Source organism: Pyrus communis, chromosome 12 (genome assembly GCF_963583255.1).
Source record: "Pyrus communis chromosome 12, drPyrComm1.1, whole genome shotgun sequence".
In the NCBI taxonomy this organism is placed as follows: Eukaryota; Viridiplantae; Streptophyta; class Magnoliopsida; order Rosales; family Rosaceae; genus Pyrus; species Pyrus communis.
The window spans coordinates 1767445-1838823 of NC_084814.1; the positions used below are offsets into that span (position 1 = coordinate 1767445).

The following is a 71379-nucleotide window of genomic DNA, read 5'->3' on the forward strand; positions in this document are numbered from 1 at the left end:
CTACAAGATTTTAAAAACTTAAATATCTACTCTCCGCACTCACCAAATCTTCCAAAATTACCCTTTCCAAATCCTTCTTCATCTTACACGATATATCTTCTCATCCAACAACCTCCCCTTCAATATGAGGCTGCAGAACCCACATTCCTCCATCAATATTCGGTTCTTCATCAAGCTATGCACACTCTTTTGAGAATTCAACTTAATTATAAGGAACATGAAACCAGCAGCTCTTTGCAACTAATAGTGAATTATGTCTTTATTTGCATTCATTTAAGTTGGTGGTTAGCCATCCAATTGTTCTTCTCCATCAATTTTAAGAAGAAATCAAACCAAAGTAGACTCGAGTGTTCATATATTCATTGGAGTTGAATATAACAATACGTAAAATTCCATCACTAAGAAGCCAAATTGTATCAAGACTTTGTAACAGCAGCATGAAGGTCAGGAGTCGACTTGGAGGAGAAGATTGCGAGCGGGTTCAACTAGCACTGGTTAACCGAACCCTCGATTCCATGTTCATAGCTATTGGCTAATCCTCAACTCTTATGTTCGGTGCTTAATTTCCGAACATGGAACTTTTTGTCAAATTTTGTGTTCGGCATGTTCAAATTCATGATTCAACATAGTTGTATTTTATTTAAGAAAAGAGAAACAAACCCAAGAGGATTTCAGAGAAAAGTGACGGCTTAGGGTAGAACATTGCGGCTCAAACGTCACTTACATACTTCAATGATGATAAGACCTAGACTTCAAGTCTTACTCGATGTATTGATACATTGTAATACTACAATGTTCTTTTCATTCAACAACCTTTCATCCTTCTTACAATCTCCTTATATAGTGACTAGGCCAACTTAGCTACTAAGAAACTGACTAACAACCTTATCTCTTACTATAACCAACTAACCAACTAACCAACTAACCAATTAACCAATTTGATAATGCTGACACATCATCCTAGTCAGCATCCTATCAATACCGCCCCTTGAAATGAGGCTTGTACAACAAGACTTAAATCCACACAAAAGGCAGACCACAAAGTCTGCAATACAAGTAATCACATTTGAGCAACTAAGGCGAATCGATTCTTCAAGTTTGCATAAACCTCCCATGTAGCTTCTTCAGACGTGTGATTTTGCCATTGGACCAAAACCTCAGTGCTTGCTATATTCCCCTTCTTAACCAGCCTTCTATCCAATATTGCAATTGGTACATCCTGTAAAATCCCATCATCTGTAATTACTGGTAAGGGTACCGTGGGTTGAATATTTGGTCTTCAAACAAGAAACATGAAACATAAGGTGCAACTTGGACGTGTCAGGAAGGCGTAACTTGTAAGCAACAGGACCAACTTTTTCCAGAATTTCAAATGGACCATAAAATCTAGGCTACATCATATGGAAGGGATGAGAAGCGAAGGATAGGTGTTGATAAGGAACCAACCGCAAGTATACCAAATCCCCCACTTGGAAAACCCTTTCAGTCCTATGTTTGTTTGCCTGTACTATCATTTTGTCCTGAAGAGCTGCCAAAATTGATTTTAACAAGGATATCATCTTATTCCGGTCCAATAAACTCCTGTCAACCATTTCAAGCTTAGGTGTTCCAGTTTCATACACCAGAATGTGTGGAAGACGTTGTCCGTACACTACCTCATATGGAGACATTTTTTGTAGCAGAATGAAAGGCTATATTATAGCTCCATTTAGTCCACAGTAACTAGAGAGACCACTTCTTAGGTTGGAGACTACAAAAACATTTTAGGTAAGTCTCTAGACACTGATTAACAACCTCTGTCTATCCATCCGTTTGAGGGTGGTATCCTGAGCTGTGACACAATGATGATCCTTGTAGTGTAAAAAATGCTTTCCAAAATGCACTCATGAGTAATGGATCCCTATCACAGATTATAGAAGTAGGCATTCCATGTAACTTGAAAATATGTTCCACAAAGAGATTAGCTACTGATGCTGCCGTGAATGGATGGGATAAGGCTAGAAAATGGGCATATTTGGATAGTCTATCAACGATCACCCATATAACTGTTTTACCTCGACAGGGAGGTAATCCTTATGAAGTCCATTGATATGTCAGTCCAAATTCGTGAAGGAATTGGTAGTGGCTGATTTAAACCCGCAGGGGCTAAAGTTTCATACTTTTGCTACTGACACACTTGACAATTTGTGACCGTTTCCTTTATATCATTTTTCATCCCATTCCAATAGAAGGACCTCGAAAGTATGTCTTAAAAAATCCAGGGTGACCTGCAGAAGGGCTACTATGATGTTCCTCAAACACAAGTTGTCTCCAAGAACTGTTGGGACTTAATACAATTCTATCCTTGTATTTGAGAAAACCATTGTCGACTTTGTATTTTAATAGAGTCAATGGAGATGAATCTGAGACCTTCTTCACTTCTTGAATTTTTGCCAAGATCCAAGCGTCTTGTTTAATGTACCTTCTCAAGTCATCCATCCAGCTAAGATAAGGGTAGGAAATAGCCAAGAGTTGTAATTGATCAATTGCAGGACTTGATTGAACAATAGATGCATCTAGAGGAATTCTGGACAAGGCATGAGCTACTTGATTATCACATCCTTGTTTATATTGGATTTCATAATCAAAACCCAATAGTTTAGACACCCACTTTTGTTAAAAAGGAGTGTTAGCCCTATTTTGCAGAAAAAACTTCAAACTATGGTGATCTGTTTAATGATGAAGTGTCTGCCCACAAGGTAAGATTGCCATTTCTTGATTGCATGTAATATAGCCATCATCTCCTTTTCATAAGTAGATAATGATTGATTCCTCACACTCAATGTTTTACTGGTAAATGCAATAGGTTTGCCATTTTATTGCAAAACAGCTTCAATGCCATAACCAGATGCATCACTTTCAATTATAAAAGGTAGTACCTGAGGTTAAAGCATCACCTGTTTGAGTGTGTTGAATGCCACTGTGGCTGCTTCACTCCATTTGAAATTATCCTTTTTAGTAAGGACTGTCAATGGACTGATAATCTTTCCAAAATCAGGAATGAATTTCTTGTAATATCCTTTCAAACCAGGAAATCCTCTTAAAGTTTTCACAGTAGTGGGAAGAGGCCACTTAGCTATAGTATCCAATTTGGAGGGGTCAACTGCAACTCCTTCCTTTGATACTATATGTCCCAAGTATTCCACTCGAGTTTGCCCAAATGCACATTTCGACTGCTTGACAAAGAGAGGATGAGACTACTTGAAAAGTGCTTTCTGGCTGGTGGTGAGGTGCCCTCTATTGCCCATCACTTTAATCACAGGCATATAGCCTGTACCTTTGCTGAAATAGCTTCCAATTTTTCTCGGGTCTATTGGCTTGTCTGACTCCAATCTTCGCCTTGCTTTTGCAGCTTTGGGCCTTTATTATCACAAAGCCCAGAGTCAAATATAAACCCAAACAATGCCCTCTTTAATTATTGTTAAGTCTATTAACCAAGACATTGATAATGATTAAAATTAATTGCATGTTTTAACTGGGGACTTACGCCATTTACTCAATTGTTTTCAAATAAACCTTTGCACTAACCCCTGATCACCAATGTTAACTACCTTAAATAACTTCCATTTAAATTTCCTCGGCCATTACCTTCAGCAAACCTATCTCTCTGAATTTCTAAAATCCTTGAATCTCTTACATTCTTAGCCCTTTCTTGCCCTAGTTTCAATCACTTTTCACTTCACTCTCTCGAAATCAACCATGGCCCCCAAGCTGCACCCTGCATGTGAATCTAGAAAGGGAATCGCCAACTTCCACCGCTGGCTCAACGGCCCTCATCACCCTCGGGCTGGCTTAAACCTGTCTATCTTTTTTTATGAAGAAGAGGCAGACTCTCTAGGGCTTGCTTGGACTGCTCGAGTCCCAATTGTAGTGGAGAATAACATGCACGTTGCCAATTGGTTTACTTTCAACCCTTACTCCGCTGAGGTTGGGATTTCTACTTTCAGATGGTTCGAATTTTAGCAGATGCAAACTACATATCGCAAACTCACATATATAAGAACTGGCAGTACCAAATCAGAAATAAAAATGCGTACCAATCTTCAGAAAATGTGCGCGGAAGCAGAAAGGAACTCAGGATTGAGAAGACGAACCCTCGATCAGTGAAGATACCAGGATGCAGAAAATGAACTTTCTACAATGGAGTTTTCTCATAAAGTAAAGCAAGATAGAGAGAGAGAGAGAAAGAGAGAAGGAGAAATAGAGAGAGGTTTATCATTGAATAATTCTTCATACAAGTATATATCGTCATAGTTTTTCTTTACACACTAAGTAAACATTCCTAACTGTTTTTAACCACCTAACAACTTATTGCTTAATCCTTTGACACTTGTCACTATCTAGAACCTTCATATCCTTACAACGAAGACAAGTTTTCGGTAAAAAACCTTCACATAAATCAAAGGAAAAAGGCCAACATTGTATCTGCCTCACGTTACAGCTGTCACAGTTCTAAAACATCAGACGTTTGCTATGAAAACGTTGTTGTTTCTGTTAGAATTTGTAAAAGCTTAATAGTATTGCAGCGATTAAGAAGAAGAAAACTAGAACTCAGAGAGAAAGGAAAATGGCGATGCAAAGATTTTGATCAAAATCTCACAAAGAGCCAATATGCTCATCTTTGTGTTGTATCCATTCATCCATCAAAACAGTACAAAAGAGTCGTTAGGCACTGAGAGAATCTAGAAAAGCCTATGAGCTCATCCAAGCATTGATTACAAAATCCTATGAGATCTTCCACTTGTTCACATCTAAGCCTAACACAAAATGAGCTAATCTCAACCATTGATTCCAAACAACTTATTATCACATGGACTAATAACTTACAAAAATAAAGAAAATGGCGGTTTAGACCTTAATCAACCAACACTCCCTTTTAAGGTCTTAACTGACATCACTCCTAATTTGCCCCTCAAGTTATAGTATTTGTCTTTAGCCAATGTTTGGTGAAGATATCAGCCAGCTGCTTCTCACTCTTGCAGAATTGTTGATCAATAATTCCCTCTTGAATTGCATCTCTGATAAAGTGAAACTTCCTTTTAATGTGCTTAGACCTCTGGTGGAAAGCAGGGTTCTTTGACATGGCAATAGCAGAGGTATTGTCACACATCAAAGTAGTAGGTTTAATTTGTTCTTCACCAAAGTCATGCAGTACAAATCTCAGCCATATGGCTTGAGTTGTAGCTTCAGAGGCACTGATATATTCTGCTTATGCAATTGAGAAAGAAACTTTGATTAGTGAATATGTTCTGGATTGTTTAATTATTTTGTATAAACTTAGCTTCCATAAAGCATTCTAAGTTAAACAGGATAATGAGTGAATAATAAGCATGTGCAATGCAAACACATAGCTACTAAATTAAAGTCAATTATATCTTTTTAGTCGACAATTATATATCATCAATAAGTTTAGCCTCTCACCTAACACAAATGTAAAACATTAAAATAAAATGAGCTTTAATGAAAAGGGCTTCTCAAAACTTTTAATTAACAAAAAACTATCTACTAACTTTATTTAATAAAAATGGCTTAAACTTTAATAAAAATGATTCAAATTTTAATAAAAATGACAAAAGTTTTACATAATAACAAAAAAATAAAAAAGTTTTACATAATAACAAAAAGTTTTAATGGATTTGGTTGGCATTCGCCTCTCTACCCTCACAATCTCTCTCTCTCTCTCTCTCTCTCTCTCTCTCTCTCTCTCTCTCTCTCTCTCTCTCTCTCTCTCTCTCTCTCTCTCTCTCTCTCTCTCTCTCTCTCTCTCTCTCTCGTGCGCTGCATTTCCACGGTTGGTTTTCTGTTGAATTGGTAGATGCTTGCTTTCGCACTGCTTTCGTGCGCACGCACTTTGGGTTGAATAAGTTTTTGTGTTTTTTTTTTCTTTTTTATCTTTTGTCCTTATCATTAAATAAAGTTATTAGGTGACATTTGGTTAAAACTCAAAGTTTTGAAACTTTTTTTCATTAGTTTTCCTTAAAATAAAACCCTATACACCGCACTACGCGCGACTGAAAACGATCTTTTGCACGAGCAAGAGAGCATGCATTGAAAACAATCTTTTATACGAGTGATTTTTTATTGTGTTTGGAACATGATTAAGCACATGAATAATAATACAATTAATTAAAAGTTAAAAAAATTCAAACAAATTATGTTATTATACTTCATTTACATGATCGTTTTTTCCACGCACTAAAATTTTTGACTAAATATCCAAAATGGTCCTTGAGATTTGCATAATCAATAGAAATGATCCCTGAGATTGTCCATCATCTATGATTTTGATCCTTCTGTTAAAAACTCTTTGGGCAATTTTCAAAGCCTCGTAACTCAATTGATTCTTAACCAAATTCGACCAATAATATATCAAAATGAAGATAGGAAAGTGTAGAACAAGATTATATCATTTGGAAGCCCAATGGTTGCCGGAGATGGCCGGAAAATAGCCTAAAAGGTGACTGGTTCGTGGAAAACTGGAAAACTCGCTAGAAACTGGGTGAATTTTAAATGTTCATAACTTCTTCAATACTCAACGAAATCGAGTGATTCAAAAATGAAAATCATACTTCTCGATGAGACGAAGATAATGGTACCTTTCTCGAAGGCTAAATCGCATTGGTTTGCCCGGAAAAAGCCTCGAAAGTAGCTAACTCGAAAACCAAGGTGAGTTAGCTATCAACAAAGGTACCATTATCTTCGTTTCATCGAGCAGTATGATTTTCGTTTTTGAATCACTCGATTTCATTGAGTATTGAAGAAGTTATGAACGTTTAAAGTTTACTTAGTTTCTGTTGAGTTTTCCAGTTTTCCCACGAACCAATCACCTTTTAAGCTACCGGACTTCCAAATAAGTATAATCTTGTTCTACACTTTACTATCTTCATTTTGATATTTTATGAGTCGAATTTGGTTAAGAATCGATTGAGTTACAAAGTTTTGAAAATTGTCCAAATAGTTTTTAACAGAATGAGCAAAATCATCGATGGTGAACAATGTTAATAATCAGTTCTATTGATTTTGAATCTCAATGATCATTTTTATTAATTATGCAAATATCAGAACCATTTTTTATATTTAGCCAAAAAAAATTTCTCTCTCCAGCAAGAACGCGTGCAAAAAATATTAATCCACGACGAAACCCTATAATTGCGGTTTCGGGAGCAGGGAAGAGAACACCGCGGTAGGGCGGGGGAAGATGTATGGTGGAGGCGGAGATGAGGAAGCGAGCGTGGGACTTAGAGGCGGCGGCGGAGGAGGTGGAGGAGGAGGAGGGGGGATGATGAAGATGATGATTAGCAGTCCGACCGGGGCAGGGCAGTGGGCCCCGGACGAGACAAGGGAGCTGATAGCGATCCGTGGGGAGCTGGAGATTAGGGACTCCGTTGTATCGAAGCGCAGCAAGCCGCAGTGGGAGGCAGTGAGCTCTAAGATGACTGAGAGAGGCTTCAATCGAACCCCCGAGCAGTGCAAGTGCAAGTGGAAGAACCTCCTCATTCGCTACAAGGTATGAATTTTCAAAACTCACAACGCACCCAAAAACCCCCAATTGGATTTTTCTAGGGTTTTGGTTGAAATCACTTAGGGGCCGTTTGATCACCATTTCGTTTTCAATTTTCAGTTTTCGTTAACAGAAAATAAAGACTAAAATCGAAATGGTTATGAAGTGGCTCTTAGCAAACACTATCTAGTAATAATGACTTATATATCTTCAGGGGAAGGAGACGTCTGATCCAGAGAGTGGGCGGGAATGTCCATTCTTTGAGGAGTTGCACGCAGTGTTTACTGAAAGAGCCAAGAATATGCAGAGATTGCTTCTTGAATCCGAGGCGGGTTCTGCCCGACCAAAGAAACTGGTTAAGAGGAAATCGAGGTCAGGGCAGTGGTCTGATGAGTTGTCAGAAGACGCAGAGGAGGAGGATAGCAATGGGAAAGGTAAGAAAAGGAAGGGGGAAGGAGTAGTATTGGCAAGAGCAACCAATGCTGCAAGTGGAAGTAGTACTAGCAGTGTGCAGGAATTACTTAAGGAGTTTTTTCAGCATCAGCAGAGGATGGAGATGGAGTGGAGGCAAATGATGGAGACGCGGGCGCTGGAGCGGCGGCTGTTTGAGGAGGAATGGCGGCAAAAGATGGAGAAGACGGAGAGGGAGAGGTTAATGGGTGAGCAGGCTTGGAGAGAGAGGGAAGAAGAGAGAAGGATTAGAGAAGAGAGCAGAGCTGAGAGGAGGGATGCCCTGTTGACCACTCTCTTGAACAGGCTGATCAATCAAAATAACTTCTGACTCACACTCTGAGGTGAATGGTTTTCTTTTTCTTTTTGGACGAAAAGTGAATGGTTTTCAGGTTCATAAACTTTTGCCAGCTTGAGTAGCTAAATATAGATCATTGAGGTTTGCGAAGATGTGCTAGACTGAAGTTACTGTGATTTGCAAAGTTGGGCTTCTTGGTTGATAAAATGTTACCTTGGTATACAAGTTTCGTTCGGTAGACATTTATCAGATACTGTGACTTCGATGGAGGACCAAACCACACTTTTCCATCGATATTAAGAGGTAAAATTGCTTGCCCTTTTATTTGCTGCTCCTGGCAGAGTGCAAGGGTTTGTGGTGCATGCTTCTTGTTTTTTTGAATTGGCGAAAGTGTTATTTACGGAAGGTATGGAAATCTTGAGATGGATGGATGAAAAATCTTTTGTAACACTAGCATAGATTGAAGTATATGACTGAACGAGATTGCAAATGTTTTACGAATCTTATGTTACAATAATTTGATTATTTACCTTATGAAGCTGAAGTTTACTTCTCCACTGTTTCATACATATCATACGCTACTTGTGGTGTAGAGGTGAATAATTATGCTATAAACAGGCTTAAGAGTGGGGATGCACCTGTATGGTTTCTCTCTCGGTCTCCCTCAATTTGTCTGCCCCGACGCCTGAAGGATGGGGCTGCACGCGACGAAGGGTACAAACTTACATTGCTAACGGTTATTGGAATATTTAAAGTTTTGAGGTTAGTTATCGTCTAACATGATGGATCGATCGATGGATGCAGATCGTGTACCTATATAGAACAACATTAGACTTATTCCGTTATTCCTGCCAAATTTTTGTACATCAGTCACATTTAAAGCTTGCCCACAAATTTAAAACCTGTTAAGTGGATTATTAGACAACACTGCATTTAAACCTGCTAATGGTGCATATTATAAAAAATAATTAGAACAAATAAAAAAAGAAGAAACAAATAAACAAACGGAAAAAATATCATTTCACTTCCCGTGTAACCTTATAGAGAAAATTGTAACAATGGTTCTTCAACTTTAACTTAATTGGAGCAATTGTCTCTCAACTAAAAATTTATGATCAATGGTCTCTGAACTCCTTAAACGTAAAGCTATGGTCTTTTTTGTTAACTTTGTCAAAACTTCTGTTAAAATGAGTTGTGTTAGAAGAATCATTGCTACAATTGGGTTAAAGGTGAGGGAATTTTTCTCCAATTGGATTAAAGTTGAATTACTATTTCTTTAATTGGGTTAAAGTTTTTAAGGGACCATTTCTACTATGTTTTCATTTAGTTTCCCATGTTGGGCCCTTGATTCTGACTTCACGTGCATGGCAAGTGACTCATTTTAACAGAAGTTTTAACGGAGTTGATGAAAATGACCAAAGTGGCACATTTTAATGAGTTAAATAACCAATGGTAATGGATTTTTAGTTGATAGATCTAATTCAGTTAAAGTTGAAGGGCCAATGCTACAATTTTCTCAACCTTATATGTTGAAATTGATTTCTTCTTAAAAAAAAAAAAAAAAAAAAACAAAAACAAAAACAAAAACAAAAGAAAAAAAGAAAAAAATTCTATTATCAATCCTCCTCCCAGATTACCATACAACTTTCACAAGCCAGGACAGGGGCTATTTCTATAGTCGCATAAAGTTTCGTTTGAAAATATTTTAAAAATAGTTTAAGGCACATAATTAGTGCTTCTTGCAGTAAGTACTTCAAGTGTTTTTTGAAACAAAAAACATTTTCCTCAAAAGCGTTTTCAATCGTTTTAAAAGCGCTTCCAAACGAGCCCTAAATCTCATGATTGCCTCAATGGTTACATTAGATATGTTGCTATTTCTACAAGGATTGCTATTTGCTAATGCCTGATGAGTGAGGGACTTGGGCTAAATCACACAATAGTTAATAATGGAGGAATTTAGTATTGAACTTTTCATCAAAATTGAAATTTAAGACCTCCTATTTACAATTGAAGAATAGAACTACTTAGGTCTCATTTAGTGGACGAACCCACCACTAAATTGCCCCCGACTCTCGCAATCCACAACAATGGTGACCTGGTAATTTTATGCACACCATGTTAACCCAACACAAAATAACACAGAAAAAAAAAAAAAAAAAGGTTCAGGTTAAGGCTTAAACGGGTCAGGTATTAAGCACTCATTAACATGTTGATTCAGATCTACATGCGGATAATCCGTTTCAACCTGTTTTATCCCGTTAACTAATGGCGTGTTTACCAAACGGGAATAGAGAGGGAAGAAAGGGAATCACTCTTCTTTCAAGGTATTCAGGCATTTACTTAGCATTTAGAGAATGAAAAAAACAGCGAGGTCCACCTAAAATCCGTAACCGGACTCCTAAATTCCGGAATTGAATTACCTATATGAGGCGGTATTTACATTCCGGAGAAACGGCTACATCCTTCAGATAGAAAGTTTAAGGGCAGAGTGAAGTCCACACAAAAGATCTCTAACACAGGAGACATGTAAGTATTCGTTCGATATTGAGATACAACGAAAATTTTCGGGTTTCCGTTCAGTTCATTCTTTATTACACATAGAAACTTAGAGCAGAAACAAAGCTTAAATTCACAGCCAATGTAACTCCAGATCTGACTGAACATTATCAATCATTCATCCTAGTCATACAACGGTTTACAAACCAGGGTCAGAAGCTGGAGGGATTTCATACAAGTCTATACAGTCCAAACCCTGAAACAACACAGCAAGGACTTTTTACTTCTGCTCTTTAATGCTTTCTTTCACATGAGAAACTGATCATTCTGATTCGATCGGAGGAGGATTTTCTCTGGGATGTTTGGAACCATAGTGATCACTAAGTTGCTTCGGGTTTGCAAGTTGTACCTGAAAACACACATTTCGTTACAGAGTAAACCAAAGCATGCATAAACAAAGAATCAACATATATTTGTAGTTAAACATGCATTTTTTCTCGATAACTACACATTCCAAATATAGAGCATAAAAAACCCTTTCGGTAAGCAATATACTAAAGTATGTGACCCAAGGACATCCGGATTTTAAAATCTCAAGCCATCCAACTGAAGACATTAGTTAAACCTTCCAAGTTTTCAATTTCTGGGAAGCTTGCATTCCAGTACTGCTACCAAACTCTATATAAAAATGAAAAGTCGCTGTCTTTATTCTTCCTTGCCACAGAGAATAATCATTGATTCATTGGAAATAGAAAGTTAATCAATCTGATCTTCCTCCTGGGTGAAGAGATCACAATCCATCTCTAAATCTGATAATAAATGCATGCTATCGTGTACTTTATTGTCGATGTAAACTAAAATATACTCGAGAGACATGTAGGAAGCTCGCTATGAAACATTTATTTGGAAATAGAAAGGACAGCTTGAATGGAGGTCATTCGGCAAGTCAATCACAGGATGGAACACGAGTTCGCAACACCAGTATGATACATTGCTCATCACCAACTTCCACAAAAAATTCATCATATCAAATATGATGATGAATTGACATCCCCCCTGCGACAGGTGGCACAGATCCTGACAATGTATGCTTATCAAGGGACACCCACTACTTCTACCTCCTTCGTTCAGTTGGGTACACAACCACTATCTTAAGTGCATCATGTATCTCTTCCAATGATTTATGGGTCACTGACTCTGGGAAAACATATGGTATGACCAGTAGGAAATATGTTTTCCACTACTCGAGCATGTTTGAGTGGACAAAAGTAACATATAGCTTATGGATCCTTTTCCTATGCGGTCATCAATTATATCCTGTTAGTTAAACTCCTTTTTAAAATTTTTATTTTCGATAACAAACACAATTTTGTTAATAGTCAAACTGATACAGCCACTGTGGACAAGCAGTCCCCCATAACCATACCATAGAAACTGATGCACTACAAGAACTACAGATAAATCACACAAGTTGTGGAAATAGTTTTCCGACTTAAATTTGACCCCTTTATGTGTCAATAAAATATAGCTTCCACTCATGCTGGTATTTTAAGACTGAACAAAGCAAGAACATTTTTCTGGTTTAGGAGTGATTGCTAACAAAGTGAACCACTTATTAATAAAGGAAACAAAGTATACCAACCACAAAAGCACACAAGCAAAACCAAAAGGTGGCAAAGTGGTATACTGAAAGGGCTATAGTAACTCATAGGTGCAAGTTGATCCAAAAGAATATAAACTCCAAATGGATAGATTCATCATCCATGTAAAAAGTTACAACAGACAATCCACAAATTGACACAAGGTAAAAGTTACAAGAACAATAAATAACCCACAAAAGTTGTGGAAACGGTCTTACTATTTATGTTTGACCCCATTATGATATCAATGAAATATACCTTCCACTCGTGCTGGTATTTGGAGATTAAAAAGCACAAGAATTTTTGTTTATTAGTGATTAGTAATCCAGTGAACCACTTATTAGTCACTGAAACAAGGTATACCATACACAGTAGAAACAGAAACAAGACCACAGACTGGACAAGTGATGTACCACAAGAAATATAGTAGTTCGTAGATATAAGTTGATCCAAAGAAATGTAATCTCCAAAGGACGGATTCATCATCCCATACAAACAATAAATACAAGAATATTTATACGAACAGTCTTGTTTCATAATCATTCTACTCTCACAACAAGCCAAAAGCCCTCAAACGGTCAAACCATAATTTATCTGCTTCCCTGGCTCTCTAATTATTCCTTTCAAAATCTAGCATCTTAGTAGAAAGCACCTTATGTCTAAAACTTTTACAGATTTTCCCCTTGGTATAATCTGGATTTTTCCGTTTTTTAGTTTTCAGGTTGGACTGGTTGGTCTCTGCACTTTGTGGGGATTTCTAGGTTGTAGCTATATCTGCTGTTTTTTACCTTTGTTTGTCTCACTTCGCAGTTGTTTTGGCGGACCTCTTGTCAATCCTGTCCCCTCCAGTAATGCTTATCATTTTCTTTGATAAATTATATTTCCTATAAAACATGGAAAAATAAAAACTGGCATAAAAAAGCGCCTTAAAAATCTGGAAGTCACTGGAAAACTTTGAAGGGTCAGTAAAACTAGAATCACCACACGGTTAAGAAGATAAATTTGTATTTCCTTCGTCCCTCTTAGACACGACAAACAAGTTTACTTGAAAGGAAAATCTCTCTTGACAACTAGACATACTTTCGTGAGTAGAAAATCTATCTCAGATCCTTCATAGTTCAGTGTACACACGGACTCTCTTTGGAAATCCAACTACTACATCTCACACTTAACTATCACAAATCATGGTTCTTTTAGGTCGCAGCAATAATCAATGATCAAACAATAATGTCAAATCATATTCTATACATCATTACTACCAATATCAAACACGCTGCTTATGTAATTTACGCGAAACCCATTGTTCATTGGAAAAACGGTATGCAGACCATTATAATGTCTTATATATTGGCCTTTACTCATAGTCCATACACAATTCGAGTAATCGCAAACAAATGTACCTACTTATCGCTAGCGGAAGAGCCTCCTATGACAATTTACCCAAGGTTTAAGAGTCGGATCCGATGAACTCTAATCCAAAAGTTTCTCCATTTACTCTACCAACTAGTCCCAATTGAATCATCAAATCAAAGTACAATCTTCAATTCAAAGCTTTCATTTTATCGGCCCATAACAATCAATTAGATGTGAGTTTGTTCAGTGAATCATAAAATTTAAGAATAATAATAATGATTGGATTGAATAATTGTATAAATTCATGGATCATCGTAAAAGATCGGATCAAGGTGGAGAGTGAAGGGTGAAGAGGAAGAAGAACCTTGCAAATTGGACAGGTGATTTTGAGAGCAACGGCTCTGGCCTCAAACTGAGACCCTTTTGCCTTCTGATTCTTCTCCGCATTTCGTCTCTGCGCTTCGATCTTCTGCTTTCCCCGAGTCATCTTTCACCGCTCCTCTCTCTCTCGGACTCTGGGAGACCAAATATGGCTGAAATTCTTATTTGATAGGTAGTGTTTGGGGCCCACCCAGTCTCATCAGCCAACCCAACTTAGAAGCATATCAAATAGAATTCCAACAAAGGAAGACCAGTCCTCGTATGAACTACTTTTAAAATTGTTGAAAGAGTTTTTGGTAAAAGCACAAGTGATATTCATTATTTACAAATATTTCTCTAAGAATAAATTGATACCTTTTGTTTTTAGGAATTTTAATAAAAAATTCATGGTACTGTTTATTTAACGAAAAATTACATTTTTACACTAAAAAGTCAATCATGGTATATTTTATCATTTATTTTGTACTTATCGTTAAAACTTAAAACTCAAAGTTTTCAAGCCATTTTCATTAGTTTTTCTTTTGTTTTTCGTAGTTGGATAATGTACCTTGAGTATGTGTGTCGATTTAGTCCCAATAGTTGTACAAAATATCAAACTTGATGAATATAAAGGTTGGAGTAAAATCCGATTCCGAGATCGTAGGAAGATAGCGATTGATGGGAAAGGTAATAGATACGTGTTCTTTGGTGCATTTGCTTTCCAACTTATTAATGATGTTAAAGCTATTAGCATGGAATGTGAGAGTGAGTCCCTTGCCAATGACTTAAAAAGAATTCATCCCTTTGATGTTTTGGTTCTTTCTGGATCTAGAATTAGTGTAAACAAAGCTTTGGACGTTGTCAAAGACTATGGACTTTTTTTATAGCTTCATAGTTGATGTAGTATGTTTTTTTCTGGGAGTTTTTTTTATTCTCTGGAACCCAGCTGCGATTGATTTATGCATTGTTGATTGCACCAATCAATTCTCATAAGATTGTGGTCTCATAATCATTGTATATAACTCGATGACTAAGTTAGGATTACATTATCAAACTACCCTAATTATTTATTACTGTTAGATCATCGTTTTTTTTAATCACATTAAAGTAACAAATTATTTATTACCGTTAGATCATCGTTTTTTGTAGCCACATTAAAGTAACAAATTTGAACTTGGGACCGGACAAATAGACCAGGTGCCCAAAACTAGTATCCATCGGGTTATAGGGTGGAAAAGGTGTGAATATGTGTAGGTCAAGCTCATTGAATTGGGGTTTTGATTGGAAATAGTCGCCGACATATTTTGGAAGTCCTTTCTATTCCTAGTGGGATTCAGGAGTCCTCCAAAGTTTCCACTTTTCATTGGCACATCAAAGAGAGAGATGATAAAAAATGGCTCTAGTGTGCGGTTTAGACTTGAATCAGAACCAACCCAAACTGCACCTTGTTTCATATTTAGTGTGTCGAAAATATGGTCTGGTACAACTATTTGTATTATCATACTTGGTGTGCTAGACTCTATTTCTGACACACTGAAAAATCTCTCCCAGCTTAAACCTATATAGTATAAAATAAGACGTGTTATTCCTTTTGCCACTCAGTGCTACAATATGGTGGTATTCCTCTTTACTTGGAAGTGAGAGGTCTTAGGTTCGAATCTCGTGGATGGCGAATTCGATATCAAATTTGTTTAATGTTATGCATTATACCATCTTCAACCCTTGGCTTAAAACCTAACATTTTTAGCCCAGAAAATTTAGGTTTTAACCCAAAAATAACTTTTCTCCTCTAATCCTTATGGATTAAATTTTTAGCCTGAGAGTATTAAAGAATGAATTTAGGATAATTTTTTTCTTCTTAAAGTAATTTAAAAAAAAATTTATGTAGACTATCCTAATTTAATTTTATGAAAATTTTAACGAAAAATATTCGGATTCCGATAAATATATTGAAAAATCTCTAAACCGACACTATGAAACTTGTGGAACATTATGAAAGAATATGAAACACATAAAATAATTTTTTTTAATTACTTTAGCATTTGGATTTAAATTTGGACCGTTAGATCTTTTTTTTTTACTGTTGGATTTGATCATATTAGATCTTAGTCAGGTTTTAACCCAAAAATAACTTTTCTCCTCTAATCCTTATGGATTAAATTTTTAGCCTGAGAGTATTAAAGAATGAATTTAGGATAATTTTTTTCTTCTTAAAGTAATTTAAAAAAAAATTTATGTAGACTATCCTAATTTAATTTTATGAAAATTTTAACGAAAAATATTCGGATTCCGATAAATATATTGAAAAATCTCTAAACCGACACTATGAAACTTGTGGAACATTATGAAAGAATATGAAACACATAAAATAATTTTTTTTAATTACTTTAGCATTTGGATTTAAATTTGGACCGTTAGATCTTTTTTTTTTACTGTTGGATTTGATCATATTAGATCTTAGTCATTGGATTCAATGAATTTATAAATATAAAACTGAAAAAAAAGTACACATAAATGGTGCGCCAGCTCCACTAATTCAGGGGGAATCTTGGGCTAATTTTGCCCCAAAAATGAGTTTTGGGCTAAAACTCATATTTGCTCTAAGACCATCTCCAATGGTGACCTAAAACCTAAAAATATTTAGCCCAGAAAATTTAGGTTTTAGCCCAGAAACAGCTTTTCTACTCCAATCATTCTGGCTTAAAATTTTAGCCCCAGATTATCAAAGAATGAATTAAGGCTATTTTTTTTAAATTAACTTTTTAAAAAAAAAAAATTTATGTAGACTATCCTAAATTAATTTTATGAACATTTTAACCGAAAAATATTTAAATTCCGATAAATTTTGAAAAATCACTAAATCAATACATGAAAATCAAGATAAACCACATAAACTTAATACCAACGACATTTAATAAACCACATAAATTTAAAAAATAAAAAAGACAATTAATAAACCACATAAACTTAAAAAATAAAAATAAAAACAATTAATAAACTACATAAACTTAATACAATCGAAAACTCATAGACTACATAAACTTAATAATGATATTCACCATCTTGACTTGGTGATGGACTTGGGTGATAGTCTTGAGATGAATCATTATCTTGAAATATACTTCTTGTGGCATTCCTTCATAAAATTTCCTTTTGCTTACCACGTAAGTATCTCTTCCTCTCTGGAGTGTATTTGTCGAGGTCCTCCATTATCAAATTAGTTGCGTACCTTTCTTGCTCCCTATCCCCTTCTTCCTTCATGGCCAAAAGCATTTGGGCCGATTCTTCTTGCCGACGGGACTGGATTTCGTTCATTATTGCCATTTCGCTAGCAAATTGTGCACGTGTCGGACCTTGGGACTTCCCTTTTCTCTTTGCTTCCTTTTGCTTATCTCTACCCGGGGGCCTTGCAAAAGAAGAAGTTGGGGTCATTTGTTCGACACCTTCATTGTTGGCAAAATTCACACCTTCATTGACATCATTTGGGGGTGGGGCTTCATTATGAAATAATCTTCCACATTGTTGGTTCGCATCGGTTCCCCACCTCGGACAATCCTTGAGGATGTTCCAAGCATGATGCAACTTAAAAGCTTGATTTTTTGGTGTAATTCTTGTCTTGTAAATTGACATTGCTTTGTCACCCTATGCAACAAATATATAAAAACAATTAGTTGCAAAATACTATTATGTACATGACAACTAAAATATCAACAAATAAACTCACAATTTCTGAGGCGCCCCTTCCACTAGCCATGTCAACCATGGATCTCTCCAAGCTTCCTTTCCACAAAGTGCACGCTTTATTGATAATCTTCCACCGATCATAAACACCACCAACTTCCCTTCGACCGGCGTTGTAGTTTTCATGGAACTTATCAACGATTTTACCCCATAAAACCTTTCTATTTTGATTGGTGCCGACGGCACCTCTTCGCTAATCGAAATTCATGCCAAACATAAAGCAATATCTTCGTCAAAGGTCCAATTACGACCTCTAACATGCTCTTTTGCTCTTTTGCCATCTTGAAAATTCTGGAAATGAGAATAAATGGTATAAAGAAAAATTGGAAGAATTGTAGGAGAAAATTGAGTTTTGTGTGGATGTTTGAACAAATACATAGGTATTTATAGAGTTTTTGGTTGAATTTTAAGTTAAATAATTTTTTAATTATTCTAGCCGTTGGATTTAAATTTGGACCGTTAGATCTTTTTTTTACCATTATATTTAATTATATTTGATCTAAGCCGTTGGATTCAATAAATACATAAATATAAAACTAAAAAAAAAAAAATTGAACCTGCACCGTTGGATTAACCAACAGCCCATTTAACATCACCATTGGATTACAAAAAGTAACCGTTAGGTTGCTTTTACCTTTGAAACTTGAGGGAACAGCCCCATGTGGGGTTGTTGTTTGGCAGATTGTCATTGCGCGTGCGCGCGTCCGGAAGTGGAAACTGGGCTTCACAGCCCTAGTTTCAATCTCAGTTGGTGGGGCCCATTTTGGTTTGTGGCTTAAATCTGGGCTGGTATTTGACCCTCAAATGAGTTTTAGGTTTTAGGTTACTTTTAGGTCATGGGTTGGAGTAGATTTTGGGGGGGGGGGAGGGAAATTTTAGGTTTTAGATCATTGTTGGAGATGGTCTAAGGGTTAAAGTAAGTTAGAGTAAGTTCAGAATCTAAAATTTGAGTTTTGGGTTGGAGTAAGTCTTATACTTGTAGCCATGTGGCCTAACTAGCATTTTAAAACCCTAAACTTTCATTTCACGTTCTAAACTTGCATTGTAAAATCCTAAAATAAACAACACCAAAACTTAAAAACATAAACAATATATTAACATTCAAAAACCTGATCAATTTCTTATAACACCCAATTTCAATTTAATTTATTAATAAACCGAACGTAAACAATATATAAGATTAAACAATTATGTGTGAAATGAGAAAATTATCTTTTTTTTCTTTTATCTAGCTTAAATCCCCCCATCCTTGAATATAAAGAATATCGTTTTTTAATAGGAAAATATAAATAGAATCGTTATACTTAATACAAGATAAAATTAAATGCGCTATTTACATTACGGTAAAATGAGGAACAATTTATATGACACGAGTTTATTACTATATTCGCTACAATGACATTTTATGCTAATAACACAATGAGATGTGAAAAACAATAGCACATGTTCTTGTATTACTGGCACGTGACTTCACATGCCGGTGTATTTGTATCATGTAAATCCCTCCCGTCAAATTATTTATATATATTTTTTATTTTATTTTTGGTCAGTTATCTACTTTTTAGTAGGGGGTTTTCTAGAGAGGTTCCTCGGGTTTCTCGTCCTATATTTAATTTTAAATAAAAAAATTTACAATAATTTTTTACACGATAAACGAATGTGATTAGAAAATTCTTAAAAGAGGATCTTGGGAGTTTCTAATGTTATGTGTCGGTGGCAACTGGCACGTACGGAAGGTGAGCGTAGACTCGTGCGAAACCACTTTCCTTCTATTGGCTTCACTGATGCCCTTTTTCATAGAGAAGAATTCTCTACCCTCCTATTCTCATTCTCTTTCATCATCTCTTCTCATATATTACTTTTTATCTTATTATCTATATAAAAAAATTAATATAAAATGTTGACGTGATTTAACCCTGACGTTCAAATAGGAAGACATGAAATGATAAAGAGATTAGCTGGGTTGAGAATTCTCTTTCTTTTTTTATTCCAATTATTTATTTATTTTTTAATTCTCAAAAGCATCTAAAATTCCACTCACTCCCATCCTCACACACACTCTCTCTCTCTCTCTCTCTCTCTCTCTCTCTCTCTCTCTCTTCTCACTGTCACAGACTCGCCTCTCTCTCTCTCTCTCTCTCTCTCTCCCTCTCTCCTGTCTTGGGCATCACACAAATCTCAGACACTTGGGAGAGTCGGACAGAGTGGGTGCGGTGTCGTTTTGGCTTCTTGTGCCACATCTCTCCGTTCCAGCTCAATCTGCATTGCATTCGTCTCAGATCGATCGAAAACCAGAGCTGCTGCTTCATCTTTTAGCATTCATCGGTAAATCTCACTTCAATTTCACCTTAAGATTTTATCTTTTTTATTGCCATGTTAGCTAACTGCGTAGACTTGTAATTACTGGTGAATTGGAGGCTAATTGACTTGGTTTCAGCTGTTAGGACCAGCAGTGGACTCGGAATTTCATAAATTTCTAATTTCAGAAATCGAAAAATGGTTGATGGACCTTAAGATTTTGTGTTTGTGGATGTTCCTTCGTTGCTTTCGGATAATTTCGATGTATTATTCGATTTACTAATTGCATTTGTTGATTGACATTGTTTGATTAGCCCTTATTGCTATGAAGCTTGTTATACTAAATTACATATTGGGATAAATCTACATTTTTACCTATCGTGCTAAAATTTGTTCGATTTTGACGGTTTACTACATAGTTGTGCTGGTCAATATGCAAAGACTTCTGTTTTACCTTTAGTCAAATATGGGTTTTGTTTTGTTGGGTCGAAAACAAAGTATCTTATACTGAATATAAATTTTAGGGTTGTGAAAGCCCTGAGTTAGTGAATGGAAGGTAGAATTGAGAGTACAAGGGTAGCTATGAAATGGTTAGTTTCAGAGCTTGGGCCCTCATATCGAAAATATCTCTTTTGGTATTGGTTGTCTCTTTCCTTGATCTTTTTAAATGTAGTTGTATATTGTTTGCACTATCTGGTCCACTAATTTGTGAATGCTGTTTTACCTTATCACTTGCTGTGTGTGTCGTAATTTAATTGTACATGATGCCTCTATACTATAGTTCTTTCTCATTTTGCACCCCATTAATGGGAATTATATTGGTTAGAATGGAAGTTTAGTCGTGTTCAAACTGCTATCAAAATTAATTCATGTTCGTTTTCAGGTTTCCCTTTTCTTTCATTTCCGGCTGCTGGATGTCAATGTCAACTAGAAGGAAGCATTGTAAACCTTGGCTTACCAGATGAATTATTGTTTCTGTATTATGCTTGACCAGTGCCACTATGGGAATCTTTTTGGTGAAATGGAGAGGGCTATGGCTTCTTTACATTCTACTGCTTTATATAACAATGAATGAAATCAGAGCTATTAGTCCTGATGGTAATTTGACATATTTTAGTTTTTCATTTGTCCTTTTGGTTTTTTTTAGTTTTGAGTTATCTTGGGGCATGCCAAATACTATAACTGATGAAAAAATATTGACTTATTAGTTATTATCATTAAAGGAAAACCTTGGGGATACTGCATATCATTTTTGTTTTCTCTAATTTGCTGCTGTACTGATAATAGTCTATGTGAAGTTTGGTAGAAGACTAATTTGGTAAACACATAAAATCTCTTCTGGAGATATCCATTTTCCTGGAGAGATGGATAAGATATTCTGACACGGTGGCATCTTATACCACCAGGAACGGTAAAAAATATTCAGTGATGCCAAGAATGTGTCCATAGTAGAGTTTACTTTTACTTAATTTGAAAAATTGGTTGTGCTATTGTATTTATAAATTAAAAAAAGCTTGGATAGTTTGTAATCATATAATATACTGGCCAAGTATATTGTTTTGTGTAGGACAAGTTATTTCTTATTACATTACGGCTTCTTTTTTTTCTTTTTTTAAATAACAAATTTGCTTATTACACAATAGCTATTGGTCAATCAAAGGAGATGACATTCCCTAATCTGGTATAGACATTGATATATTTTGTAGGTGAGGCACTTCTAAGCTTCAGGACAGCAGTTGTTAGTTCAGATGGTATCCTTCTTCGATGGAGACCAGAAGATCCTGATCCATGTAATTGGAAAGGAGTGAAATGTGATAACAAAACAAAGAGAGTAATCTACTTGTGAGTGTTAATGCCAACAATTCTGTTTATTTTCATCCGTTTCTATGCTTATCGAACGGAAACTTGTTTCATGGGATTTATGTTTATGGTTTTGGTTTTTATTTCTCTCATATGGTAATGGTTGATATCTTGTATCTTATTTTTGCAAGTTCTATTTTCATACTAAATGAACAAAAGATTATGTAGTGAGATGAGCACATCTCTTGACATTGGTTTTCCACAAGACAGACATAGTCTTGGTTATTGGGAATGTTTGATATTTTTGGGCTTGCCCTTGAAATTATCATCTTTTGTTGGAAATTAATGCTCTGTTCCTGGGGAATAACAAGAAATCTTTGAGTTTATGATTTTGGCTCTTACATGGAGTCATGGACTCTATGGTTGAAATGGAATAAGTAATGTTATTTTTTTTTCTCTATTATAATACAAATTGAGGACGTGGAGAACTAAAAGTACCCCCCACAACAGATGTAAAATAAATGAAAAGTAGTACACGTAACTGTCTAATTGGGAAACGGATGTCGTACCTGTACAGTGGCAGTGAGGCATACACATTACTTAGCCCATTCGCGAATAGAAGATTGAGACCTAATTTATTGTTCTGATTTCATTTTGTTAGGGTTAATCATACTTAAACCTTCTGTCCTATTTAATAAAGATAGTGTCCAGTTGTTAATAAACTTTCATCCTTTCGATTTTAAAATTTAAAAAAGGTTACAGTGCATGAGTCTCATGTAAATTTTGTGCCTTACAGTTATAAGTTTGTTTCTCATGGCTTATCTTGCAGGAGTCTTGCCGGTCACAAATTGAGTGGATTTATACCTCCAGACCTTGGGAAGCTAGATCAGCTTACGATTTTGTATGTGATGATAAGAGATATAATAGCAGTTTTGGTAATTGATGTATCTTTGGTATATCAAATTTTCTTCTCTCACTGATCATGTCTATGATGTATTATATTGTAGAGCTCTTCATAGCAACAACTTTTATGGGACTATTCCTTCAGATCTGGGGAATTGCACACAGTTGGAGAGAATGTAAGTCCACCTGCACGAATTGTTATCTTGCAATAAATGTTCTCATGTTCGCTACTGAATGATGTTTGCATCTGTTTCTAAACTAGTTGTGGTCGGTGATCATTATATAAAGTGATTTGGCAAAAATGTTGGTTAATAACAGATACATTGTTCATCACTTTTTTTTTGGGGTGTTTTTTCTCATCACTACTAAAAAGGTTATTCTTTTAGTTCTTTGGATATCATATGATGATGTGACTTTATTAAGTGGTGGGTTGAAATTTCTGTTTGTTAATAATACCAGCAGTCCCCTTCAAGCTGGTGTGTAAATTACAGATGCTCAATTGCCAATAGTTGAATGAAAAACTTTAGAGATGGCCTTTTGTGAGATTCTAGTATCTCCTGCCATGACAAACAGTGTATGAATAATTATTGCATCTAGTCTCTCCGTAATAAAATTCTCAACAAAATCAATAAATTTAGTCTTATCGTGATCAGTAGAATTGAGAGCTATACTGATTGAAGGCTTGTTATCGGTATAAAATCTCACATGAACACCTTGTTTTAAATTCAATACTTTGATCAATATGTGTAACCAAATATTAATTCACAGGTCCCATAACCCATAGCCTGAAGTTTCTGCTTTCGCACATGATATCGCAACAATTGATTGTTTCTCATTTTCTGGATGGCAAGGTTCACAATGTAGGTGTAGTAGCTTAGAATAAAACTTCCATCACTAACAGAAACAACCTCCTTGGTGCCCGTGCATACTTCCACCTCTAAGCTTCCATTCTTAGAGAATATATATCCCTATCCAGGAGCATAGTTAAAATATCACATGTAAAACTAACTCTAGATGGGGAGAATGGGGTGCATGCATAAACTGCCGACTACACTCACAACATTAGCAATATCAGATGATGTGTGCTAAAGGTAGATAAGTTTTACGTCAAGCTTTTGATACCTTTCATCAACATATCTACCTTTCGTACACATATTCTGATATCGCTTATGCTGCAGAATGGACAGTTAAAGGAGAAGCATTTTTTTTATTATTTGGGAATATGCATTTTCCTGATTGGCAGAACTTCTATACAAAGACATTATTTAATTTCTTGCAACCCTTTGATCTCTCCCAGATTCATTAGTTAAGTGAGTTTTCATCACCTCTTAAACATCACTCCCAACGATAATAGGACCCCAAAAAACAATAGGTGCTGCAATTTTACCTTGAAAATGGAAATTTACAGTGTGATTAGTTTACCAATTTTCACACACTTGGCAGTTAATTGAAACATGTCAAACCAAGCACTAGAAATTTGTTTCAATTAATACAATATGATTTCCCTTCATGCAAGAACTTCCTTGCGGATTACAATGGGATGGTTGGAATAATCATTTGCAATAATTGGAAGACAATGAGTGCATGAAAAAATAAGGCTGTTTGGTAGGCCGTAGTTATTTGGGAGATAGACTTGGTTATCTAACCACAAGGTTAATGGCTTTTTGGTAGTTGTTGGAGCTGCTTTCAGGTGGATATCTTGTGCATGTAGTTCTTTCTATAATCTTTTATAATTTTCAATAAATTTTTGTTTCTGATATGTAATAGAAGATGCTTCTCACCTTCACATTTTAGTTTTTCTTTCCCCTTCATAGAATCTATCATATAACTTGTGCTTGAGTACAGCTTGACCAAGTTGTAGCATTCACTACTTGTTGACATTTGCAACAAAAGTCTGAAATAATTTTATGTATGTTATCTGTATTTCTTTTGAATTGAGCAATCCAGTTGCGGATTCAGCTATAAGTTGTAACTTTTCATAATTTGTTTCCATTTGCTTACACTGCATTTCTTTTTTACTTATATAATCCTGTTTGTTTCGTGCTAAAGTTGCTTTTTTTTGGTTGCTGCAGATACTTGCAGGGTAATTACTTGAGTGGATTAATTCCAACTGAATTGGGAAAGCTTTCAGACCTCCAATTCTTGTGAGTTGTTTCGAACATGCTGATAAACACTTTATTTATTTATTTTTGTTTAACAAAAAATGTTTTTCAAATTCTTTTTTACTTCATTTACCTATTTTCTATGTTTGTTAAGTAATTTATTTTCAGTCAGGATATGCATTCATTGTTAAACTTTTAAGTAATTGTCTCATCATCACCAGATGTAAGAATGCCTCAGTAAATAAATACTATACAATTAACATGTATATGCATAAAAAAAATATCTATGCATAAAATTTTGAGTTTCATATTATACCATTGTAGTTAGGGAAGTCGGATTTAAAGATATTGTTTGTTTGATTTTTCTGATGCTTCTTCATTTCTAGTTTCTGCATTATGTAATATTGCTTTCAGTGCCATTATTTTATTTGTTTCATTTGTCGAGGATACCCCTGTTATGATTTATCATGACAATAATGAATAACACCTACAGTCTCAATTTTCAATCTTTTACAGTTTTACACATTCTTGAACAGTAACTGCCATCTCTGACTTGCTTCTAACATTTACAAATAAACTCTTCGCTTATATAGGTTGTGTGGTATTCTGCCATTTACAAATGAAAAATTAAACCAATCTACCTCTATCCCCCTTCCAGCAAGTTGAAGTTCCACTTTCAAATCTATTGCACCCATTGTGCAATGCATCCTGTGATTAGTAACTGTGAAGCTGAAAAAATATGGACAACATAGTTAACGATTAGTATTTCTTTCCTGTCTTTATAGATTAGATATTTGGCTGAGCTTCTGAATTGTTTGCATATGTTGTGTTTATTTTTATTTTAGATGCTGTGGAACAGTCAAAATATTTCTAAAACAATGAAGAAATAGCTTAATAGAATCAATATTATGGCATGAAGTGACTTTAATTTCTTACAAACTTTAATATCAGATGGTTCAAATTGTTATGATGTTAAAAAATTTGTGGAAAGCATGGATATTTCTTGTTAGGAGATGAAGTCCAATTTATCGTATCACATGGTTCATAATTCCAGTACATCTGGTGTTACAATGTGGAAATCTTTACTATTCTATGTTTTATATTTACAGAGATATTTCAAGTAACTCTCTCAGTGGAAATATTCCTGTGTCACTAGGGAAGTTGGATAAGCTTGTTGCGCTGTGAGTTACCTCATTTTTTTCTGTAATGTTAAAACTTGACAATTGGTGTTTTATTTGACATAAAGTCGTGTTTTATTAATTAATGGAATCTTGAATTTCTGTAGCAATGTGTCAAACAATTTTCTGGTTGGACCAATACCATCTGATGGAGTGCTTACCAACTTACCTGAAAGCTCGTAAGTACTAATTATCTGGTAAAGTTTGTGTTTTCAGTAAATAGTGAAGCTATGTGATAGCTTACATTCCTAGCGATACAGGAATACAAGAAAATTTCAAACTATTTATTATCCTATGTGTCCTTTATGTTTTGTCTTCCAGTATGATGAAAACAATTTGTAACGAAAACATGAAATTTGGGAGGGACTATTCTCATGTCACTGCCTCTCCAAACGCTCGTCTGTGAGACATAGCTTAAAATCTCTATCGTGCCCCGGTTAAAGACCTGTTATACCTATATTGAACTATGACAATGCAGTCCCCAAAGATTTTCATGCTCTTTAGAGAGTCATTGACAGATTTCCTTGCAGCTTTGATGGAAATCGTGGTTTGTGTGGGAAACAAATCAATCTGGTATGCAAAGATGTCCCTGGGGAATCACCAAATTCCCAATCTCCAAGCTCAGGTAAACCTCCTTGGATGTGAAATAGATGGGTGCAATGTTTATGATTATCCAGAGATTCTTTAGAACGTGAAAGTCTTTAAATTATTTTGGTTTCACTATGACTTTTCAAGTTGGTGAAATCCTTGAAGAATTTTAAATTTTCCCTCTGGAGAATCCTAAGTGTTGACAACATTATGGTATTCATGCTTGGTATTCAAACTTTTGTAGAGCTAAATCAAGGTGGAAAGAAGAAATACTCTGGTAGGCTACTTATTAGTGCATCAGCAACTGTGGGTGCACTTCTTTTGGTGGCTCTCATGTGTTTCTGGGGTTGCTTTCTTTATAAAAAGTTTGGTAAACATGACAGTAAAGGTCTTGCAATGGATGTTAGGGAAGGTACTGGTTCTTAGCTATTTTCTGAGTTATGTTTGATTTAACTCAAACAAGTCTTGAGTTCCTAGTTTTTGAAATCTTGACTAACAGTCTTTTTTCTTCAGGCGCATCAATTGTAATGTTTCATGGGGATTTGCCATACTCTTCTAAAGACATAATTAAGAAATTAGAGACTTTGAACGAGGAACATATTATTGGTGTTGGTGGCTTTGGAACAGTGTACAAGCTTGCAATGGATGACGACAAGGTATTTGCATTAAAAAGAATTGTAAAGATGAATGAGGGGTTTGATCGTTTTTTCGAGAGGGAGCTAGAAATTCTTGGAAGTATAAAACACCGGTACCTAGTGAATTTGAGGGGCTATTGCAATTCTCCAACATCAAAGTTGTTAATCTATGATTTCCTATCTGGTGGAAGCCTTGATGAAGCTCTTCATGGTTAGATGCTCTTCTCTTGTGTTTATTTTCATTGCCTTAACATGTTACATGTGCATCTGGTTTATATGAATAATAAAGTTATTTATACATGAAGTAAATGAATGTAGGACTGGGAAGAGAAGGTTAAAGAGACTAAATGAAAGAGAGAGAAACTGTAGAAATGAAACTTACTGTCTGCAAGAAATTCAACACTTAAAACCGTCCAACAAAAGGACAGTGGTGCCTTTGAGGTTATACAAATCCAAATAAAAATACTTGACAAAGTTAACCATAAATGTGTTAAACAACCTAAACTCACCATGCGAGGTTGTTGCACATAAGTGTTTAGATGCACATCATGATCTCCATCAGAGAGGTACACAAGGCATTGATCAGGCTCAGTATTTGGTATACATATGTACTTTTCTTGATAGAAGTTTTTAAAATATTTGACGACACATTATACATATTTGGTACATAGAAATAAACCCTTGGAACAATAATATTCCATAATCCCTTGAACAGAAAGATCTGAGCAGCTTGATTGGGATGCACGATTGAATATTATTATGGGAGCAGCAAAAGGCCTGGCCTACTTGCATCATGATTGCTCACCTAGGATCATACATCGAGACATAAAGTCAAGCAACATTTTACTTGATGGAAATCTTGAGGCACGAGTATCTGACTTTGGACTAGCCAAACTGTTGGAGGACGAAGAATCTCACATTACGACAATTGTTGCAGGAACATTTGGTTATCTGGCTCCAGGTAAGAAAAAATTACTATAGTTTCCTGTTTTGTTACTTTGAGCTCTCAGCTTTCTGAATGTGGATATTGTTCTATAAATATGGAAAATGATTTCTGCACACCCCTGTGGTTCTGTCCACTGATTCTCCCTTGATTTGTTCAATCCGAAGGCCAGGAATAAAAGGGGTGTGTATTGGGAGAAAAAAGGTGTGGAAATCGCTTCCCTAAATTACATTGACCAGATCCATGGTAGTTGGAGATAAATGATTGGTCTACAGCAGATTTTTGCAAAATACCATAACACTTTATTTGCACAAATATTAGGGGGGGGGTCTAGACTTGTAAATTTTGGGGGTAGTAAGTGAAACAGCAATGTACTAAACTAAACAAACAAATGGAGCAGCATAGCAGCCTAAAAGAGCCTGACCAGTGGTAGAATAACAAACAACACAATTGAACTCCCAAGTAAAAATTTAATATGATTGAATGCATTTGCATGCATTTACAACTGCTTTGGTTATAGGTGTCTGATAATGTATGGGCTTCCAAATCAGCTTCGCGTAATAGATGACATATGTTTTTGTTACATAAAGTGAGGAAAACTTGGTGTCATTCTGCTGGCAGTTATTTCTGAAATGGTGCCATATAATTTAAGTTTATAACTTTATATACATTTTGAGTTATATGACATCATTGGCAGAGTATATGCAAAGTGGTAGAGCAACTGAAAAGACTGATGTTTATAGTTTCGGGGTCCTGGTGCTTGAAGTATTAAGTGGAAAACGACCCACAGATGCGTCATTCATTGAGAAGGGCTTCAACATTGTTGGCTGGGTATGGTTTTTGTCAAAAATAATTATGCTTTTTGATATGAAGCTAAATCATTAAGTGTAAATCATGTTCTATAAAGTTGACTGCAGTATGGCCATGTTTGTTTTAGCATACATAAAATTTAGTTGGAAATCGATTACGCCTCTTGTTGAGTATAATAGGTGGCAGAAAAAGAAAATTCTCTGGTTTTGATTGATTGTTCCAGTCAAGTAAATATTCTGTGAAATTTCTTGATGATATCATTTTTGGAATGGGTGTCGTTTATTCAAGTTAATTTTTCTAATTTATCTGTAATTCCCTTTGCAGTTAAATTTTCTGGTCACAGAAAATAGGCAAAGAGAAATTGTTGATCCACAGTGTGAGGGGGTGCAAGCTGAAAGCCTTGATGCCCTGCTCACTGTCGCCATTCAATGCGTTTCTTCAACTTCAGAAGATCGACCCTCTATGCACAGGGTGGTCCAGCTGCTTGAATCCGAAGTCATGACACCGTGCCCTAGTGACTTATACGATTCCAGCTCTGACTAAAAAGGCTTTGTGCAGATGGCAAGTCAGAATTTGCGTTTACATCACTGTTGTATCAGATATGCAGTGCAAGCAGCGGAAGGGACGAAGTCTCTGTGAAGGTATATCAGCCATTTCATTCATTCATTCTTTCTGCAGATAAATGGCATTTAGAAGATGGCATGCACGTCTGTAGTCAACATTGCCTCTGTTCAAACATCATTTTGCGCGGTTGCGTTCAAACTTCTGTAATTCCTCCTGGCTTTTGTTCCCCAAAGTTAAGTGTATATGATATTTATACAATAGGTCCCTCTGCAAATGATTCTTGTTTATGCCATTTTTGTAAAATATGATTACGTGGCAATAAGTCGGATGTAGTAGCGCCGGTGCCTGCTGTTTTCGCTTTTGTTTGTAATATTATGTTTCCCCCTTCATCATTTTAATTCTTAATCTTCCTTAATCTTGATTTAAATGTTTTGGCCGAAAGGATTCAATTTCTTGTACTTTGTTTTCCTAGTACGATTTGCAATGCCTATTCTGTTTGCGCTCGATTGCCAATCGACGGGTCAATTTATTGTTGCTGTAAACAAATAAAGTCTAGAGATGGGGTTCTGACGAACATGGAATGATGTCACTGCCTATACCGTAAAAGAGATTCTTTCTTGCAACCAATTATTGTCTAACTAGCGTTGCTGGCTAGTCAATTGTTGTCACGTAATCATAAAATTGACCGGACGTAGTTGCCTCGCGCAATCTATTTTGTCGAGCTTATTTTGAGTTCTAATTCTTCGAATTCACATTTCTTTGAGAGTTTTTTTTGTTAAAATGGTTCTGAGATTGTCATAACTCTTAGTTCTTGGGATTTATAATTGATATAAGTAGTTCCTGAGATGGTCCATTGTCAATCATTTTGATCTGTGAAAAATCTTCGTTAAATTGAAAAAAACTACTAGTTCTAAAGAAGTTGTTTTGACAAAAATACCTTCAATTTAACGAAAATTTCTCACAGAAGAATCAAAATGACTAATGGTGGACAATACGCGGACCATTTTGATCGACTTTAAATCTTAAAGATCAAAGTGAGAAGTTATGCATTTCTTCGAGTGAACGCCAGTTATGGTTTTACCATCAATAATTCTCTGCCGACCCTTTCTCGCCTGGCGGCGCCGCCATGTCACAAAATCATACGTTCTTTCCCCCTCTCCAAACGTTGCAGCTGGTTTTTTATGTATAGTGCAGCGTGTTGATATTTAATCTCCCAATAGTGCAGGAATTTGAAAATAAGATTATGCTTGGATTAGAAATTGGGAAAAATATTATACTTAATATTTATGTATAATATTGAAAACTTTGATAAAGACCTCTTGGTTTTGTACGATTGGAAATTTTGTAGTCAATTTTTTGCCTAATCCACCCAACCGTCTTAAGATCTTAGATTCAGAAGATCTTACATTCAAATTTCGTAAATAACGAGTTCAAAACCAATTTATTCCTCACCTTAGTGTAAACTAGGAATGGTGCCCGCGCGTTGCTGCGGATCTTAAAACTACTGAACATAAAAGAAGAAAACAACCAGTGCAAACTTGTAATGGATAGTTTGTAATTAACAGGTTTTTAGTATGTTCATACTATTTAAACATAGAAAATATAATAAGAAAAAGAAGCAGAGTGTTGGCAGAAAGTGATGTAATTTGCACTATACCTGTAGTTCAAGTCTGTGTAATCAATTTTAGTTGTGAATACCGGTAACATATATAACTTAGAGAACAAAAAACAACAGAAACTGAAGAAGAAAATGATGTGCACATAGAATATACTGCAGTAACTATAAATTAAGGTTAGAAGTGTTTTGATATTGATATAAATTTGTGGTGGAGAATTATGCATAAGAGGATATGCAAAGAGTTATAAATATCAAACACAAAATGGACAAAATATTTTTACAAAGTTGTCTAAGTACATATAATTTACAGAAAAGACATTATCAAATGCCTTATCATCAGCATACAAAAAATGATTTACCTCGCATTCCCCTTTGACAGTTAGTGCTTCATTGGCATGACTACTTGAACAAAAAATATTGTAAAAGAGCACACTGTTTATATACACAAAAAGTATGGGGAATTGATGTGAGGATCTACTATTTACACACACAAAATTGTCAACTGATACTTGTTTGTTTTGGATTACAGATGCCAACATTCTTTAAGACATGAGCAAAAGTTTTTGGCTTTTGGTTGAAGCAGTCACTGCAGAAAAAATAGTTTTCATCATGAGAAAAAAATGGAAGCTAAAAATGAAAGATAATGTTAATAAATGTGTAATAAATTTTTGAGATGAACAGATTCATAGCATGGAGCAATTAATAATAAACTATAGTTACCTAGTTTTTTTTGTATGGAGCAAAGTCTGTCTATGAGCTGGTTGGTGACGATTTTCTTTTGAACAATTTGATTGGAATCTGGTCCTGATCTTGCGCATCTGTTTCACATATTTCTTCTGCTTGACTGTATCATAAATATTTAAGATATGAAAAAGATAAATTTAGACCATATTGAGTTCAATTTGAGATGCAGTTCAAAATATTGATATATAGTGTATAACCTTGTTTTAAACGGTACAAAAAGGGCTCTTCTAATTGATTCTCTTTTTCTTTTATGTGAACCAGCAATTATGTCAACAAGTGAATCAGTAACTATGTCAACAGGTGTGCTTGAAGATGAAACTGTTGTAGAAGAGACTGTAACTTGTTTACTTAGAGATTGTGGAGTTGTTGGTTGAATGGTGAGCTCCTCAGAAATGTTATAGATGAGAAGATCATTCGAGTTCAATGAATTTCTTCTGCTTCCAAATCGAAGGTGATAAATTTTTTTCTGCCCTATAAGTCTAAGAAACTCACTTGGCAACTGTTTTTGATCCACTGATCTCTGATTGAAAACCAAATCTTTACAGGGTACGCCAAAAACTTTTTCACCTGATCTGCCAATGATAAGAGCACTGATCTCGTCTGTCTCATCTTCAAGAACTAAGAACACTTTGTACCTTCATTTAAAAACATAATATATAGAGCCTTATATGTTATTGAAAAGGCCAGAGAAAAGGGATGATTTCATACTAATTATCCTGTATTAGCTATACATATACATATATATATATATATATATATTTTTTAAAGTGAAGCAATAACATTATAAAGAACAGAACCTTCGAATGGTATTTTGTGCTTCTCTGTTGAGAAATTGCAGATTGTATAACATATCTTTTTCTAATATTTGAAACACTATTTGATATTTGAACTGATAGTTAAACTAAATAAATGAAGGCATTAGATGCTGTTGTTTTTTTTAGATGGAAGTTGGGTGCAAAACTTAATAAACTAAGGCATGGTAGTAATGATAAAATTTAGTGAAAATGAGATTGAATTAACTTATGAGATATTGTTAGCTCTTCATTGGACCAGTACTGAGAGGTATACAACTTGAAAAATACATGCAAGTCAAGAGTTTGAACAAATATCATGACCTGAAACAAATTGACTAATATCAAGAACACAGACATGGCTAGGTTGGGTAATATATGAATGATTTGGTGAATGGAATGTAATACTTGTAACTCCTAGTTTTTACACTAAATGTTGGACAAAATAAGAGTAAAAAGATCAATGACATCTTGATTGGAATGAAATACTTTTATATAAACGCTAAAAACCAAAATGTTATCAAACTAATTTGCAGTTGGAGAAGATAGTTGAAAAATTAATTATCAAAATGAGAAGAGTTAAACTAATTTAGGCATTGTTCTCAACATTATTAGCACATATCTGACTTGTAGGAAAAAGAACTAATGCTAATCTGAAGAGAGAGGAGTTAATAGTAAAGAAATGCTACAAATCTTATTAACAACATCTATATCCACAACAGAAGAAAGCAAATCTTGATTCTAATTGCAATTATTAATGAAGTGATTGGGTTTCAGGTTGTAGTTGATGCTATTTAATTGATTATTGGTTTGATAAATGGAATCTAAACTTGCAACAATTCATAAAATAGAAAATTTGAAACAATGTTAGAATTATTACCATGGAGTGGGAATCTGATTTGAATGCTTTTGGCAAATAAGTTGACCACTTGTTGGATCTTGATGCATTTGTTTTGCGCACGTAGGGCAAGCCGTGTACCACCATTCATATTTCGTATTGTATCGCTTAATCGATGCTTTGCACAAAAATGTATCATTCTGTGGAATGTTGAAAAATTTGCATTAACACAGGGACAAATTATTAAATAGATAAGTTTTATGAAATAACTTCATAAAAATTGAAAACGTTTTTATTGAACATAATTAAAAAGAAAACATTTTATATACCTTATATAAGTCAGGATCCAAATATCCTAACTCCTCAAGTGTCATCTTTTTCCCAGTTTGGAAAATGTCTTGCTCATTGGTTTGCTTGGAAGGAGGCAGTGTTTTAATGGGATGAGGCCAGGTTGAAAACCTGTAATCATTTAGATTGAAAATTGGAAAAACAAAGATAAAAATAATTTAATATATATACATATATATATATATATATATATATATATATATATATATATATATATATAACCACGCTATGATTATCATTGTATGAGAGTGAATGGACTCACATTGATTTGTATGTATTCAATTCTGGAATGTCTGGATCTATAAAGAAAAGTGTTGAACCAGTGTTGTTCAAGATGATGCTATCTGTGCATTAAACAAAAGTCAAGATATAAAAAGAGAAAAGTTATGTAATAATTGACATTTAAAATAGTTTTTAATCCAGGCAAACAAAAAATTGCAAATCGTAGGTTATAAAATTTAATATCGTTTTATAGATTTTAAATAGTGTATCACAATAAAATCATATCTAACTCAAAACGGGCAGCATGAAAATTAAGTTTCTTGTATGAAAAACTACCTATACAATATGATGCAGATCTCTCATCAACAATTTGACTGTTTTCTATGTGAGAAGCTTTGTTTGATCATGATTAAATGAAATGTATTTATTGATGTGTAGAAAAATTGCTAATTTACACTTGTAATTATGTAACATTATAAGTTAACATTTTTTTTATGCATATACGTAAAGATATGAGACATTAATGGAGTCAATGTTTGAATACGCTTTATAAAATAAAATCACCAAACATGGTTTTGCAAGGGCAGAGAAACAAAATAAAAGTCAGTTTAATAGCTAAACAAATTAGAAAGAGAAAAAAAAAAAGAAATTTTTTTTTATTAAAGTAAATACCTCCAAACAATTTAACCTTCAAGCTTGTAAAAACAATAATGATTGGTTGGTGTAGTTGTTCTAATGAGAAAGCAGAAAAGGCATGTGCAACATCTGACCATAGTGTGATCTTAGCTTCTTCATTTCTGTAAAACAACGAAAGCCAAAAAGGATAAAAAAAATTTTAAAGTCATGAAAATCTTTGTATTTAAAATTATTGGAACTATTTTTAATAGAAGAATATGACTATTAGCCTATTGAAATGGAATTGACAGGTAAAAAGCTTTTAAATTTTATTATGGACACGAAATGACCTGATGTTTTGTATAACCAAATCACATTTGTCCTCAATTCTCTGATTGATCTGTATTGGTTCTACAGGCTGGACTGAAATGAGGTGGCCAATAACATCTTCAAATTTGAAAAAAAAAAAAAAAAAAAAAAAACAAATTGGTAAGCTCATAGGAAATTGTTGAATAAAATAGGCACGAACATATATTAAAATGTTTATTTATGTATATGATTACCTGTCAAGATATCACATTTGTTTAACCGAGGATATAATTTGTTATAATCCTGCAAGAAAAATCTGTGTCGTGGAATAGGCGGAAAGACACTTGCCAACTTCTTAAAAACCGTCTTCGAAATGAAAATGATTTGGGTCTCATGTGGAACAACTCTATACTGAGCCCTTGCATAGTTAGTACGGAAATTCATGATCTCATAGCAAGTGCCTGCTTCAATCTTTGGAACTATTATTTCATAGTCCATTTCAGTAGAAGATGCTTCGATAGCTTGTTGCTTGATAATAAAAAAGAAAAAAAATTAAGGAAAAAAAAAAGTTATAATGAGAATAGTGTGGGTAAGCATATTGTTCCAAATTTTATAGTTGAAATAACATGCAATTATGTGTAGATCATAAATATTAAATAGCAATATGGATCGTAAATAGCAACAGTGAATTAACAACTATAAGTAACAATTCAAAGGAAATGAACATGTGTACAAAAAGCTTTGCAGTGCACAGGATAAATGGCAAAACAAATGTATGATTTGAGAATATAAAACAGGACAATAAAGAGTTTTCAAATAAATTGTACACGATCTTTAGCACAGCCAGTATAAAAACTATGTCATGCACTTTAAAGATAATAATTCATTCTTAACATAGAAGATCAAACGTTTATAAAGTCATTTGATAAAAAAATTATGACAAACCTTTTCATCAACCAATATACAGTGTAAGCCTGTATATTTGTCGCCCATGCCTGGGTATTTTGGTCTCCATATCCTACAAACACGTACTTTAATTCTGACAATCTTTTTATATGCCGCCAATTGATCAAGCGGAGTTGGACCTTCGTTTTCCATTTAATCTATAGAAACGAAATATTTATAAATTTATAAACCGTGCACCCAAGGAGATTTAAAATACCAGTCACAATATATGCATTTTTATAAATATTATAAACGGATAAAAAAAAAAACTATAATTGAAATTTGATTTTGAGCGAGATCAGTTATTCAATAATAATAGTGAAATCAAAATACATACATTTATTAAATAAGTTGTCAGTCTCTTTTGATTAATACAATAAGATAAAAAAAAATCATTTGTTGATCCTATCAAATTTGATTAAGCATTGAGATGATTTTGAGACAACAAATAGTCAACATTAAATAGGTCTGTACAAAATAGTATAATCTAGTTAACAAAACAAAACATACAAATACAAACGTTGCATCACAAATAAATCCGTATAAGAAAAGGCGGAATTGTTGTTAAATTGCAGCAGGAAAAACAATTAATTTAATAGTGTTCTTATTTGGTTATAACAGAAACATCACCTTCTTCACTTTTAACAACACACAATCCATATTAACAAAAGCATCACCATCACCACTTTAATAACAACATTTGATATAGTATATATAACACATATATAGCGTGATATATTAAAAGATACCATAGTACAGTCTAAACAGAAGTAAAACCAATCAGATAAAAAAAAATTTAAGTGAACACTAAAACGTATGATATAACACCCAGGTCAATTGATAAAAGGAAAAAGTAAAAAAAAATAATACCTGACAAAAGGAAGCAAGAACTCCAGCCAGAAATCCTCAAGACAGCACCTGTTTCCCAAAAAAAAAAAAAAAATACATGAAAATGCACGCTCCAACGAAAGAACATCATAAACAGCAAAACAACATCACAACTGCAAAGGAAAAACAAAAACTCCAAAGCAAAACAAAATGGAAAGCAAAAAGCACAACAAAAATGAGGACCAAACTTACAAACCCAGATTGAGCACCGAAGTTACAAATTTAGATTTGCAAGCAGCAAATACCAAAAGAGGAGAAAAAACATAAGCCCGAAGCTAAAAAAAAGAAGAAAAGAAAAGAAAATATGACAGCAAACGTGCAGCAAAGAGAAGAGAAATAAAAGAGAAGAGCTTACAAACCCAAATTTGCAAGCAGCGACACAGAGAGGGGAGAAAACGCCGAAGGCGAAACGAAAAAGAAAGACAAATGAGAGAGGAAACGTGCAGAAAAGAAAAGAAATATAAAAGCGAAGAGCTAAAAAGCCAAATGCATGGGATCATTAACACGTGGTTTGTCCTAGCCAATATAATATATATATATATATATATATATATTTATCTTTTTGTTTTTCTCCCACCTCGCATCATGACCTTGGACTATCTTTTATGCCCTGCTAAATATATATTTATACATACATACATACATACATACATACATATATATATATATTTCTGCTACTTCGCATTTATTATCTCTTTTTTCGAGGAATGAGCTTTTGGTTAGTGTCACCAGGCAACTGCAAGGCATCCACCTTTTCCTTTGTCTGCCTCTCAAATGGAAGAGGATGATCAACACGTGGCATAATGTAAACCAAAACATGCTGATATATATATAAATATAAATATATATATTTCTATCACCGTGCATTTATTATCTCTTTTTCAAGGACTGGACTTTGGTTACTGCCATCGGGCAACTGCAAGACATCCATCTTTAACTCTGTTTGCCTCTCAAATAGAAGAGGATGATCAACACATGGCGTAATGTAAACCAAAACATGCTGATATATATATATATATATATATATATATATATATATATTTCCATCACCGTGCATTTATTATCTCTTTTTCCAGGATCGAAGAGCACAGTGACCTGAAACAAAACACAGAAGCAAATCATACAACCAAACAATAGATCTAAGGATATATATTTCCATCACCGTGCATTTATTATCTCTTTTTCGAGGAACGAAGAGCACAGTGACCTGAAACAAAACACAGAAGCAAATCATACAACCAAACAATAGATCTAAGGATATATATTTCCATCACCGTGCATTTATTATCTTTTTTTCGAGGAACGAAGAGCACAGTGACCTGAAACAAAACACAGAAGCAAATCATACAACCAAACAATAGATCTAAGGATATATATTTCCATCACCGTGCATTTATTATCTCTTTTTCGAGGAACGAAGAGCACAGTGACCTGAAACAAAACACAGAAGCAAATCATACAACCTATATATTTCCATCAGCGTGCATTTATTATCTCTTTTTCGAGGAACGAAGAGCACAGTGACCTAAAACAAAACACAGAAGCAAATCATACAACCAAACAATAGATCTAAGAATATAAACAAATCCACCTTGATAAAATCCAAAAACCAACAAAATCAGTACTAACCCAGGGATTTTAAACGGAGGATGCAACAACTATTTATTTTTCCAAAGGGTTTTAAACGCAAGAAATTTGCACAGATGATTTGGCAGAGAAAAATGAGAAAGATGAGAAGATCGGAAACCAAAGGTTGAGAAAAGGAAAGCAACTGGAAACTGAAGGAGATTTGGAGAGATACAATTGAAGAGAACTTATCCACGATGATCGACGCGTGGCAAAACAGTGGAGAACGCATGGGAAGGCTGTGCAAAGGAAGAAAAGCAACGGGCAAGCTGGCATCAAACAAAGACAAACATGTTCCAGATTTTTGTTTTTTTAATTATATTTTGGTGGCAAACCATGCATCATTGCTGCGAGATGTGATGGGGTAAGGTTTTTTTAATTATTTTTTGGTGGCAAGCCATGCATCATTGCTGCGAGATGTGATGGGGTAAGGCTTTTTAATTATTTTTTGGTGGCAAGCCATGCATCATTGCTGCAAGATGTGATGGGGTAAGGTTTTTTAATTTTTTTTTTTGGTGGAAAGGCATGTACCACTGCTGTCAGTGTGGATTAGGTAAGAATAAAATGCTGGAATCGAAGAGAGAGCCGGATGGTTACACAAAAAGTAAAATAGAAGAGGGAGTCAGAATGAAAAAAAAAGATACTCAGGATCATCAACACGTGGCCAAAGAGTGAAAGAATCCCGAAGAAAGGAAGGATAACAATAAAGCAAAGGAGAGAAACGGAAGAAAGCAAGGGAGAGAAACGGAAGAAAGCAAAGAAGCCAGGGGCAGATCCGTCATGACACTATTGCTGAACAGTGCCAGGAAGCAACTGGGTTTTAGTAGATATAATATCTTCATTTTGGGTTCAAATCTCGTACATGACAACTAAAATACCAGTGGTGTTTTCACTTGTATAAATCTAATAGAAGCTTCAGGAGAAATTCCTCTAGAAATTAACCATGTTTTGTAACCATATATTTTGTACTTCTTTTCCAAAACCAAAGGATATAATTCGGAAGTGATCATACAAAAACCAAACATATCTAAGGCCAAACTTGATTGACAAAAGTATGATACATCCAGAATTAGAGCAATATTACACAAAAATTACTTGAACTACAAATATAATATTTTTCTTCACACCGTGTGTAGATGAAATGGTCGAGCATCCCGTCCAAACGGACGAACTATTATACAGAACGAAAAATTGGTATATACAGTTTATACCAAGTTTATATAGGTGTGGGGAACATGTGAATGAACTTTGCTTACATTGACTTGTCGGATGGCGCTTTCTCCTGCCTCTCTATATATGCAGATGGAAACCATCCGGCCTTGCCGTTGCTTTCTCCTTCAGACCATCCATTAGAGCCGATCTATAACATTCATATGAAGTAAAATTAAAATCGCCACCAAATGAAAACAGAGAAGGATTACGCTTTAATTTCTTTTGTTTGAATGTGTAAGATGCAAACGAAAAAAGAAATGTTTTATACAAGGGCCTTACTATAAGAGAACAAAATAGTTCATTCATTCCTCCTATTAAACATTCAAACAACGTTAGGAAAATGATCCCGCCTAGTTATCCAAAATTTCCTTCCTTTCCTAACTGTTATTGAAAATATAATAACTCAGAGAGAGCAGCAGTGTACACTTTGGTTGTCTGAAAAAATACAAAGTCTACATTTATGCAGAAGCCATAGCAGAAATCAAATTCGGGGTGGTTCACCTACCTGACGAACTACAACATAATCATCAACGGACAGATTCAACTCTCCATCCGCTTGAGCCTCAAACGGGTGAATAGCCTGGAAAATGATGCAAAAAAGGATTAACACCTAGAAAAGCTCCGAATTTCAGGCTATTTTAGATTGGTTTCAGTGAGATATAAGGCTATTGTAAATTTGTAATTGGAGTCAACATGACAACGGTCAACGGCCTTTTCTATACAGATGAAAACTCATATATCGTCATTTTCGCTGCTTCCCATAAAAACACTAGTTTTAGAATCCATGTTGTTTTCAGAAGTGAAGAATATGGGAACCAACTAGCTAAAAATAAATTCAGAAACTGTGATATAAATGAACGGGCGCAGCAGTTTCTTTTGGTTGTTGGGAATAGAATTTCAAGGATTTCAAAGGCCTTACTCTTGCAATGAAGAAAGTGCCATCTTGGTTAAGTTGTCCATGATCTTCAGATATATTTGAAATCGTATCATGATGCACTTTCACTGATTGCGATGAGAATTCATTTGGTGGGTTCTCCAGAATCATCTGAACATTTAAAATAATACAGTATTCACAAACTTTTATGTATATAAAAAAGATAAGAAACCATCCATAATGATAAAAATATACAGAGCCAGGCACGTAGAGCAAACCTCAGAATGTAGCTTGTCTAAAATAGTAAGCGCATGTTGATGAAATGATCTCTCCGCATCAACCTGCAAAACATACTTTCATTAGAGTCAAATGCAGAAATGTAAACTCAGAAGCAAAATACAATACGCTACCAGTTTCTAGCCAAATTTAGTATGGTAAACTATTACAGTAATGACAAACCCACCAAGTACTACAGACACCATAACTTTACAGTTATATATTTAGATACACAATAGCAAGAGTTTCTGATCCTGGAGCTTTGAAAATTATTATTTACCCTGGAAGTGGTGAGCCCTTTTCTCATTTAATCTACTCACCCTCTCCAGCTAAAGCAAAGCATTTAAACTCCAATTAGAAGCTCTTACACTCCTATGCGCATTTGTTGTAAGCACTTTCAATAGAAGCAGATTGAGATTTCTATTAAGTGCTTCCTAGAAATGCAACATGGAAGTGCTTCTTGAGAAGCACCTCTCATGACAGCAGAAAAACGTGCTTCTATGACTCATAAAGCACCTCTAACAATCTCAGTCAAACAACATCAAAAATTCATTTCAATACGCAAACGTTTTTAACGCTCCTACAAGCATTTCCCAAAGGTCCTCTGTTGACAGATGAGCCACTATTATTTCCGTTGTGCTCAATATCAAGGAATCATATATATACCAGTTCTTCAGAATTCTACATATAAAATGATGCTATGGTAGAGAAACTACATACAACATTTCATAATATTTCATAACATCAGCAGTACAGAATGATCGAAACTTAAAATTTTGTGGGGTTGAAATAGCAAAAGTGGTAAAAACTAGGAAATATTAAATGAAAAGACATTAAGATGCAAACACGACTTTCATTGGTTACTCAAGTGCATCAAACATTTATAAACCAAAATTCCCCAAATGAAAGTTCTTGGTTCGGGAGGAGTCAAGGGGAATAAAATTAGGGTTTAGGGTTTAATGCTTTAGGATTTCATTATTACTACTGTTTGTTTATTCGACAAGGTTATTAGCCTATATAAGTTGACTCTATTTTCATATCTCTTTTGTAGCACTAATTTCATCATGCACAAAAACACGACACTAGATGGAAACAGGAAAAAAACAACTTATGATCCAATCTGCTAAACCTTAATGCATTTATTTTAATAATTGTAAGGGGCTGCAGTAACAGATGCTAAACAAGAATACCATTTGTTTAAAGGAACTTGGGGTTTAAGAACAATATCACCCATAGGTCACCACCAAGAAAAGAGTAAGCATCCCACTCAAATGCATCACCAGTCCTCTTCTTCTTGTGAGGTCCTATGGTACATAAAAAGAAGGAAGTCATATGATTGAAAAAATTAGGTGATCAAAACATGGAATAGGCAATAGAAAGTTTGGATAATGAAGAAAGGCAAGTATTGCGACATAGATGGAAGGAATAACTGGTCTAGTGATCATATGAGAAGTTTATTGAAAAGAATTTGAAGTGAAAGAAGAAAGACTAATCAAATGTGGATTCACTTATTTACCAAAAACCAAAGAACGTGGCTTCACTCATAATATACTATGAGAAAAAATCAATCATGTAGGGTTGCTATGAAACGGAAAAACAGGCAGCATCACCTCCACAAGAAACTGCAGGAAACACTTATAAGTTCTAACCAGTTACTACGTCCTTCGATCATGAGAGAAACTGATAATGAGTCACTCAAAAGGATAACTAAGAAGGGTTGCCCATAACTTACAACATATGCTAAACCTTTCGGGATCGTTAAAGATATATGCCTATCCCAAAATTTGTGAAACATTGACTTCCCTTATGCAGTTTGGATGACCCACCGACAGCTTGTATGAAATTAAATCCGGTGTACATCCAAAATACCAGTATACCCCTCCATCCTACAGACTAACCAATTATAAACAAAGTACACATTTCCAACAGATGATATAGACAAGCGAGAGTCATTGAGACGATCAGAAAAGATAGATGAAATCATCACTGCCTGCCATGAAGGACCTTTGCTATAAGACAGGTATACAACTTCAAATTTTATAAAATAATACAACGAAGTAGATGTGCTAAACCAGTAGTTACACAGCCCTGTCACTGGATAATCATTTAAACAAACTTTCACATTCCCAAAAGCCTTCAGGAAAATCCTGAATTTATCCGCCCTTATTTGTACATTAGTATCCAATGTTAGGAATCTGTATATATTTATATATCCTATGAGTATGGATTAAAACTCTCTACCATTGGCCCAGACTATTTTTAAGGTTTGGACGTCCCACCAAACAACTGGCTAAGAGAGCATAACAACCCAGGCAAAAATTTCCATCATTTTGACAACTCATTGATGACTTCAAGTTATCATGTTGAGAAGTAGACTATATAAATCATACAAACATGTGTTGTGTTGAGATATGTACATATAAACTTAATATACGTGCATATATTCCTTGGTTAATTAAGCGAACAATTGGACGCGTTACACTCTAGATGCCAACATTGTTCAAACACCCATTAAAACCGTTCAAATGCGTGACCAATTTTTACCAAAACACGCTGTTTAGGACTTGGAATTTAGATTTTAAGTCTTGAGTGTCTATGGCTTCAAACCAATTTGTTAAAGAAAACTAAAATGCATAACTAATATCTAGTGGGCAATGATTCTGCTGTAATGCAATGATGTTGAGAGGGAGAGAGAGAGAGATTCTTTTAATTGAACATTGTTGTTTCTAACACCAAACAAACTTTTATTGGCCTGAAAACAGAAGTACATCTTTGTCGCCCTAAGTTGCAATTACATAAAGCTCATAAACGAGACTATAATAACAAAAGCAACACAAGACCAAAGACAAAAGAAGGAACCTATTATCAACAAAACATTGACAGCACCAACGAAATGCAATTAATGAAGATACTGTTCCTCTTTTTGTGTCATTTCCTACTATAGTGGTATAACACTACTCTTGACTGAGTGATGTAATGCTAAACTATACAATATGGAAACACAAGGAAGGTTCTTTACAATAAAGCACTAGGTTTAAGTAATTCTCCTATGCATACCCTAGAAGATCATGGCTTGTACATCCTTATTTATGTACATTTCCACATATAACACTTGTATCTTCAATCTTCCATGCATCCATGACATCCTAAAATATGAGAAGATCATGGCTTGCACATCCTCAATTATGTACTTGTATTTCCTTTAGGTAAATAAGTTGCAGCTGTTTCCTGGGTGTCCCTGTTCTTTGTGTTCTGGATATTGCAATTTTTCATGAGGTTTTCACAAAAATACGAAGCATAGCTAGTTATGCATCGATTCTTATGGTTGTAAAGATGTTTTTTCCCTTCTATTATAGGGAAACTAAAAATTATACATCTATAATGACATGAACTAATTACTTATGGATTAAACAGGGAAAAACAAACTTCCCATAGGGGTTCGCACAAGAAGCACGAATTCAGTCAATGCATATTAGACTAATCAATCTGAAGGAGCATTGATCACATAAAATCTTCAGGGAACAAACAGAACAGTAACTACTTTAATAAGCCTTTCATATAGACAACAATCAACTTTACATCCATCAATGGCAACCAAGATATAATAGAATAGCCATGTGCAGTCCTCACAAACAATTAGTAACAATACCATAGTACGAAGCTTATGAAAAGTCATCTGTTGCTGCTGATCCTCAACCGACAACATTGCGGCAGTTGCTTCTTTCCCAAGTGCCACTGTAGAAGATTTAAGCTCTGTCAATCTTACTTCTGCATTTTGAAGCTTCACAGAACTCTCTGCAGATACCGAAGTGGATTTCAATCGACGCCTCAATACGTCAGCCACCTAATCAGAAGATAAATATTTACTTCCTATGAGAATGCATGTTCCTGAACCATTAGATACACCAATTGACATTAAGATATACCTGGGCTTCCACCTCCTGTCGCAATTTATCATAACGATGAGTCAAGTGACGAGCATCCTCCAAAGGAGCCCCTGCTATTTGTGCCCGTAAAGGTTCAGCAACCTACAAATTTTAATCCTGTGACATGATTATAAACCAAAAAGAACGGAAAAAAAAACTCAAAAATTTATTATAGATTTTGGTAAAGTATAGCATTATAAAAGCTCTTTTATGATTCAATTAACAAAGGCTCTTGTCATTGTGCAAAAGGCCTTGGGATACTACCACCTTCACTAAGGTTAAGTGGGTTAGTGAGATGTGACAGTGCTACATCCTGACCTGTATCCCATATGCTTAATGCCTCCCAAACGGCAAAACAAACTCATTGCTTATATAGCTAACTGAATTCACCCCATTAAAAGAAGTCACAGATCATATTTCTCAACAAAATGGTTTATTGTTTTCAAAAACACACATATACACACACAAGTTACATGTGCATGTTGCTTTTGGTTCAAAATGTTGATTTCAATGGCCATATCTTAAGATTTCTCTTTATAAACATTTAAGAAAAAAAATTACATTGAAGAAATTACCTGCTCACAAAGGACCTTAAGAAAAGCCTCTCTCTCATCTTCAATTGAATTATATGAAGTACCAAAGTATTCAGAACCCCTTGCTAGATGAGTGCTAGCGCTTTGATTTTCAGCTCCATATTTGCAGCAATTTTCAGCTAACTTTCTCACTAAATTATCAAGATAAAATTTTATCTACTAGACTTGTATAAGGAATCAAATGCAGCAAATTAGAGAGAGCAGTCACCTATTTCCATTTGTTTTGAGCTGGTAGAAATAAAAGCCTCAACCCCCCGAACAACACTCCGCTGAAAATGCTGGGTAACATAATTTATTGTTAGAATTAGAATTTGGTAAGAGTAATTCAATAGTGATGTCTAATAGAATGAACCAGTAGTTAAATGATAGCCAACTTGATGACGGCATGATAAATGTACCTTCGTAGCCCTTGTAGAATTATACAAATCCTGAAGTTTTTGGTGGCACATAAGTTCCTCTTCATCAATCATAACAGCTTCATTACCTAAATTTCCCAACCGTTTCAACACAGCCTGCAACGTATTCAAAACAGCAAGTTTAAAACAATGAATTTATTTACAATTCTACATTGTCAATATAATTGAATCAATCACGGCTTCTTTCGTCTTCCACTAAGTCATCAAAGTACCAAGAAACTAGTACATAATTTTTTACTACTGAAATGGTAACTAAAGTCCTCCTGAACTAAGCAGGAACCGTAGGTTCTAGTGATAAGTTCATAAGTCCTATTTTATGTAAACTTGAGATCACTTTCCTGGGGGTTTAAATTGTGATTAATTTTTAACACAAACCAGCAAGATACACACTATGAACGGTTCAATGGACATTGTAAATGAAGTTGGAATTGAATTCAATCACTGTCTTTGTCCATCTTACATTAAATCATCAAAGGAGTAAGAGAAAACAGTACAAATTCATTTTTCATACTGAAAGAGCAACGGTAACTAAAATCCTGAACTCAGCAGGAACTCAGGTTCTAAATTCTAATGAACTTCTATATATCCTAACTTGTTTTAAAAAGAAAAGTGTGTTTTAATATTAGAACTTGAGAAGGCATGATAACACAACATAAGGATCAATCTACAGCAGAATCCAGCATGATATACGCAACATAAGGATCAATCTACAACGTGGCCCTCCCAGAGTCCTTAAGCATCATGATGAGTTTCACTGAAGAATTAATCTAAAGACAAACAAACTTTCTAAAAGCTCCAGCAGAGCAAATGATTCCTCTATCTTTTCTTTGTTCAAATTTCTTCTAAATCTTAAATCCCAATTCCCCAAAACAAAAGGCGTAAGAACAAACCCTGCTATGACCAATTTATGAAATCTGGATGGTCTATCAAGCCATGGAAAAATTGACGCCAAAGGTTGATCTCCAAACTACGGATCCTCCCAACATCTGATCTTTCCCCATTACACAGTAACAGGGAAGTACCATACCATTGATCACCTACAAATATATATCAGGTGACACATTTCCAAATTCTTAACAAAAAAACTTTTATGGACATGGATGGGCACCAATTGAAACAATTTGAATTTCCTGTAGATTAAGATTGTATCTTTTGTTCAACTTATATCAATTATGATTTACACAAAACAAAAGTAGAGTATCTTATCGAAAAGATTTGCACTTTTTTGTTTGCTGAACAAAATGGGTTTTCTTTATGTAATCGAAAAGATTAGGACTTTTCGTTAACATTGGTGATATTGTCATTATATGCAGATATGTATACATACATATATATATATATGTATGTATGTAATGAATTCTGAACAAAATTATACACAAGAATCCAAAAAAAATTCCTAAAAATAACCGGTAAAGCAAACACAAACCTCCAAGTAAGAGAAAGACTGGAAAAACTTTGTATGTATGAATAAACACAAAAAATTCCAAACTTGGAATAACTTCAATCTAATCAACCATTAATAAAAAACAAGGAGAAGCACTTAATCTGGAAGGAGAAAGCAAACCTGCTGTTGCTTTGCGACTTGCTCCCTGAGCTTAGTGGCTTGCTTCCGTATGGACTCCATACAGTAAAACCCTAGCTCTAGAGCTAGATATCGATTGATCTTGGCGGTCAGAGACAAAGCTGTTAGTCTTTTACTGACGACACAGACAAGAAAGAAAACGAATCTATAAAGAAGTGTGACGGGTGTCACTGTCTGGTTTCGGGAGTCGATAAGTCACCGAATTGAACAATTTCACTTTTATTTAAGCCTTATTAAATGAAGAAGTGAACCGTCAATTTAGTCATTAAATTATTATATAAGTGAAAATTAGATTTTTGAATATTTTTTTAGAAAAAGCAGTCGTTGAATTATAAAAATTTATCAATTACATCATTATTCATTTTTTCGTCAATTTAAGTCAGGCTACGTGCATATGATACATATTGGAGAGCAGATTTGTATTTTCATAGAGAATAGTGTATAGAGTTAACTTTAGAAAGTAAATTAGACGTTAAATTCGCAACCTATATGAAATGTCAAATGACTTGTAGGCAAGAAAATGACGGTATTATACTCTCAAATGTGCTAAGCGACTTAAGTTGACGAAAAAATTAGATAAAATATTTTTTTAATATAATAATATAGATGAAATTAGCAATTTTTAATGAATTTAGGGATTTATTTTTCTAAAAAATAATCCAGGAACCTAATTTTCACCAAGGTGATAAGTTAGGGACTAAATCGAGAATTCACCCTAAATAAAATACCCTCAAAACTGTCATTTTGTCTCAATTTACTTCTTGAAACTAGTCTTATCTCACTTTACCTCTTGAAACTAACATGTTCAACTCCTTTGCTCTCACTTCACCACATTCAGTTGAAAAACTGTTAAATTCAAGGGTATTTTAGATATTTTATTTTTTTACCCTCAGCCTATGCGCTAAATCAATCTCAATTTCAATTTTAACAACTCTAATTCAAACCCATGAGTTTTAGAGCTTTTTAAAAGTAAATTATTCAATCAACAGAAAAAATTGGAGTAACAATGTGAAACTTTTGTTTGCAAACTGTGCACATTTGATTTAAATGATTTTGTTGGTTTGGAAAGAATTTTGGACATGATAGCTTAATGGATTCTTTGAGATTATATTTTGTGTAACTGATATGAGATCATGTTTTTTATGGGTGAAACTTGTGGTTAGGTCAATTTCGATTAGAAAGATATCTTGAAATAGGTTGATCGTGTTTCCTTTTTGTTGTAATAGTATTTTTCAAGTGTTTCTAGCCAATACATGGATGCCTTGCAAGTGAAATTACTCTAAGAACAAAAATGTAACCCTTATTTTGATTGATATAATGTTTTGATGCTTTGAATTTTCTATTGATTGAATAATTTATTTTTAAAATGGCCAAAGCTCATGACCTTGAATTAGAATTGTCAAAAATAGAATTAAGATTGGTCTAATGTGTAGGCTAGAGGTAAATAGATGTGTACAAAATAAAATGTCTAAGATACCCTTGAATTTAACAGTTCTTTAACAGAAGATTTGAAAATGACAGTTTCATAGAGCAAAGTAAGACAAAACTAGTTTTATGAGGTAAATTGAGACTAAAGGTTGTTCATTGTTCCATGAGGCATTTCAATTAATAAGCCTTTATTTAATATAAGACCAATTTTTCTTTAATAAGTAGTGCAAAAAATGATTTTTACACCTGTTTTTTCATTTACATTGTAAACTAAAAATTTTTAGTCCAATAATTGAAGAGGTATTCATCAATTTCCCCCCTGAACTTGTGACCATTAGCTAATTTCCCCCCTCAACTTTAATTTTGGCCAATTTCCCCCCTCAACTCTCATAATTAGTCAATTTCCCCCCTTAACTTTAATTTAGCCAATTTCCCCCCTCAACTCTTATAATTAGTCAATTTGCACCCTTCTGTTAATTTTTTAATTTGATCATAATTAAACAAGTGTGTGTAAGAAACTAAATAAGATGTATGTTAATCATGTTCCTATATCTTTATCCTATTACAAATAGATTAAAATTTAGAATTTTACAATTTATCATAGATTGTATTATTAGTCATAATAAATCAGTATGGAGTAATTTTATTTGATTTTTGACCATACAAAATTGATAACGAAAAGGATTGATGTGTAAATTTTTGTATGTGAATACAATTTTCTTTATAAAAATGAAAGCTAAGTTCAAGTAAATTGTGGAGAATCGAGCTTTAGTGAAAAATTGGCTAGTCTATTCATAATTTTTGACTCCTGATTAAGAATAACTCATTTTATTGAAATAGGTATGATCCATGAGTTTAGGATTATTATTTCTTCTTCTACATGCTTTAAACCTAATTCATAACTTTTTCTTATAATCAACCCATATCAGATACTAACTGTATTATGTTTTGTACATTTTACCCTATATTATGCAGGTGAGTTTATGTTAATTTTAGTACTTTGTTGGAAGTTATTAGAAAGATTAAAAATTAAGAAAAGAATAGATGGAAAATTTTAAAAAAAAAAAAAATTAACAGTAGGGTGCAAATTGACTAATTTTGAGAGTTGAGGGGGGAAATTGACCAAATTAAAGTTGAGGGGGGAAATTGGGAAATTGACTAATTATAAGAGTTGAGGGGGGAAATTGGCCAACGGTCACAAGTTCAGGGGGAAATTGATGAATACCTCATAATTGAATGTAACACATGAGTCTTATGAGTTTGGTTATGAACAAAAGAGTATTAATACACTTACTATTTATTTGTATCATCTCAAGGTTCCACCAACACATGAGAGATGAACAAATAGATGGTAAAGATAACAATTTTTTGTGAAAAGAATATTGGGCCACAACTATCAAACTCAAACTAAAATAACATTAATGTTGTACGAATCAGACCGAGCGAACCTAATTTCTATATATCAGACTCAAACTCTACGCAATTACGTTGAAAATGGTCTTTTAAATTTTCTTTTGCTTTATTTGATTCATATGCAATATCAAAAATGGATTCGAGCGCATCTCCAAAGCTGTAGTGGCAAATGCTAAATATACAAAGCTAAAATTCAGCATCTCAGCTATATATGGAACAAGCAAACAAAGGTGAGGCTCGACATGAAATTGCATGCTGCTTCGCCCTGATCAATCGGCCCCGCAACATATAGCAACTCAAAAAATCGTTCGCAAATTTTACACCGTATAGACAACTAAATGAATTTTTTGCAATAGAACGGCTTGGGTTGGGAGAGGATTGAGTTGCCAAATTCTAAATTTTAGGTTTTGGCATCTGCCATTGGAGATGGTATGAGTGCGAGAAAAAGGATCTGTGAAAATCATTTCCCACTTTAACTTCGTTTAGGTCGGCCCTTAATGTAGGTGAGCCACATGAAAATTAGCAACCAAAATCAAGTAGACTCATGAACTCCATGTGGATACAGTCGAGAATAAGTCACACATTGATGAAATGAAGGATCTTTCATGAATTTATAAGTAAGTTGAGCTGTAATGCCCCGACCTGAAAATTTTATTACGGAAACTAATTTAAGTGATAGGCCAAAATTAAACTCTTGTTTAACTAACTACCATTAATCACAATTCTTTATTTACATTTCTTAATCACTCGCAAAATCTATAACCAGAATTTACTTACCAAAAACATAAGATTAAATTTTCAAATAATTCACCAAAAATTCTCTTCTTCAATCAAATGCCCAACAAAAGATTAATCTCAATTATTTAAGGCTGCATCTAACCCCTGTTAGACTGCCTACGTACCCTTGATGCCGGATCAAGCCTTTCGTAGTTCACCATTCATTCTTTTATCCATTTCCGAAAATATTCTAGTAATGGAATATTTAACATTAGCTTCCACAATCGAATCACCTCAAATGGGTACCAATTATGGATTTAAAATATCAAATTTTGCATGAAAAGGCAGCGTTGGCCCACTGGCCACGCACTGCCGCATGTGGCGGTTTCCAACGAACGGAAACCCAATTTTTAGACTAACTCTAAAAATTACCAAATTTTACAAGCAAGTAGATTTCAATGAGAGGAACAACTTTCATACATGGGCTGAAGTCATACATGGGCTGAAGTCTAATTCGGCTGGGAAACACCTGAAATTAGCCTTGGACCGCCGAAAACACTAGAAATAGGTGTTCTCAATTCGACCTCAAAACAAACTCCGATGCCCCAACCATTTCTTGGGCTTTTTTCCTGACACTGAGGGAAGACTATTGGTGGTGGTGATGGTCGGAGTTAGCTTTAGGTTTTGACGAATCGAAGCCAAACCCGTCGCACCCACTGTGCAATTTCTCTTAAATTTCATTCGTTTTTCGGGTGGAAATGGGAGAGAGAACGACTGAGTTCGAAGTAAAGATCATTTTGGCACCGGTCCCGTCGTCAACGGTGGCTGAAATCGAAAAATACGGTCGGGTCGGGTCGACGGGTCAAAGGGGATCCAGTTCCCTTCTCCCCTTTCTTCCTCCTTTCCCCTCATTTCCTCTCCTTTTTCTCCCTTTCCCCATTTGGTCCCCCCTCCCCCTTCTTCTCTCCCGCATCTCTCCTTTTCCTCCTCTCTCATGCTACCATTTGGTAGCTTCTAGACTCCTCTTTTTTATTTTTTTTATTTTTTTTAATTTTATTTTTATAGAACCACTAATTTCTTCATTTCAACTCCGATTCACAAACGGTTTTTGCCCACGTTTTCGTAGGGTCGAGCTCTATCCAATTATATCAAGAAATACGATAAAATATATGAGGATAAAATACATCCTAGTAAAATTACATTTAGTCAACAAGGGGCATTTTCATCTTTTCCACTTATCGATAAATTTTTCGACGTAAATTATAATAAATCCCAGAAACAAAATTCTAAAAATTTTCTAATCAAATTTTCATAACCATAAATCTATTTATTCTCGATTTACTCCACATATTCATATATTTTTAATTTGCAAGGTATTACATGAGCTACTCCATATATAGCCAATTGATTTTATGGTGGAACCTCAAGTTTCTTCATGGTATCAAAACCCACATGTGAAGCCAAACAGCCACACGCACTCCACGTCACCTTGTTGTATTGTCCACATGTTAGACTTAAAAATTACCACACGTGAGGGGGCATGTTGATAATAAATCTCACATTAATGAAAAAAGGAATCTTGCATATGAGCTTATGAGTAAATTAAACTACTATTCATTTATCCGATTAATTTTGTGGTGCAACCTCAACTTTCTTCAGACATATCCAACCTCAACTCGATCCATATTCGATACTACCTATAAGATAGGTAAGAGTCGAGGTAAACATGAAGTAAGGATCAACAGATGTCATCTCCAAATATTTCTGTTAAATTAATTAGATCATATAATACGACTATATTACAACATCACGGCCTCTCCTCTAAGGGACGAGAGCTTCTTTTTTTTTTTTTTTTTTTTAACTTTTTTATAATATCAACTTCGCTCTCAAATACTCGACTGATTTAAGCATCGGAGGCCCTTATATCTCTTCCATAATTATGTGCTGTAGAGGACGACCTTCCCGGTCACGAAAAGCTGGTTTAGAGGAATTGCATGACTCAATCTCAAGCAATTATAGGCTTATAGCCATCACCAAGAGAAAAACATTGTTAACGAATAGTCAATATTTTTCAGAGAAACTTTGAACACTAGTAAATTTTCAGTAGGCTCCTTAAATGAGCTTTTAGCTAAAAATTTATGTAGAAGTTTCTACAACATGGTAGCAACAATTTTTTTGAATAAACGATATTATCTACATTAAAGAACGGGAGAGTGGGCTAAAGCCTCACAATGAGTTATCAATAATATGGTTCAAATTTGCTTTTCACGAGAATCGAACGTAAGACTTTTTATTTATCAGTGAGGAGAAATACCACTGTATCATAGTACTAACAAGTGGCAACATGGTAGCAACAATTTTTTGTTTTTTTGTTTTTGGGATCAAATGATAAATTTTATTAAATTCTAATTGAAAAGGTTTAGATCTGTTGCTAGAATATTAAAAATAAAATAGGCCCTCTACAATACCATTCCATAGAGCATCCATGATTTTGAAAATAGGCAGCTACAGCTTCCGCAGCAGGATTCCCACCCCTAGGGACGAATAGGAACTTCACCGAATCCAACTTCCGCGCCAAGCACCAAATATCATGAACAATGCATTCAACAACCGCATCACAACATGTTTTAAGATTAATCATATCAATAATAACCTTCGCATCCGATTCAATCTCGATTTTCTGCAACCCCTTCTCCACACCACTTCCAGAGCATCCCGTATGGCAGTAGCTTCTGCCACCGCAGCCGACTGAAACCTCCAACCGTGTCCTCCAGCTACTAGAAGCAGCCGAGAAAAATCCTGTGATTGGTCAAAACCGCCTTCTACCGCTTGGTTTCCATAGTGGACACGTTCTCCTTGGTCATTCCAGCGCCCCTTGGCCATGACCGTCACGAATCCATATGGATGTCACAATGTTGCAGACTCACGGCGAACCCATGGCCTGATCTGTGGCTTGGTGCCCTCCATGGCAGATGTAATGACTTTCATGACCTTTTTCACTGTGGAGGTAAGTAGATGGTGATTTCCTTCTTAGCTTAATTGTAATTTGTGTTTGCGCCGCCTAGCAGTTTGTGTGCCTCACTTTTAAACGATTTTGATTTGTGTGTTCCTTGGTTTCGGAATTTTCACTATTGATTTATCATGGCAGATACGCACCCCTATGTGTTCTTGTGTCTTGTTGTGGTGGTCATGTAGGGATTTATTATTGTTCTGTTCTTGTGCTTTATCTCACCAAACCAAGTATTTAGTCACTGGAGAAGATGCACCGAATTGACACTCATCTTGTAACCGTGTTGTAATTGTGTTCTCGATCCATGAAATATGTCTGTCCCTTCAATTCAAAAAAAAAAAAAAAAATTGGGTAATTAACGTTAACTTCGTTAAATTTTAAGTCAAGCTAGAACAAAATTTGTTTCACTACACTGCATTAATTGACAATGAAAAGAACATGCATGTGGTCCAATTTTAAGGAATGCATGGGTAACTGAACCTTGTACTTATTATTAACAATTTAAATTGGAATTCAATTAATTAAATCTTAATTAAGTTGGTAATCATGCTTATGCAGGGATAACCATTAACCAGAAATATCACTAAGAAGAACAAAACTTCCATTAAATCTCCAATTCCAAGCATAAAAAAGTTCATAACATATATTACTTTTTAGATGATGAGAAATTTAAAGGAACTAAACTAACATTTTGTTACTCAATGCTCGGTGCAATCAGTCGGCTTAAACGACACAGTTCTTTCTTCAAGGTCATATCCCACCAGGAAGTTGATTTGAGCCAAGTTACCAAATATCGCCACGTCATTCGACGGTATCATTGTCAAGCAAACCAAATCGTCCTTGATTCTGGCAAATGTGTTCACTGCCTGCAACTTTACATCCGCACCCTTGAAATGTGCAGTTATGACCGGGACACCAATGTCATCGCTTTCGCTTCGGAAGCAAAGGCTCAGAATCCCCTTCGGATCACTAACCCTCTCTGCGTTAATGGCAACCTCCAACGCCGATTCCAAATCCTCGTAAAATCCAGGTGGAAGGAGCGTCAAAGTAGTCCCCGAATCGATGATAATGTTGCCCTCATTGGCAGAAACAGTGACGTCATCCGTGCAGTTCGGTGATGATTTGGTTTTGTAGGCCAACCACTTCTCTCCAACGCTAATGGCCTCGAGGGTGAGGTAATAGAAAGTGTCGGGCTGTTTAGCAACCATAGGCGTTGAAACAGCACCAGCACCTGAAACAATGCCAGCACTGCCAAATCTTATCTTGCTCGCCAAGTTATTGTTTGGATTCTTACTATTCGATGCCAGAGGCACCAAACAGTAGGAAAATTTCCCTCCGTTGGTCGATTTAGTCAGCTGAGAAACGAGGGAAAGAGGGCCGCCTCCGAGGCCAATCAAGCCAGAACCGGACTCATCAAATGTGCCACCATTTTGATGTCCACAACCGAAGAGAATTTTCGGGAGTGAAACTGGACGGCCAGAAGTTGAGCCAACGGTGAAGGTCTCAACAGCTAGAGTCCCTCTGGTGAAAGAGCGGTCTCCGTAACGATAGCTATAGTCACACGTTTCATGACCTTCGTTGTCTTGGGTGCTGCAGGAGGCTTCTTCGAGATAAGTACATGAATTGGACTGACACGGGATGGAGCGGTAGGTTGACGATTTCTTGGGATCGAAGAGAGGAGGGTTTTGGTTGAAGCATTGCTTGCATGGCTTGCATTGAGTCCAGATGAGATCACTGCCTGTGTCAGCTATTCCGAGAACTTCAACTGGTGGGGTCCCAATTGATACGTTCATTAGGTATTCTCCAGCACTTGATATTATTCTGGACTGGATATTTGCTGATGACGACGACGATAATGAGGTGATTATTGGCTTGACGAAGTGATTGGCACGAGTGACAGAACGGCGAAACGCATTATGCAAGCGATCGTAACGAGAGACGGATGAATTGTACAAGGGAGAGAGCGGAGAATCACGGTGTATGAGATCGGCAGTGAAACCGTGGCTATTGGCTAGCGTGAGCAAAGTGAAATATGCTAGTAGGGCAAGTGGAAAATGAATCATATTGCAAGCAGAAAGAGCGAAGGTCGCCATATCAGTTTGTTTTGGTTTGGTTCGGTAATTTATGAAGGATCGATTGAAGTTGGAATAACGAAAGCGTTGGTGTTGCAACAAGTATTTATAGACATTGTGATGGTTAAAATTCAATTATGGAATTATAATTGGAAGATCAACATGCAGATCGGTTTTAAAAATGTAAAAAGGCTGAAGGTCAATGAACAGGTTGTGAAAAAATAATATTCCAATTATTATATAGTATTGAATAATGTTATTAGTTGACGATACATTTTCTTGATCGGCATGTAACAAAATCAATAAAGGCTCTGATTACTTATTATATAACTGATTTGTTCATTTCGTAGAACCTCGATAATTTAATACTCGATAAATTAATAATTAAATAATATATATTTTCAACTCGTGCCGATGCTGACTCTTAAATAATGTACTAAATTATAAAATAATATATTATGAAAAATTCAGATAAATCCCATATAATATATAAATCAATATATATATATATATATATGTATATAAAATTCATATAGATCCCACATAATAAATAAATTCATAATTTCCTTTTACTATGGTTTTTGTTTTGTTTTGTTAAAAATAAAAAAAAAGTTTTGCTTGGTTAAATATTCATAAAATTAAATAATGTAGTACATTAAATTGAACAAGTATAATTAATTTTGAAAAACTTAAGTAAATTTATGAATTTTACTTTGTTAAATAAATAAATAGAATTATTAGTTTGTAAAACAAAAAACTAAACACAATATACAATACCGAAGAAAATACGAAATACTTGATAAATTAATAAGTTATTAATTAGCAGATAAGATAGTAATTTATTAATTATTTAATATTCCGCAAAATTAATACATATTCTTAGTACCAAACTATTAATTTATAGAGATTTAACTTTATTTTGTTCTGTGTATCCAGATCTCCTTGGCTTTCGTTTGTGACGGCTGTCTCTCTATTTTATTGTGCCGTTGAGGTTTTTTTCAACTGATGAAATTTAATATTTATAATAAATTTAAAATTGTAAACCATGGTGTCCTGTAAGTTTATTTGGAAATTTAATGCAAAGTTTCTTGTCGAAATAAAAGTTGCGTTACTCGCCATATTACCAATTGAATTTATGGTAGAACATCAACTTTCTTCATGATACCAAAGTATGTTGTCCCACTTGTGAAGCCAAACCGCCACACGCGCTCTACGTCACCTTGTTGTGTTGTCCACATGTTAGGCCTGAAAATTTGCTACACGTGAGGGGGCGTGTTGAGAATTAGTCCCACATTGATGGAAGAGGGATCTTACATGTGCTTATAAATAGTAAGTTGAGCTACTTTGCATATTGCCAATTAGTTTTATGGTGGAACCTGTTGAGCTACTCCTCATATTATCAATTGTTGATTTTATGGTAGAACTTCAACTTTCTTCACGCTTCTCCTCTTAAGCATAAATTAATGTAACATATCATCTGTATTTATAAAAAATCTTCCGATCTCTCCTATGATTTTTCAACCTTTAGAAAATTGAGTATTCATACTAATATATACTAATATTGGCTCCATTCCCCTTACCGTCAAATATGATCATGCACATATATAACATGTAAATGTTTTGTTTTTTCATTTTTTTTTTTCAGAAAATTTAAGTACTCAAACAATGTTAGCCAATTTATCCCTTATCATCCGTCTTCCTGAAATGTAAGTTATACATGAAATCACCATATTAAATCAAAATAAAAAAGCAAGATGAATAACATGCCAATACAACTTTTCCATTAAGGAAAAGAAAAACAATATAACGATAAATTAGATTACGAAAATTAAACATGTGTTGTAGTTGTTGTACCTGAAGACACCAACTAAACCATCGAGACAACGAAAAAACAATTGACAACCAGGCCATAGCATCACAAGCCACAATGGGAAGATAAATGAGACGACATGAATAAGAATTTGATATACATTATAAAACATGACTTCGACGAAGTATTCAATTTGGATTTAATTGAAGCCCTGATCTTCCTAAAACATATTAGAGGAATTAGTATGCATAAAATTAAAGGCTACAACCACTTTCCACTTTGCCTTTAAGCCATGCTAGCATTCAAAAATCTGCATGGACAAGCCGCTTAGTATTACGGTTTAGTGATATTCATCTTCACTTGTACGTGAGAGTCTTAGGTTGACAATTGATTTTCCCTAAATTCACCAATATATATATATATATATATATATATATATATATATATATATATGCTTTCGGAATATACTAACTGTATTCCTAATTATCAGCCGATGCTGTGACCAATTAATTGCAAGCATTAAAAACAGCAACGAACAATCAACATGAAAGAATAATAAGAACTTAATATTATAAACTTCAATTATTCATGGCTAGGCTACATCTTAGCTTGCAAAGGAATTTAGTTTATGGTAGCTTTAAATAATAACATATATAGTATACTCCGAAGCATAGAAAAAAACAACCAGAATTTCAATCTTGGTCCACATGAATATCAATCTCAGATCCACAGCAAAGCTTGACGTCCCAATTCTCCCTCCTTACTTTCGGCTTCTCCCTTAACTTTTTTATGTTCTTAATGAATACCATAGCACATATATTTGAATTGTGAATTTAATTGCATTGCACACTTCTGGATTCACCTATATGAGTGCGAAAGTGGGTTGCTTTCTATGAGAGCTTACGCATAGCCTGTATGTGTTTTTTCTCCAATCATATTTTTCTATGAATCTGATATAATGTTTTCCTTAAATATAATTACTTATCCCTCAGTCTATTAGTGAACTATCTCTTCAGGAATTATTGTGAACATTCATGATTTGGATGTGAATGTGTCGAATTACTTATCCCTCGGTCTATTAGTGAGCTATCTCTCCAGAGATTGTGAAAGATGTTCCACTAGAAATATTCTTGTTTGCTTCAACTCATATTCCCCAAAATGTGGATCCTGCTCTAATAGCTCGATCCGAATAAATTAAATACATGCATTAAGATACGAAGGCTTCTTAACGCAGTTTCATAATGTTATTCACCGACGAAACGAGGTTGGAGCATAATGTTGAATCTAAAGGATCTACTGCCGGATAGATACCCTTGGCAACATTCGACTAAGTGTTTCATAACTAAATTAAACTTCCTTGTCTAATGACACTTCTCTCAACTTTTAATTTTAAATTTACTTGATCAAAAATTGTTTTAGCATTTTCTCATCGTGGGCAACATCGCAATGAGTTTGTAGTATCTTTCAGAATTCTAATTAAAATTAAGATAAATAAAAATAAAATATGTTAAAAAAAGAGGGCTAGTTTGGATTGTTGTGCATTTTTTAAAATTGTTTTTACTGTTTATGAGAATAAACAGGAGTGAAAAAAGTAAGTATTTGGTAAATTATAGTGCTAAAAGTTCTTTTAGCAAAAAATGATGCAATAGTAGGATTTCATTAATTGGTATTGTTCACCCGCCTTCTATAAAAAAATGTTTTTTTTTTAGAAACATGGGTAAACTGCTTTTCCTGTTTACTATTTTACACCGCATGATTTTGAGAAAAAAAAAGCTTTTTTTTTTTTCATTTACCAAACAAAATTTTAATCCCAACATTTTTTTTAAAAAGTTGCTTTTAAAACATTTAAGCAACCAGAAACCAGCTCTTGACCTATAAATTTGATTGGATAATGGATCCCTTGGTTAAATTTGGGGAGCTAACAAGTTTTTTGGAGTAAGCTACCTTAAAATATATACAAGTCTCATATAAGTATATTAGCTTTTCAGAAAAGGTAATTTAGCCAAAAGTCAATAAAAACTTTACTATTAAGCCATATAGCAATGACATATTTTTATTTTGGACTTAATTAATGATATATTTTTACTAATTAGGCATAGGTCAATGATGAATGTCACATAGGCTTTAAGTCATTATAAATAGTTAGAATTTGAATATTTTATCATTCTCTCTCTTTCGCTCTCTATGAATGTCATATGGGCTTAAACTATTATAAATAAGGATTTAGATCCTCTTCTGACCAATTTTGTGGGGACCCTCTAGACTGATGGATCTAATCCATGATACAAGTTGAATGGCCAAAAATCTCTTCTCCTCAACTCTTCTCTTTCTCCATCACTTTGATGCTCTCAACCTTGAACCACCAGCCCCCAAATTATAGATCAAATTTCAAAATCAACACTAACACTGCCATAACCCTTCCAGCCCACAACCCCTAATTGCATGTGCCTCACCTTACCCTCTCCAAAATCAGCCCTAGCACCCCCACATTCCTCTATTGCAAGTCCCTCAACCCTAAAATCTCAGGCCATGTTAACGAAAAGAGAAGTGTCGTGCAATCCAGTGTCTTCCGGTTGCAGAGATCTTTTTCATAACTATGGAAAAATTATAGAGAGAAACAAAGTTACAAGAGAGAGATAAATCTCAAAGATTAAGAAGAAGAAGAGAGGACAAATAAAAATCTAAAACACTAAGAGAGCCAAAAAATAAATTAGACTTAGAGTACAAATGACCTACAATTGAATTTGGGGTTTGTTAATAGCTATGAGGTGTAGCGGTGCAAGGGAGAAAAAGGAGTTGAAGGGAAAGAGAGGAATGAGAAGAGGTTTTGGCCGTTAGATTTCTATCCCTATGGAATTGATCCGGATATGATTTGAACCCTATAAATAGTTGGAACAAGTATATTTATCACTTTCTCTGTATCGCCCTTGTTTACATGGAGGGGTTTGCTCAACTAAAAAACAAGGGAACCAGGAAACGAACATTACATTACAATGTCTGAATCCAATTGTAAAAAATAGAATAAGGAAACAAACACTGCATTATAGTGTCTAAATCCAAATGTAAAAAACAAAGTAAGAAACAAACACTGCATTACAGTGTTTGAATCTAAATGTAAAAGACAGAGCCAAGAAATGGACATTGTATTACATTGTCTGAACCTAAATGTAAAAATCAGGAGTCGCGCGTGGTGTGAAGCGTAAGAGATGTGTGAGTGATGGAAAAAATAGAATCAAGAAACGGATAATGCAACGTAATGTCTGAATTCAAAAGTAAAAAAGCAAAATCAGAAAACGGACACTGCATTCCAGTGTTTGAATCCAAATGTAAAAAGAAACATGTAGGAGGTGTGTGAGTGATGGAAAAAAACAAAACCAGTAGATGGACACTATAATGCAGTGTGAATCCAAATGTAAAACACAGAATCAGGAAACAGACATTGCGTTGCAGTGTCTGATACGCATTGACTTATTTCAAAATATAAAACTACGAGAAAATGAGTGTTAGTTGAAGTGGGTGCCAGTTGTAGTGGCAGATTCTGTAATTTTTGTTTATTTTAAATGCAGATTAACCAATTTATAATTAGGGTAAATTACACAAAACTACCTCAACTGTAGTTGACCCAATACAGTAGTTTTGTGTATTGTATGCCTTAATTGAACTTCCACAAAATCACCCTTTCAAAAATATGGTTCCACCAATGGAAGGCTATACTTCATGAATCGTGTTAGTTTGGACGGTTAAAAACGCCTGCCACTAAGTGCTTCTTGGAGAAGAGCCATAAAATGTGTACTAGCTTCTTGCCACATGGTTACGCGTGTGATAAGGTTTTTGTACGTTAAATTAAATTTTTTTTATGGTTTTTTTCACATAAAAATTAGGAAATTTAAGTAAATTTTGAAATTCTTGATTGCTGAACCGTTGCATAATTTTCAGTTTGTCAGTACTGAAATCTTGAAGTTCTGCTCCCTGGTTAGCTCATTAAAGCTATTTGAATTTTAACAATATTTAATTGTATTTTAATAAGATAAAACGTATGATTTTAATTTTCAATCATAATGCTGAGGACATGCTCCGCCGGGGAAGTTGCAACATGCAATCTGAATCCATGAGCACTACAAGCTTCCCCCTATACAGACGTGCTGTGCGTTGAATAATTAGTTGAGGGTTAGAACTTAGGTTGATAAGAGAGAAGGTGAGATCGACGGTGTAAGGGACTGGGTGATTAAACTTCCTTCCAAACATCCGTTCCGTTTGCATGCATGATTAAACTTCCTTCCAAACATTCCTTTTGCTTGATTAAACTTCTTTTAATTCGCTCGCTTTCTCTCCATTCCCACTGCACTTTGCTAAAATCTTCACTCCATTATACTCGTTGCTTCAATTCGCTTCACTTTCTCAATTATTCCAGAATTTTCTTCTGCTTGATCGATTTTCTTTTACCATCACAAGAAATCAACAACTGCAAGTACGTACTGCATTTTGACTTGCTAATTTATTGTTTCTTTCATTTCATGATGACGTGTTTACCAAGTTTTTGGGCATTTTCTGGAGAAAATTGCATAATCTCCTAAGAAAATTGTCACGTACTGCACTTTGACTTGAATTGGTGTCAATTTCAGTTTTTTCTTGCTGATTTTTGTTGAAAGTTACTCTGCTACGTACTTAGTTTTGACTTGCATGCGTTCGATTTCAGTTTGTTCTTGCTAATTTCTTCTGTTCAGTTCTTTCTTAGATATATTCATTAATTCGTTAAGTGTGTGCGTAATTCAGCTTCTCCAATCTATTACGTTATTAGTTTATATTCTAATTCTCGTTTATTTCGTTCATGATCGTGTGTTTACCAAGTGTTTGTGCATTTTCCTGAGAAAATTGCAGTAGTTTTTTCTCCATTTCTTCTAGAATTTGGATATTATGATGTATCTTTGATCGATTACTGTAGTTAACAAATTAGAAAATGCATGTATCTCCGCTGATTCTTCTGTGAAGGCGATCATAGTGCTGATGTTCTTTCACTGCAGCGTCTCTGCAATCGCCACCACTCACACCAACCACACTGTTGACGGAGCATCCGGCTGGGATCTCAGATCCGACATCCAAGCATGGGCTAATCGCACCACTTTCCGTGTGGGCGACTTTCTTAGTATGTAATCTTGATTATCCTTTGTATTTAATTAGCCGCATTTCATCCATGGACGATTACTTCAAGTTTGTATTCTGCATTTGGTAGCGATTTAGTTGAAATCCATGAATAGGGCTGCAGGGCTTAACGGTGGCTGTGTGTTCATAAATTTATTTTGTTAATTGGGTGTACTGATAGATATTGGGATTAATGAAGTTGTGTCTTAATCTGGTTGCTTGTATGTAATGATTTAATTGTGAATAGATATAAGATATTTGAAATTGAAGTTGAAATTTGATCACACGTTGGTGTCGGTGTAAGGCAGGTTTCAGGCTGAGCCCGGTGCAAAATGTGCTGGAAGTGAGGAAGACGGACTACGATTTGTGTCAAACATTACACCCACTGAAGAAGCAGAACGAATTGGTGGTGGTGGTCACTGTGAAATGGGCCTCAAGCTACATGTTCATTGTTGGCAATAGCGTAGTGGCATTGGCTACTATCCCAATCCCATTAAGCAAATGCAACTCTGCGCAGGACGCGACTTACAAGTATCATCATAAATGACTTTACAAATACAATCATATTATCAATACATGGATAAGCCTAAGCCATGCCCATATGTGACTATGGGCACCCTTGTCATGTTTTAAAACTAAATACCTTCCCATAATGAGTGGAGCTTGAGCATCCTGTACTCGACTTGGCTCCACTATATAATATGTACCTTGCAAGCCTCTATCTTCCGAAAGCAAGTTAGTGATATTTGTTGAGATTTTGTTTACAACTTCATTTAATTATTTGTATTGGGGTTTAATCATATAGTTAAATTCGATATCTATTTATGTATTTGTTATATATATATATATATATTATCATCTCTATTTGATTGGTTCTAACGCAGATAAAAGTGGGTTTGATGCAAAATTTGGTCATACCGTGTGTGTCCCTAAAGAAAAAGAAAGATTAAGATTTACTCAATTGCAGAATATCTTCTAACTTCTACAATAAGACATTACGTAAAAGACAAATGACAAGTACGGATAATGTTAAAGAAGCAGATTGCAAACGAAATACAATTCCCCCATTTAGTAGAGTGGTTAGAGCAGTTGAAGAAAGAAAGTACACCTCCTTCTCTATTAAATTAGCTCACTTTTAGAACAAGAAACCATGGTTCAGGTGGTATTATTTGCATCAAATGCATATCTCTTTCCACTAACTATTCTCTTCTCCCCCAATAATGACGAGGCGGCAGCAGCAGCACTCAAAGCCTTGGAGACCATTCACAGCAAACTGCTGTTCAGCTGAAGACCAAACAATCTTTCGCAACTTCAGCAGGTGTAGGCCATCAAGGTCTGATCTCTCCAAGGATGTTGCTCATCAACTGCCATCCTTCCGGAGGTTGTCTTTTTCTGATCTCAGCCGTTCTTCGTCCATACGGATCAACGAGGATCTTGCACAGTCTTTTGGGTCGGACTTGTATGATTTTCAACTGAGTGAGCTGCGTGCTGTGACTCAGAATTTTTCGGTCAATTTTTTGCTTGGAGAAGGTGGGTTTGGAACCGTGCATAAGGGTTATGTTGATGAGAATTTGAGGCAGGGTTTGAAGGCTCAGGCCGTTGCCGTTAAGCTCCTCGACATTGAAGGCCTACAAGGACACCGCGAATGGCTCGTAAGGATTTTTTAATTTTACTATATATTTTCTGCCATGATAAAGACATGTGAAGGAAAATAGAATATGCTACACTTACCATTTAATTGTACTATCTCTCTAATAGAGGTGAGGCTTCTAACATCTGAGTCCATCTTTATTAGAGAGATGTTATAAATGATGATACAAATAGTTTGTCCAGAACAGCAATTTTGAGAAAAATAATATTACTACGTACCATATATAACCGATTAAAAAAAGATAAGGTTAATTTAATAAATAACGATAACGGTTACTATTTTTAATAATGATCATTTTTGAATTGTTCGAATAATTGTTTTTTTAGAAATGATCTTTATAAAGAGTTTCAACTTTTATAATATAAGAAGGATTGTCTGACAACTTAGGTTAAACCAACGATTTCTTATTAGTCATTAGTCCTTTCGGTTGTGTTTTTTCTTCGTTAAAGGTTCCTGTAGTTATTTTAATCATGTTTGTTATTTTTGTTTAATTTAATTCAGTTTGAATACTATAAATAAAGAGATATATGTGAAAAGTTAAAATTAATGTGTAAAAATCACCTTAATTATTTTATCTAGGCCTTGACCAAAAGTAAAAGAGAAAGGAAAGAAGCTAACTAGGCCGAAAGCAAGCAAACCATATCAACTTTTAGAAGATATTGACTAAAGCGTCCTCATATAAATAAATAAAGAGTTGTATGTGGACTAATCGCCAAATCTCAATAGGAAGCACATCTCTAATAAAATGATTTGATTTGAAAAAAAAAAAAAAAAAAAAAAGAAAAGAAAAAGAGACTTTTCCAGTTAAGTTTTGGTAAGTTTTGACAAATTTATTCATAACTCATTAATTTGTTGCAGGCAGAAGTGATATTTCTTGGGCAGCTGAGGCACCAGAATTTGGTGAAATTGATTGGCTACTGTTGCGAGAACGAAGAAAGACTCCTTGTTTATGAGTTTATGCCTCGAGGCAGCTTAGAGAATCACTTATTCAAAAGTGCGTTTGCATAATATCTCCAAGTCCAACAATTATAATTATTTTTAATTACAGTTTTAGGGTTTATATAATTATTATCTGCTGTGAATGCAGGGCTTTCTGCAGTATCATTGCCTTGGGCCACAAGACTAAAGATTGCAATAGGAGCAGCCAAAGGCCTTGCTTTCTTGCATGGAGCTGAGACACCTGTTATATACCGGGATTTCAAAACTTCAAATGTCTTGGTAGATTCTGTAAGTGTAGCACTCGGGACATAGAGGGAGTTACTATTGACAATCTCAGAAAGTCATTTTACGAAATGAATATTTGACGACAAGTGCAATATTTCTTTTTATTTTTATAGTTTTTATATACAGCTATAGTAAAATGACAAAAACAAAACCTACTTTTGATTCCAGGGTATTTAAGTATTATATAAGCTGCATTTTTCTCTGTATTTGGTAGGATTTCACAGCAAAGCTGTCAGATTTTGGACTTGCAAAGATGGGGCCTGAAGGATCAGAAACGCATGTCACAACAAGAGTAATGGGTACCTATGGATACGCTGCCCCTGAATATGTCTCAACAGGTAGAATTTGAAATGCTATATATATACATATATACTTCCCAACTTTTTTCTTCAGTACATATAGCCCCGTTTAGAATTGCTTTTTTAGTGCAATGAAGTGTGCATATGAGGAGTTTTGTATGCAGAGAAAGAAATTGCGTTAGGTTATTTTGCGTTAGGTTATATTAAGAATTTTTATCAAGAGTTACTGTTTAACTTTACAAATTAAATAGTTGATGATTTAATATTGATAGAAAAGTAGATTTCAATCCACCGTTATAATATTTTAGAAAAATGGAAACTTCCTTTGACTATTGTCTTATATTAAAAACTTATATATACGTGTCACACACACACACACATACATACATACTTCCCAACTTTTTTCTTCAGCACATATAGCCCCGTTTAGAATTGCTTTTTTAGTGCAATGAAGTGTGCATATGAGGAGTTTCGTACGCAGAGAAAGAAATTCCGTTAGGTTATATTAAGAATTTCTATCCAGGGTTACTGTTTAACTTTACGAATTAACTAGTTGATTTAATATTGATAGAAATGTAGATTTCAATCTAGTTCCATTAGAATATTTTAGAAAAATGGAAACTTCCTTTGACTATTGTCTTATATGAAAAACTTATATATATACATACTTCCCAACTTTTTTCTTCAGTACATATAGCCCCGTTTAGAATTGCTTTTTTAGTGCAATGAAGTGTGCATATGAGGAGTTTCGTATGCAAAGAAAGAAATTGCGTTAGGTTATATTAAGAATTTCTATCTAGGGTTACTGTTTAACTTTACGAATTAACTAGTTAATGATTTAGTATTGATAGAAATGTAGATTTCAATCCAATTCGATTAGAATATTTTAGAAAAATGGAAACTTCCTTTGACTATTGTCATATATTAAAAACTTATCATAGTGAGATGATAACGTCAATTAATTACTAGATGGGTCGAGTGAGTCTAATTCGAAGGACCCATTTCATTAATCAAATGCATTGACATTTGGATGAATTTCAAATTTTCAGGGCAATTGACAACAAAATGTGACATCTACAGCTTTGGAGTGGTGCTGCTAGAATTGCTAACAGGAAAAAGAGCAATGGATAAATCGAGACCAAAGAGCGAGCAAAATCTGATTGATTGGGCAAAACCTTACCTGACTAGCAGTAGTCGGAGGTTGCGCTATATTATGGACCCAAAACTTGCTGGCCAGTATTCTGTCAAGGGAGCAAAGGAGATTGCCCATCTGGCATTACAATGCATAAGTATGAACCCTAAAGACAGGCCTAAAATGCCAACCATTATCGAGACTCTTGAAAGCCTTCAAAACTTGAAAGATATGGCCGTCGCTTGTGGACATTGGCCGGCATCACCAAAATCTGCTAGAAATGGGGTTTTTGGTAAAGCTAGAATGGATGGTCACAGAGTTGGGAATATCAGGAAATCGTCTCCAACTGCAACTGCAAATCAGAAATAATCTCAAAGCTGAGCAGTCTCGATGACTCAGGGCTATATATCAAGTGTGATATAGAAAGTGTGTGATATTGTAAATTAAAAAGACGCATTTGAAACCCGAGGAATGTTTAGTTGCCTATGTAAATATATAAAGGCACATTTGGGATCGTTTTTTGTACAACTCAATCTGTACTTAATCATGCATCATAACAAGGCACGAACGACATACACAACTTATAGCAGAAATACCAGTATATGAAGAACAATTCAATATTAACACAATAGGTTTTCTGACCGAAAAAATCCTATGTGGGCTAAAAAACGGGGGTCCCCAAGGACTTAGGTCCACTAATGAAAATAAGGTCCATACAATGTATACCACACAAGCTCAAATTGCTAAAACCAATTTAAAAAGCAGCCTGTATCTTTGTGCAACCTTCAATCATGCCTAAGAGCATTAAGCTCGGTCTTCATAAACATGGTAGCTCCATCTTCTGAGCTCATCTCATGTGGCACTGGTGTGAGACACGAAACTGTGAAAATGATATGCAAATATGATATGCAAATTTAGATTCGAAACTACAAAGTTAGCTTCTTCAAACAAAACATTTAGAATGAAGAAATCAACTGAGAATCCCATATAGAGATCTATCAGAAGATTTTGAAATATGCTTGAGACTACACTACTTTAACCGAACATTCTCATGGAAGATTTTGGTGAGTTAGCACCCAATTTTAAGCAAGAGAAAATCATTTGCAACTAGGGTTTTCAAATAATTAAGAACGAAGAAAGGAGAATAGCTAGAAAACAAAGAACAATCTCAAAGATGATCCTTTTCAACAAAAAATAAATAATCTTGAAAAGAAAGATTTAAGCAAGAATTTTCAAGGATAATTTTAAGATTTTCAATGAAGAACTTTATCCATGAAAATGCTCTATGATTCTAGAGTTTCTAAGCAAAAACAAAACACCCTCACTATGAAGATGAATTTCGTACTAGGGCTGGGTTCGGTTCTAATCGGTTCGGTTTTTTCTCAAAACCGAAACCGAACCGAAATTTCGGTTCGGTTCGGTTCAATTTTATTTCGGTTCGGTTTCGGTTTTTTTTTTTTTTTTTTTTTTTCTCCCTCCAAAATTATTATAAAAAAAAAATGGAAATATGAAAGTTCACTTCACATTCAAAGCCACTTCTTCAAAGTCATCCACATGAAAACCTGTAAAGAAACCCAATTAGATACAGGAAAGAATGAAGCTCTGAAAATTTGATTACCAAAAAAACCACAATTAGATATTGAAACCGAGAGTAATCTCACTAACTCTAATTGTAGATAGTAAACTAAAATTATGCAATACAACAAACTGAAGCCAAGCCAAAGAAAATTAAAGCACAACCCAAAGGAAACAAAATTAAAGTACATAGAGTGGCAGAGTGCTATGGGAGTAAAGCCAAGGTAGATCGATAGAACACCAAACGAAATAACTACCCCTGAATTTCATGAAAGATTATGCAGAAAAGGCAAAAATGTTGATGCAGGATTATGCATATAAACATCTCGCTCGTACAGCTCAGTACACCAGACTACTGCCATTGCAAAGTACATAAACAATTTCAACGGCGCTAATCACCTACCACCCGCTCGTACCGCTTAGCCACTACTGACCCAAGAAAACTAAAATTACACACAAAATTCACGATCTTCGTGGTAGAACACAATCGAAAAATCGAGATACAAAGCTAAATTTAAGCAATTCTTGGAGAAATTGGCGAACACAGTTCCCTTTCGATTTCCCAACACTGGATTCATCAACTACCAAAAATCTGACAACCAAAATGCATAAAACACTGAAAAACAGTAATCAAACACGAAAACAACTATTCAAAACATACCCATTTCACCAAAACAAAAAATAAACATACCCATGAAGTTATTTTCGAGGTCACCCAGTTCGACTTTAGATCCATCGATGACGGCTATCCTTGCTTGCCCTAGATTCTGCAATTTCATATGGGTGTAAACAAACAGAGGAATAGAACTTTAGCGAAAAGGGTTGAATGATTTCTCAGAATCCAAACATATTAATAAATTTCCCATAAATTAAAAAAAAAAAAAAAACAAATTGGAAAATTGGAGAATCAGACCTCCATCTTCTTCTCACCAAGTAGCCCATAACAAAACCTTTTCCCCTTTGCCCTCTTTCTGCGGCTCTTCTTCTTCTCCTTCTTCTCTTTCTCTCTCTTTGTCTGTATGCAAGCTGTGGGGAAGAAGAAGTAGATGGGAGGGGCGAAGCGGAAGGGACCAAGCGGAAAGAGGCTCAGGGCCTCAGGCTGCGCGAGACTGCGAACGAACTCTGAACTGAAGAAGAAGAACTGAAGGGAGGGAAGGGAGGGAACGAGAGTCTAGAGAGAAGAGGCCAGGCGGAATGAAAAATAAGGAGGAGGAGGGTTAGGGTTACAGTTAAGGGTTTTGTTAAAAAGATTAAAAAATTAAAAATAATCTCACAAATCCTGGAGGCATGAGGGTTCGAACCAACTTGGCAACAGGTTCTGTTTTGTTATGATTGTATGACTAAACTATTTATAAATATTCAAAAAAATTATATATATATATATATATATATATCGGTTCGGTTCGGTTTTCGAGCCTCAAAAACCGAAACCGAACTGGTCAGATTCGGTTCGGTTCGGTTTGACAATTTCGGTTCGGTTTTTTTTTCGGTTCGGTTTTTTTCGGCCTCGGTCCGGTTCGGTTGTCGGTTTTTTTCGGTTTTCGGTTTTTTGAACCCACCCCTATTTCGTACCACCCAAAACAAACAACCACCACCCCAAGGTTTTATCAAGATGCTTTTTTTCTGGTTTAGCAGAAAAACAACACACAAGGACTTAATCTGAAGAAATCAAGGGTGAGAAACTCACTATCGAGTGTAGGGAGTCAGACAAGCCCACATGGATTTTCTTAAAAAGAGTGCTAGATTCACTAGCAAATCAGATGACTAGACAACTTTACTAGTCAAAATGCTTAAGAAACTCATGAAATACATATGCATGAACAAACCTTCCAATGAAGCCACAACTTCAGATCTTCACACGATCAACTTTAACTTCTTGGATTGCAAGATCCCTAAGAACTAAATCATCTAACATAATTGAGGTTTGAACTTGTGTCAGTTAGCATTCAACAAGGGAAAAAAAAAGGTTAGTTTCCTATTTAGATTCTAATAGGAAAATCGGGGGAACTATTTCATAGTATAATTAATAGACCTCTACTCTCATAAATAGCATCTTAAACTAAGACCTGTTGTTAGTGCATGCATTAAGCTTTTGACAAAAAAAGGAGAGATTCTACTCTCTCTCTCTCTCTCTCTCTCTCTCTCTCTCTCTCTCTCTCTCTCTCTCTCTCTCTCTCTCTCTCTCTCTCTCTCTCTCTCTCTCTATATATATATATATATATATATAAAACTTCATTTTAATCCCTGAATAAGATTAACTTTTCAATAATACCATATTGAAGATTAAAAATTAAAATTAGTCATTTGACTCATGTCCACGTCAAATTATATAGTCCATGTCATATTTAATTATCTTTTTTACAAATTTGTTGTATTTTTAGTTTACC

The 71379-nt window shown here is 34.8% G+C and overlaps 6 protein-coding genes and 1 long non-coding RNA gene across 14 annotated transcripts; 3 read left to right on the forward strand and 4 right to left on the reverse strand.

Moving 5' to 3' along the window:
• Nucleotides 1–7195: 7195 nt before the first annotated feature.
• On the forward strand, nt 7196–9452 carry LOC137711350 (trihelix transcription factor GT-3b-like). 2 transcript variants are annotated; one of them, XR_011065050.1, is made up of 3 exons: nt 7196–7546; nt 7755–8591; nt 8907–9452. XR_011065050.1 is itself a non-coding variant. In XM_068450577.1 (2 exons), the coding sequence occupies exons 1-2, from the start codon at nt 7238–7240 to the stop codon at nt 8319–8321; spliced, it is 876 nt and encodes a 291-aa protein (XP_068306678.1). In that variant the 5' UTR covers nt 7196–7237; the 3' UTR covers nt 8322–8837. The 2 variants fall into 2 exon arrangements, 1 of the variants encoding a protein (XP_068306678.1); XM_068450577.1 differs by lacking the exon at nt 8907–9452 and having other exon boundaries at nt 7755–8837.
• A 1361-nt stretch (nt 9453–10813) lies between these two features.
• LOC137711627 (uncharacterized) lies at nt 10814–14302 on the reverse strand. Its single transcript, XR_011065078.1, has 2 exons — nt 14142–14302; nt 10814–11193 (listed from the first exon to the last, which is right to left on the reverse strand). It is a non-coding gene; the product is annotated as an uncharacterized lncRNA (long non-coding RNA).
• Nucleotides 14303–20016: 5714 nt separating this feature from the next.
• On the forward strand, nt 20017–30120 carry LOC137710440 (LRR receptor-like serine/threonine-protein kinase FEI 2). Its single transcript, XM_068449462.1, has 14 exons — nt 20017–20203; nt 21060–21274; nt 21883–22018; nt 22806–22877; nt 22984–23055; nt 24952–25023; nt 26091–26162; nt 26267–26338; nt 26690–26784; nt 26992–27159; nt 27261–27593; nt 28098–28343; nt 29023–29156; nt 29460–30120. Exons 2-14 carry the CDS (start codon nt 21178–21180, stop codon nt 29676–29678), a joined length of 1788 nt encoding a protein of 595 aa, XP_068305563.1. The 5' UTR covers nt 20017–20203; nt 21060–21177; the 3' UTR covers nt 29679–30120.
• A 1430-nt stretch (nt 30121–31550) lies between these two features.
• LOC137709759 (replication protein A 70 kDa DNA-binding subunit E-like) lies at nt 31551–38934 on the reverse strand. 7 transcript variants are annotated; one of them, XM_068448739.1, is made up of 13 exons: nt 38647–38934; nt 38449–38542; nt 37000–37047; nt 36130–36287; nt 35439–35712; nt 35226–35322; nt 34933–35057; nt 34301–34382; nt 34020–34149; nt 33733–33890; nt 32259–32696; nt 32038–32161; nt 31551–31903 (listed from the first exon to the last, which is right to left on the reverse strand). In XM_068448739.1, the coding sequence occupies exons 4-12, from the start codon at nt 36280–36282 to the stop codon at nt 32068–32070; spliced, it is 1551 nt and encodes a 516-aa protein (XP_068304840.1). In that variant the 5' UTR covers nt 36283–36287; nt 37000–37047; nt 38449–38542; nt 38647–38934; the 3' UTR covers nt 31551–31903; nt 32038–32067. The 7 variants fall into 7 exon arrangements, with proteins under 7 accessions (XP_068304840.1, XP_068304839.1, XP_068304841.1 ...); XM_068448738.1 differs by lacking the exons at nt 38449–38542; nt 38647–38934 and adding an exon at nt 37878–38151; XM_068448740.1 differs by lacking the exons at nt 38449–38542; nt 38647–38934 and adding an exon at nt 38113–38144.
• Nucleotides 38935–39667: 733 nt separating this feature from the next.
• On the reverse strand, nt 39668–47687 carry LOC137711508 (SH3 domain-containing protein 1). Its single transcript, XM_068450747.1, has 10 exons — nt 47505–47687; nt 45923–46036; nt 45733–45802; nt 45507–45655; nt 44932–45033; nt 44655–44849; nt 41008–41070; nt 40775–40900; nt 40361–40435; nt 39668–40003 (listed from the first exon to the last, which is right to left on the reverse strand). Exons 1-10 carry the CDS (start codon nt 47562–47564, stop codon nt 39896–39898), a joined length of 1062 nt encoding a protein of 353 aa, XP_068306848.1. The 5' UTR covers nt 47565–47687; the 3' UTR covers nt 39668–39895.
• Nucleotides 47688–54788: 7101 nt separating this feature from the next.
• LOC137709898 (aspartic proteinase CDR1-like) lies at nt 54789–56183 on the reverse strand. Its single transcript, XM_068448879.1, has one exon. It carries the CDS (start codon nt 56181–56183, stop codon nt 54789–54791), a length of 1395 nt encoding a protein of 464 aa, XP_068304980.1.
• Nucleotides 56184–64331: 8148 nt separating this feature from the next.
• On the forward strand, nt 64332–67880 carry LOC137711572 (probable serine/threonine-protein kinase PBL15). The gene is made up of 5 exons (XM_068450824.1): nt 64332–64763; nt 65621–65756; nt 65850–65989; nt 66201–66324; nt 67335–67880. Exons 1-5 carry the CDS (start codon nt 64332–64334, stop codon nt 67784–67786), a joined length of 1284 nt encoding a protein of 427 aa, XP_068306925.1. The 3' UTR covers nt 67787–67880.
• Nucleotides 67881–71379: the final 3499 nt, after the last annotated feature.

Bases quoted from the DNA above. Each gene is read 5' to 3' on its own strand.
- LOC137709898 (XM_068448879.1), bottom strand. From the start codon at position 56,183: ATGGCGACCTTCGCTCTTTCTGCTTGCAATATGATTCATTTTCCACTT.
- LOC137711508 (XM_068450747.1), bottom strand. From the start codon at position 47,564: ATGGAGTCCATACGGAAGCAAGCCACTAAGCTCAGGGAGCAAGTCGCA. The intron at 45,034-45,506 runs GTAATTTCTTCA...TAAAATTTGTAG, and splicing joins TTAAGGTCCTTTGTGAGCAG to GTTGCTGAACCTTTACGGGC. The intron at 40,436-40,774 runs GTAAGGCCTTTG...ATCATTTTCCAG, and splicing joins GCACTTTCTTCATTGCAAGA to GCTATTCACCCGTTTGAGGC.
- LOC137710440 (XM_068449462.1), top strand. From the start codon at position 21,178: ATGGGAATCTTTTTGGTGAAATGGAGAGGGCTATGGCTTCTTTACATT. The intron at 22,019-22,805 runs GTGAGTGTTAAT...CTTATCTTGCAG, and splicing joins ACAAAGAGAGTAATCTACTT to GAGTCTTGCCGGTCACAAAT. The intron at 29,157-29,459 runs GTATGGTTTTTG...TTCCCTTTGCAG, and splicing joins GCTTCAACATTGTTGGCTGG to TTAAATTTTCTGGTCACAGA.
- LOC137709759 (XM_068448739.1), bottom strand. From the start codon at position 36,282: ATGGAAAACGAAGGTCCAACTCCGCTTGATCAATTGGCGGCATATAAA. The intron at 32,697-33,732 runs GTAATAATTCTA...TTTTAAATGAAG, and splicing joins AATCAGATTCCCACTCCATG to GTACAAAGTGTTCTTAGTTC. The intron at 32,162-32,258 runs GTTATACACTAT...TTTATGATACAG, and splicing joins TTTGTACCGTTTAAAACAAG to TCAAGCAGAAGAAATATGTG.
- LOC137711572 (XM_068450824.1), top strand. From the start codon at position 64,332: ATGACGAGGCGGCAGCAGCAGCACTCAAAGCCTTGGAGACCATTCACA. The intron at 65,757-65,849 runs GTGCGTTTGCAT...CTGTGAATGCAG, and splicing joins AGAGAATCACTTATTCAAAA to GGCTTTCTGCAGTATCATTG. The intron at 65,990-66,200 runs GTAAGTGTAGCA...TGTATTTGGTAG, and splicing joins CAAATGTCTTGGTAGATTCT to GATTTCACAGCAAAGCTGTC.
- LOC137711350 (XM_068450577.1), top strand. From the start codon at position 7,238: ATGTATGGTGGAGGCGGAGATGAGGAAGCGAGCGTGGGACTTAGAGGC. The intron at 7,547-7,754 runs GTATGAATTTTC...ATATATCTTCAG, and splicing joins ACCTCCTCATTCGCTACAAG to GGGAAGGAGACGTCTGATCC.